The 72,089-nt window shown below is 37.0% G+C and overlaps 3 protein-coding genes across 3 annotated transcripts; all 3 read right to left on the reverse strand.

Moving 5' to 3' along the window:
• Positions 1-669: 669 nt before the first annotated feature.
• Positions 670-26,737, reverse strand: LOC149030237 (calcium-dependent lipid-binding protein-like). Its single transcript, XM_089152588.1, has 11 exons — positions 26,577-26,737; positions 25,790-25,891; positions 25,034-25,084; positions 23,808-23,928; positions 22,582-22,703; positions 22,078-22,176; positions 19,459-19,539; positions 19,246-19,331; positions 8,912-9,137; positions 7,337-7,501; positions 670-1,029 (listed from the first exon to the last, which is right to left on the reverse strand). Exons 1-11 carry the CDS (start codon positions 26,679-26,681, stop codon positions 778-780), a joined length of 1,410 nt encoding a protein of 469 aa, XP_089008714.1. The 5' UTR covers positions 26,682-26,737; the 3' UTR covers positions 670-777.
• A 7,601-nt stretch (positions 26,738-34,338) lies between these two features.
• On the reverse strand, positions 34,339-34,887 carry LOC149030238 (uncharacterized). Its single transcript, XM_089144781.1, has one exon. The coding sequence runs from the start codon at positions 34,885-34,887 to the stop codon at positions 34,339-34,341; it is 549 nt and encodes a 182-aa protein (XP_089000907.1).
• Positions 34,888-35,818: 931 nt separating this feature from the next.
• Positions 35,819-36,919, reverse strand: LOC149030239 (early nodulin-like protein 18). Its single transcript, XM_089152600.1, has 2 exons — positions 36,520-36,919; positions 35,819-36,432 (listed from the first exon to the last, which is right to left on the reverse strand). Exons 1-2 carry the CDS (start codon positions 36,713-36,715, stop codon positions 35,990-35,992), a joined length of 639 nt encoding a protein of 212 aa, XP_089008726.1. The 5' UTR covers positions 36,716-36,919; the 3' UTR covers positions 35,819-35,989.
• Between the last annotated feature and the right edge of the window lie 35,170 nt (positions 36,920-72,089).

A 72,089-nucleotide genomic window follows, 5' to 3' on the forward strand; every position in this document is an offset into this window, starting at 1 on the left:
CTTATTATCGGATTCAAGCACCAAACTCATCAAGCCTCTGTTGCAATCCTCACTCTCTTACTGCCTCACCAAGATTGTTCTCCTTCGGTGATTGAGATTGAGATTTTGAGTTCAATTTTTTTCGACCGCAGGCCAGGCAGGCTTTGGCTTTGCTAATGGGTGCCAGTGCCAGGATACGTAGGACTAGGTTTTGGACAAAACGAACACCTTTTTCCTAGAGATGATCACACAATTACACCTAACAATGGTTACAAAAATTCACACTTTTTTAAAGCTTTTCTTGATTTACTTCTAACAAGCAAAGGGGGAGCTAATAGTAAGTACTGCACCAAACAATTTCGAGCTCTGGCTAAGAATTAAACTGATTTAAAGAATTGCTGGCACACTAACTGATTTCCAATGTAAACAACTGCAATCCCAGGAGATATTTGATATGCATTCTGCTCGATTTCTTGTTATCAGGGATGATAACAATGGTTGTTTTCATCGTCTGAGAACAGTGCGAAATGGACACAGAATGCATTCCCAGAAAAGCATACCAAAGACAACCTAAGAGAGCAAAAAGAGGGTAAACGTTTTTTCTCTTTAGTTCCTTTGGAACTAAATCGATCTAAGAGCTTAAAATAGTAAAAATTATAGTTAATATTCTAAGTCTGAAAATAGTACAAATTATCACACATGAAAATCTAAGACCATGGGAAAGTTCACTGCCACATTTACAACACCACTTACTTGGGCCTATGCACGCTAGCTACCACTCCTCGAGGACCTGCTTGATTACCCTGTAACAGTCTTGCCCATGAGCTTTCCAGCCTTGCTAAGGCCAGCACCAACAGCACCAAGACCACTCCCAACCAGCCCAATTCCTGCACCAACACCACTCCCCACCATCCCAGCCCCCGTCTCGACTGCTTCCATTGTGCTCCCTATTACACCTGCTTCTTTCAGTTTCCTTCTCTCTTCTTTCATCATTTTCTCTTCTTCAAGGGCTGCCAACTGCTCTTCCTTGTTGAACTCATGGTACAAGACCTGTACACCCCATCCACATCAGAAACTCATTGGTTTTCATCAAACAGGAAGCAAGCAAAGAAAACACATGAAAATCATGTCCTGAAAAGATCATATCATGCAATAAAATGGATTATTTTTTCTTCTTCTTTTAATATACTGATCCATAATTTTTATCCCTTCTAAGCCACCCACATTGCCCTATGGCTAATATATACTGTTGCCAAAATAACCATATTTCAGTTGCTAACCTGAGTCATGTAAAAATGGATAAAGGTTTTGTTGTGGCTCAATGCTTCAAATTATGAAGTACAGGGGTGGGGGCAAAACGAATCTTCTCTGGAAGCACCATTAGAAAGAATGGTGTAAATTGTGACCGGCAACTGAATCAGAAAAATAAACAGTCATAGCATATGCTTGGCACATCGAGATCCCTACTGTGGAACCCAACCAGCTAAGATATTTTACTTAATCTTTTACTCTAACTTGTCTAAAAACCCAATACAAGCATAAGTGTGCAGGAAGGTTCACCCTGGTGATTCCTTGATTGTAAATTTTGAGTGATTGAAGAGTATACTAGTAATTCCCATTGTAATATCAAGAAAGTACACAAATGGACTCAAAAACAGATACTGAAAGTTGGTTGTTCAAGTTAATAGGTCCACTATGTAGCCATACCATGGGATCAATTTGACTGAAATGAAATGGCATTATTTAAGGAGAAAGAACAAAGCATCTTAATAAGGACCAAAGACAAATTCTCCCAACTAGCCTTCTCTTAAAGAAGTAGGGGGAAGAATTAAACACATAGTTCTTGTCCTCATCCTTGACTACAAGAACCCGGCTGCATTGATACATTGTGATCTGCACTTTTTTCTCTCCAAGCGCCAACCATAAACCCCTTACATTGGAGAGTCCAAACTCTCCTAATTGTAGATCTCAAAAGGTATAAATGACCAACACTTTAATCTTCCTATTCATGTTTGTCCCTTTTTTCTTATTTTTCAAAAGTTTGTTAGAAAACAGTCTCTAAGGATCAAATCGGACCCAAGGTTGAAGAAGAAAGCACAAAAGAAGAAGGAAGAGTCAAACCAGCAAAGGAGAGTAACACCCTGCATTCTGGGTTAGAAATTCTAGAATTGCAGGCCTGTCTATTTATCATAATTAGTTCTCCAGTTACAATCTTAGAGGACAAGTAATCTGTCCTCTAAAATGGAAACAAAATTACAAGCAAATGATAGAAGCTGGTTTGTTCTTTCGTTTTTAGGAAATAAACCGGTCCAATTTTTGTGTTTGAGAAGGCTTTTTGCAAAACAACTTTGACTTATTTCGTCATTCTCAAAAATAAAAAGCACACATCTCAAAATTACATCAAAGAGGGACACTTGACCCAAATTTCATTTACACGCAACGTCTAACTCCTTCTTGCTATTATAAGAATTTTCTTTTGTTTTTTAGAAAAAAGTCTCCATCGCCTAAAGCGTTCTAGGCACAAATTTTAGCAAACAGTCAAAATTGTACTCAGACCTCCGTTCTTTCATAAAAATGCTAGAAAACTATTCCCTCAAAGAACATTGTTTTAAAAAAAAACCCGTTACCAAACGTGCATTAAGTAATGCATAATTCTCAACAAAGTTCATTTTTTGGAATTAAAGCCAGCACTATTTATGAAATCCCCTAGGGTCCTAATCCAAAACCTGTATTGTAGATCCGAGATTCCGGAATGCGAGTAGAAGACAATTGTGGACCATCCAAGTAAAGGTCGTTGGATCAGAATCTAAACCAATGGAATTGGATGGTGGAGATGAAGAATTTGGAGTTTTATTGAGTTTTGGAAGAAGATCTGACACTAACAGTGATGGACTAGGAAGATGGTCTAGGAGTTCACAGATGGTGCATTTAGGAATTCCCTAAGTTTAGGTAAGACCCTTATGTAGTGTGTGTTAAGTGGTATAGCAATGCCACATAGCAAACACTCAAGAAAACACCACTCCTAAAGCAATTCTAGGGGAGGGTTGATTAGGTGGGTAGCCCCAGCCGACCCACCCTAGGTGAAAAAGGGTATTTTTGAGATGTTGCATTGTGGACCCCTATTTAAAGCCGTTTTTGCCATAAAACGGGTTATGTTATTCCCAACAGTCAGAGGAAGTTAGTACGTGTCAGAGAAGCCGTTTCATAGAAGGAGGAAGTTGTGGAACTGATTCAAGAAGTGATTTGAGTTTCCAACCACGAAATTGAAGGATGGTTAATTCCTCCCATACTAATTCATCTCTTGAGATTTTATTGAAAGAGGAAACCATGAGGGAAGATTAATTTGATTTAGGGAACCTAAACCTTGATTAGATCTAACAATATGAGTGATTCTCCAATCACTTAAGAATGCTGAATTTTCCTTCATGGAAAGGTTTCAGAAAGACCTAAATCATGGTTTAATTTTTTATTGTTTAAAACTTGAGATCTAGATCTGTTATTGTGATTAGGCCATGTTTGGGGATGTTTTCGGGAAGCCCTAATCTTTGTGGAAGTCATTAGAAACCAGAAAATGAAGCCAACAAGAACCTTGTCTGGTTGTTGTTCGCGCACTTGATAGGGGTCGGCCTAGGCGATCCACCCTGCTCTGGTTGGGGTGATCCTATCCCCTAGGTCGATTGGAGGGGTCTCCCGAGGCAACCACCCCAAGCTACCCACCCCCCCGTTGTTGGGAATTTGATTCTATCATTCAATACATAACTTTCTAGGGTCACTCTAACATGAACCAATAACTATTTAGGATTATTTGGAACATGTTAGGCCATCATTTGGTTCACTATTGGAAGGTTATAATTTACTTGTCAGGTGAGGAAATTCAACCATGTATGCATAAGATTGAAGCTTGATTTATTATTAAACATTCATAATGTGTTATAAGCTATTGTTATATGATTCTTTTGTTCATATATGGATCTGAAATTACTTAGAATCATACTCTATCTATGCTTTACTGAATTATGATGTGTTACGGTTGTGGGTAATAAAATTATGCATGAACTTGACTTTGGGTTGTGGCATAACCATTGCCCTCGAACCTTAGTACGGACATGTAGTTTAGGTTACACATCTACGATGTCTACTTGCACATGATTAGGTACTACCCATCATGCTGTTACCTTATTGGTGAGGGTATTGATGCTGAGTGACCCGTGGGCAGTGTTAGGTTGGTGGGCGCCCAAAACCGGTAACCAACCCATGAGGGAAGACAACCGCACCGTGGGGGCCATTCACTGGTAAGGTTGCATATGGTAGGATTGGGCTCATGGGCGCTCAAGACTAGTAACCAACCCATTAGAGGAATGAGAGCTTTACCCCCTCCCACATTATATGTGGATGACAAATAAGGTTAAGGGGAGGTGTAGTTCAAGTTGGTAGTGCCATAGGATGTGTTGACCCAAGATAGGATTGAACCAAGTTGGTCAGTGCTATTGGGGAGGCATATGAACCTAGAACGGTATGATTAAGTAGATGACTTTACATTGAACTAGGTATTACCTTGACATATGCTGATTCTCATGCCAATGGTCGTGGTGAGAGAGTGTGACCCTAATCCCTAGCCATAGTCAATGAGAGGAGTGGTATCACTATACCTTGGTCGTGACGCCCAATTCGATCAGAGCCGTTAGGGTCTGTGTAAGACTACCTAGGGGAGGCTGGTGAAGTACCTTAATGCGTCTCTACCTAGTTAGAGACTTGCATTGGTTAGAGTATAGGAGCATCACTGCATTGTATTACACCTACATATCATATTATCACACATTCATTTTCCAATGCCTTGGTTATGTGGAGTATGTTGTTGAATTACTCGCTGAGTTCTTTAAAACTCATCCCTCATGGAAATTTCATTTTAGATGGTTGTGCAGGTATCAAAGAAACCCCAACCTCAGAGGTATTGGCCCCTGAGGATACATTTGAGGTGCTTACGAGAGTTGACTATGATCTGTGGAACGATCCGTGTACCGGTCTAGAGTGCTCTTAAGACACCAATCAACAGTGACAGGACTCGTTTAGTTTGCCGCTAAGATTTTGAGTTATCAAAGACTCATGATGAAGTATTATAGACATTTAGAAAAGAAATGCAACCTTAGGAGCTTTGATAACTTTCCTTTTTAGTTCAATAATCTTATTAATCCCAATTTTGATACTCTCCAAGAATATTCTTTGACACTTAGCATTAATTAATTATTGGATTTATTGTTTATGTGCTCATGATTATGTTATTATGTGGATTGGGTGGTGATTGTGTGTGAACTTGATCTTGTGACTGTGGATCAATCCCTCGGGTATTCGGGTGGGTTCGATATCGGCTGGGCAGATGTGACACTACCACATCTTTAAGTCATGCCTTTGGTTATGCAATTAAAACATTATCCCAGCCTTATCTTGACTACATGGATCCTCACCCTCTATGCAGCCGTATATGAGATGATACCTGATACAAACCCTAAACTATGCATGTCTCTCCTTGCCTTTCCTAGGGTCATTTCATCTCAGCCCCTACCCCTTTTAGTTTTTTTTCAACCTAAACAAATCTCTCCTTTGTGCTGGAGCATCCAAAGGCTTCCAGTGAACACTTGAATATGACTACACCACCTCATATGAATTTCTCGTATAGCGTACTTCCTAGGCTCGTCAAACATACACCTTAACTTTCCCATTTAAGTCTTCATACATCAATGACACAACATTCAAAATGCGTATCTCACTTCATCTGTCCTATTTTTAATTCTTTATAATACAACATCCTTATACCACCTTTTTTACTATGATGATTGAGCTCAAAAACCCCGAATAATCACTTTGTGAAATAGCTACCATAGTGTAACAAGGCCACACACTATATACTCCATTTTCATTCTACTTATCTTAAAATCTTTTGATTCCAAGATTAATTCAATAAAACTCCAATTTGGCAATAATCCATCTGCTTCTTTCTCATCTGCCAAAACGATAGCACAATACGAAACATACATCAAGGAATCCTTATCATGGATGTTTCTAATTAAATCATCCATGGTAAGCACAAAGAAGTAAGGGCCTAAGGCTGATCCTTGGTCACCCAATTGTAATTGGGCATTTACTACTTTATCTTTTCTTCTTTGATATTTTCCGAATTAACTCCCTAGGAATCTTGTCATAAGTTTTTTTCTAACTAAATACCATATGTGGATCCTCCTTCCAATCTCTAAATCTTTCCATGGTTCTCCTATGTTCATAGCTTTTCTATGCTTGAAATTACAAAACAGCACTACCTCAGCCATAAATTATGCCCTTTGATTATCAACAACTGAAATCGGATCCTTCCTTCAATCTTGCACACCCTTTCCTTCTTGTATTATACAGTGTATACCTTCCTTTCAATTTGTAGAGCACTAGAATTTGCAAGCAATTTCTTTTGAGCAGGGGCAGAAGAGAAGTACTTTGAAAAAGAGTCTGGAATATCATGCAGAAGGCTTTGTCCCACTTGTTGAGACCATTAACTAGCTGAAAAATGAAATTTACGTATCCTCTTTAAAGAACCTAGCAGAATATTCTATCTAATATATACTACCATCTGCCTGAATGACCAAACCTTTCCATTCCCCTTGTTCATCTAGAACTTAAAATTTTGCTTGTACGTAGTCCTCCAAAACACTGTATATATATACTCCAAAACACTGTATATATATATATACACACTTTGTCATTGCTGGAAATGTCAAACAAGCAGAAACTTTCTTCCTTCATTGGACACACTACTTGACTAAGTGTTGGATAGTTTTCTTACCGTCATATTTACATCTACTTTTGTTTCTCGTGAGGTGGAGATTTCTTTTTTATTTTGGGCCAGGGAGGGGGGTTGGTTCTCGAGTTATATGCTTAAAATAACTTACAAGAATAGTTTGAACCTCATCAGGATGCAATGAACCCCTACAGCAATTTAACTGTGTCACTACTAAAGATTTTCTCAGAAATATACTTCTCCTCCTTATATATTGTCACAGTTTTTCTGAAAAGAGTATATGGCCCTGCTGTTTATGTTCTCTTCTCTTTCTACATGCATATCCCTATTTAAGTGACTGGAAAACAAAATATACTAGTGCAACCAAAAATTTCTTTTTGCTCTTCCCTGGAATCTTCAGCATTAAATAAGAATAAGAAAACATAGACACATGCACAAATGGAAAGAGAAAGCTCAATGTTTTCAGAAATAGCTGCCAAGTTTGAGACATAATGCAAGGAAATGGGATGATTCACAAAGAATGACTATTGATTAAAAGCAAAGCACATTTACAATTGCAAGAGTGGATATTCTTACCTTAACGGAAATATTTCCTCTATCTTTCTTATCTTTAATTTTTTGCATATCAAGTGAGGGCAGAAGTCTCAGGTCAACCTCTTTTGAAGTATCTGGTTCCAACTCATTCAAAGGTAATTTTGTAATGCCCAGTCTTTTGTCTTGTCCAACATCCGCATCATAGACCTATTGGCAACAGTTACAAAACTAATTTTTAGTATTTTGTCCATCAATCAACTAGTTTACCATACTAACTGGTGAACAGAATAATTAATCACTCCAGACCATTTAAACAAGGGAGAGGCCTAAGATGTCATCTCCCATAAATAGGCAATTCTCTCAGTTACTTTGTAACTTTCCTAATATAATCTGTTGAAAATATACAGAGATCTATGTTTCATTGGCATGAGAGAATTGGAAAGACAGTAGAGTTTCATTGACTAAGTCTAAGTCATCCTATTCCAGGTCCAAAGCCAATAATGTAGACTAAAAACCCATCAGCCTAAGAATAATGGATTGACACCAAATAAGGCAAACCCCCCCCCCCCTTTTTTTTTTTTGGGGGGGGGGGGGGGGGGAATTATTTTCAATATCACCTAGGCAATACAGAATGTAATCCAACAATAAAGTAGAAGTGCTATCCTTGTCAACAAGTTAGGCATTATAATGAAACACTTTACTATTAGAGTAATTTGTGCTTGAATGCATGGGTTTAAGAAAAGTTAAAAAGAGCCATCAACAGGTTTAAGGACAGACAATTCTGTATCCTGAGTGGTTTGCCTCTGCTGTCTATCTACACATTCCATAGAGTCAGAGATGACAGCACATCAGTGAGTTTGAATAGGTCAGACGGGAAATGGTGAGAAAAAAATTCCAGTTTTACTAGACTCATGTAGTAAAGATTGCAGGATTGTTTATTTCTCTGTTTTTTTGGCTACAAAAATTTACTTAGTATAAGGTCTGATGGGCACAATATAAGTGTTTTAGAGTAATTTCCTGGAAGAAAGTATGTCAGATGAAGCCTCACACTTCATAAAAGCCTTTTGATCCTTATAACAAATCTATTTTTGTGGTTAATAGAACAAATATGTATAATGAATACACACAAATATACCCACAACAAATTTTCTTTTCTTCTTTTTTCTTCTTCTATTTTAGTTTTTGGTTTTTGGTTGTTGAGGGAGTTGGGGTGTGGGGGTGTGAGGAGGAAAAAGATTTGGAAGATGAAATTCGTGTCTTTTCAACAAAAGGTACCGATCCTTGTCGCTTGTCAGGACAATGTTTGTGTGTACTCCTAACATAAGAAATAATAATGATGGCTGTATAAAATTATTTGCCAGAAGCCATGGCAAAAGCTGAATATTGAAATATACGCCCAGTGACCTCCAGGATGATCAGCAGTATTCATATGATACAGTCCCACAAGAAGATTGTGTTTTCCTGACTAGTTGCACTGTATCAATCTAACACATCAAAACAAATGGAAAGGCTGTACAGAAAATAAGTGATTTCACAATATCCATCCTAAGTTGAAAAAGAAAGAAAGAAAAAAAGAAGATATTCAAGAAAAGGAATGCAATGGAGTTCGATTAAGACCTCAAGGACAAGTGGTTGTGTTTCCTTGTCTTCAACAATCAGCTCGAATGTTTGATCCCATACAGGATTGAGGTTGTTGTTGATGACTTTTGTCCTAACCTTGAATACAGGTCGAACATATAAAACCACATATGGATCTGATTTCCCAATCATTTCCATATTCTTCAATTTGTTTGCTTTATATACAGTCACTACAAGCTTTCCTTGTGGTTTAAGCTCTAATTCACTGCATAATGAACAAAAGAAACATCATAAGTCATGCTTATAGAATAGATGTGAAGTTGAGGACACATCAATACAACAAAGAGTGGACAATGCCATATTAATGGAAAATGACATTATCTTACACTGAACAATCACACGTGTTACATCAATGGGAACACCAGAGTCTAAGCTGGATGCCCTAATCCATATGAAGTTAAAGAATGTTACCTCACTATCATTAGATACTTGTAATGTGTGGACATTGTATATATAGCCTCACCCATGCAAAAAAAAAAAAAAAAAAAAAAAAGCCTTCCACACCTGGTCTGCAACTTTCCAAGTGGTCTTACTGGCCATCTTGATGGGACTTCTACAAAACCTTCAACACCTGGTCTGCAACTTTTCAAGTGGTATACAGATGAATGCTTGGTCATGGGTTTTCTCATCAACTCCATTGAATCTAGCATGGCAGAGAGTTATCTCCTCCTTCCTGATGCGACAACTATTTGGAAAGTTACTAAAAATCCATACTCCAAAGTTGGCAATGATGCACAGTGCTTTCAAATTAGACAGAAAATCAATCAGTTACAACAAGACCTTCTTCTTTCTCAGTACTATAACACTCTTTGGGGATGTTACCAGACTTTAGATTTCTATGGGAAGTTTACACCGAAGAATGCTGAAGATGCTATTGCCTATCAACAATGGGAAGATAAACAGAGAGTTTATGATTTTTTGGCAGGATTGAATATATAATTTGACCAAATTCGCGCACAGATCCTTTCTAAAGAGCCTTTCCCTTCTTTAGCTCAAGTTTATGCCATGGTAGATACCGAGGATAGTCGAAGGACAGCTATGGTACACACTCAAACATCTGATAGATCTGCATTGATGGCTGGTTATGGCAATAATAAATATAGTTCGATAATTTTTACCCTCCCAGTAAAGTGCGAGTATTGTGGAAAAGAGCGTCATACAAAGGACAAGTATTGGAAGCTGCATGGACGTCTAACAAATTCCTATGGAGGAGGTAGAAATGGAATCAAGGGCAACAATCAAACATCTGCAAATCAAGCAAGTTTTGATACCTTGAGTACTCCAACACCTCTTTCCTCAGATGAGCTCCAGCACCTTCGCCAGTTGATGTCCAGACTTGACTCATCTTCTCCAGTACCGACTTCCAGTGCTAGTATAGCCTCTGTCATTGTTCCCTCTGTTGATCCACAATTCCCAACAAGTATTTTTAGTTGTCACAATGTCAATTTGACTTATCCCTCCTGGGTAATCAACTCTGGGGCAACCGACCATATGACTGGCTCATCTACTTTGTTTTGTACTTATTCATTTGTCCCTATTGCTTACGATGTTCGAACGGATGATAGGTCTCTCTCCCCTATCTTTGGGAAATGATCTATTATTTGTTCACCTTCTCTTACCTTATCTAATGTCATGCATGTTTCTAAGTTTTCGGCTAATCTTTTATCTATTAGTAGCCTTACTCGTGATATGAACTGCAAAATAACTTTCTTTCCTTCTCATTGTGTGTTTCAGGACCTGGAAACGGGGCTTACAATTGGCAGTGGTAGACATAAAAGAGGACTACTTAATGGATGGGTCCCCATCAGCTCTTGCTACGGTCTCTAGTTCCACCTCTCCTGTACTTTTTACCTTATTACAGTGGCATAGTTGTCTTGGCTACGTTCATTTACCTATTTTGTCCAAATTATTTCCTGATTTGATTAAAAGGTGTAATTTGAATGATTTTTATTATGAGGCATGTGTTTTGGCCAAACAGACCAGGCATGTTTACCCTATTTCAGATAATTGTAGTAAAATTCCTTTTTCAGTTATTCACTCGATGTGTGGGGTTTCTTCTCGGACCGTGTTTGTATTTGGTCATAGATGGTTTGTTTCCTTTATTGACTGTTGTACTAGGACCACATGGGTTTACTTACTTCACCAAAAAAGTGACGTTCTCTCCTGCTTTCAAAATTTTCATAATATGATTAGGACTCAGTTTGGGGCGACAACAAAATCCTTCGTATGGATAACGGAATCGAGTACTTGGGTGGCGTATCTCCTTCCTACTTAGCAAACCATGGCATCATACACCAAACTAGTTGCGTTGACACTCCACCTCAAAATGGGGTTGCCGAACGCAAGAATAGACATCTACTTGAGGTAGCACATTCCCTCATGTTTTCTATGTATATGCCTCTTCGGTTTTGGGGTGAAGCCGTTCTTGTTGTGGCATATCTAATTAACCGAATGTCTTCCCGAGTCTTAGAACAACGCTGTTCCCTTGAGGATTTTTTAGGGACAACAATCTTTACAGTCTCACCTAAGGTTTTTGGATGTGTTGCCTTTGTCCGGAACCACCATGTTCATGGAAAGTTAGATCCTTGTGGGTTAAAGTGCATTTTCTTGGGTTATCCTCCTACACGGAAGGGGTATAAGTGTTATCATCCTAGTTCTCGTCGTTTTTTCGTCTTTATGGATGTTGTGTTCCAGGAACAAATTCCTTATTTTTCCCCTACACCTCTTCAAGGGGAGAGTTTTAGTGAAGAGGTTCTAGTGTTGATTCCTCCTTTCGATATTTCTTTTGAGATTCCTGCAGATGATCCTCCTTTGGAAGATGGAATGATTGGATAGGAACAACTGGTGGATGATATACAGGGGGAGACTAGACCTCTGAAGACCTATAAAAAGAAGCAACAAGTGACCCCTTTTGAACCAAGCTAGTCAAAAGCTTTGGTTCCTAGCCCTGAACAATCCGTTCCTTCAGGTGAGTCTGTCTTTGACCCTTCTTCTAATCCTACTTTGGACTTACTAATTGCATTAAGAAAGCAGCCTCGAACTTGCACCAAACATCATATTTCCAATTATGTTTCATATCAGTCTCTATCTCCAGAATTTCAAAGTTTTATTTCCTCTTTGTCCTCTACTTCTATTCCTAACACTTGGGAGGAGGCATTATCTCACTCAATATGGAAAGAAGCTATGGATGAGGAAATGCAAGCTCTGGAAAAAAAACAAAACGTGGGACTTGGTGACTTTGCCCATAGGAAAGCAGACAGTTGGGTGCAAATGGGTGTTTGTGATCAAGTACAAGGTAGATGAGATTGCTAAAAGGTACAAGGCAACATTGGTGGCCAAAGGTTTCACTCAGACTTATGGCGTTGACTACCAGGAGACATTTGCCCCTGTTGCCAAGATGAACATAGTTTGTACTATTATTTCATGTGCAATTAATAAAAGGTGGAGTTTACGACAATTAGATGTGAAGAATGCCTTTTTGCATGGGGAACTCCAAGAAGAGGTATATATGGATATACCACCTGGGTATTCTACTACAGAGACTTATAGGAAAGTGTGCAAGTTAAAGAGGGCTTTAAATGGGTTGAAGCAATCTCCAAGAGCGTGGTTTGGAAGATTCAATAAGGCAATGATATATAAAGACTATAAGCAGAGCAATGCAGACCACACTTTGTTTATTAAAAGAGATGGTTGTCACACTACTATACTTTTAGTATATGTGGATGATATTGTGATCACAGGCAGTAGTGAGGATGAGATTTCAGTATTAAAGACTTTTTTGGGAACTGAATTTGAGATCAAAGATATGGGAAAACTAAGTTATTTCTTAGGTTTAGAGTTGGCGTATTCTACTACCGGTGTATCTTTATCCCAGAGGAAGTATACATTGGATCTTCTTGAGGAAACTGGAATGCTAGGATGTAAGCCTGCTGAGACTCCTATTGAGCCTAACCTACACTTGAAGGCAAAGGAAGGAGAACTAGTTGACAAGATAAGGTATAAAAAAATTAGTGGGAAAGTTGATCTATCTCACACTAGACTTGACATCACGTTTGCAGTTAGTCTTGTTAGCCAGTATATGCACGATCCCTATTCCTCACATTTGGATGCAGTATATTGGATCTTGAGATACTTGAAAACTACTCCAGGAAAAGGAATTTTAATTTCAGCTTATGGACATTTGAAGATTGAGGCATATACAGATGCAGACTGGGGAGGATGTCAAGATGATAGGAGGTCTACCTCTGGGTATTGTGTATAAGTGGGAGGTAACCTTGTGACTTGGAGAAGCAAGAAACAAGTTGTGGTTGCGCGGTCCAGTGCCGAGGCTGAGTTTAGGGCGATTGCTCAAGGCATTTGTGAGGTACTAAGGCTTAAAGGGCTGCTTCAAGAGGTTGGGACAGATTTGGAGGTTCCTATACAGTTATACTCAAATAGTAAGTCAACAATCAACATAGCTCATAACCCAATACAGCATGATAGGACTAAGCATGTGGAGATTGATAGACATTTCATCAAAGAGAAGGTTGAGGCTGGGTTGATCTATATCACCTTTGTTACTTCAAACGAGCAACGGGTTGATGTGCTCACAAAGAGCTTGAGCACGAAGATATTCAATTACATTATGAGCAAGTTAGGCATAATAAATATCTATGCTCAAACTTGAGGGGGAGTGTTGAAAACATGGACTAAGGTTTTCTAATTAGAATAGGATTATGTTTCCTAATAAGTCTAGAGTTTTATTTCTATTTGTTTTATATTTCATTTTCCTACTTAGTATAGGACTTAACTAGGTTGTAACTATAAATACCCTATTAGGGTCTTGTGAATAATATACTTTAGAAGAGCAATTCATTACATTACAATAGTTATCTCACCCTCTGTCTCCCTCAGCAGTCTTCCCACACACTCCCTGTCTCTCTACCTCCCGAATTTTTCTTTCCAATATGATAAAATCCAACTGGCTTGCGGGAGTTCCTTTTGGCTAGATCGATTGCAGCCTCAGAAAAGGTGGTGTGTAGTCCATACAAAACCATGGAATTGGCTGGTGACATCTGCCAGGCTTGTAATCAAGTGTGTGCAAACTATATTTGCATTAGCAAATTATCCCTCGTGAACTCCACTTCCCTCTCATTTCTATCTCTAGGGCCTGTGGGCCCCTTGCTGGACCCCTCAGCCCATGTTTCCCCTAGGACCTTTTCCCTGCCCACGATGGGTCAATCCTATCCTCCTCCTAGTTCCTGCACCTGTGCCCACCCCTTACCCATAGCCCATCTCACCCCTCTCCGGACAATTGTTTGGCCCTTCCTCCCCTCTCTTCTAACCCGTTTTTCCCCCCTTGGGCAATGATGCCTGCAACTTTGAGCTTGAGGATTCTTCCTCTTCTGAAATCCCCTCCCCTCCTCTTCCGGATCATGGATGAAGCAGCCAATCTACCAGAGGTCTCCATCACCTTGACAAGGATTTCGTTGTGGAGCTCCATTCTTCAAAAAAGAAGAAGAAAAATAAAAAACACTAACTTCATTTCTTATGTTTGTCCCAAACTTTGGCCTTGTGTTTTTTCTTTAGTATTTTCTTAGTTTCTTGTCTTGTTTTTCTTAGTGCAGTTTGGCTTTGTTGGGCTTAGCCCTTGGCTCCTGTATCTCTTCCACCCTCCACCAATGGCGGAGCCATGTAGGGACCAAAGGGGGCCATGCCCCCCCCCCCCCGGATTTTTTAAAATTTAAAAATGCCTATATATTTTCCTAGTTTTTCTCACCTTACGTGTGAAATACCACTATTTGGCCCCCCTCCAAAAATTAAAAATAAAAATTTAAGATATAGATGATGGGTACAAATGTCATTCTTAATCATAATCAAATGGTTATCATTAAACCCTTAGTTTTCACACTTCAACCATCATCAGAAGACGGCGGAATAAGATTGAAGAACTAAAATCTGATGAGGTGAATGGATTCGCGATCCAGCTGAGCTACAAGCACATGTCACTGGATTTTATAAAAATCTATTTTCTGAGGAGCAATCAAATAGCCAGGTACTTCACTCCCTTCATTGCTTTCCTACATTAAATCATGATTGGTTATTGTCACTTGGGAAAATGGTTGATGAAGATGAGGTCTACAAGACGGTTAGACAGAGTTAGTCCATAGAAGGCACCTGGTCCTGATGGATTCCAAGCTGCCTTCTACCAAAAATCTTGGGAAGTGGTAGGGCAAGCAGTCACTAGGATGGTGAAAGATGCTTTTGACGGAAAAATAGATGCCAAATTGAATGAAACATATCTAGCCCTCATCCCTAAAGTGGACAAACCTGAGTTAATTTCTTAATTCAGGCCAATTTCTCTGTGTAATGTGAGCATGAAAATAATTACTAAGGTTATTACTGCTAGATTAAAAGAGTATATGCCAAGCCTCATATCTCCAAATCAAGTCAGCTTCGTTCCAGGGAGACATATACAGGAAAATATCATTACTGCACAAGAAATATTTCATATTATGCGCAAGAAATCCAACAAACAACTCACTATGGCCATCAAGATTGATCTTGAGAAAGCTTATGATCGGATTAGGTGGAGCTTCATACAAGAAACCCTTACACTGGCCAATCTTCTGAGTAGTTTGATTGATGTGATTATAAAGTGTATAACCACAGCACAGTTGGGTGTTCTTTGGAATGGGGAAGATACAACTTTTTTCCAACCCACTAGGGGCATTCGGCAAGGAGATCCTTTGTCACCCTATATTTTTGTGATGTGCATAGAAAGGTTATCACATTGTATACAGGATGTTGTAAGTCATGGGCGATGGAAACCTATCAAAATTGGGAGGACCGGGCCATGCATTTCTCATCTAATGTTTGCAGATGATGTACTTCTTTTTGCCGAAGCCACGATTGAACAGGTAGCAACAATCAATGATTGTCTCAACAATTTTTGTATGGCTTTCGGATAGCAAGGTCAAGATTCGAAAACCAGAATTTTCTTTTCTAGAAATGTCAGTCGCAATCAAGCTAGAGACATCACCCATGTCAGCAAGTTCATTGAAACAAAAGAAATTGGTAAATATCTAGGAACCCAAATTTGGAATGGACGGGTTAAGAAGGAAAATTACCACCATATTTTAGCTAAAGTGAAGAGTAGACTGTCGAATTGGAAGGTTAATTCACTTTCTTTGGCTGGCAGAATAACCCTTGCTAAATCAATTATTATGGCTATTCCAGTTTACTCTATGCAGTCAAGACCCTTACCAAAAGGAATACTTCAAGATGTTGAAAAATCAGCTAAAGGTTTTTTATGGGGTGATACTCAAAACAAAAGGCGATCTCATCTTATTGGGTGGGACACTATCTGCAAACCAAAAGAGATAGGTGGATTGGGCTTTAGAAATCTCGTTAAGGTGAATGAAGCTTTCCAGATGAAGCTTGCTTGGGGGTTCTTAAATTATAATACTATCTGGAAATCAGTTTTGTAAGCAAAATATGGAAGCAGTAGAAGAAAAGAGAAATTCAAAGCTAGTCCGAGTGACTCTCCCATCTGGAAAGCAATTTGTAATGTAGCTCCCAAAGTGCTGAGCAACAGCAAAGTTGATGTTGGCGATGGAACTTTAGCTTTTTTTTGGGAAGATAATTGGCTGGAGATGGGGCAGAACCTTAAGTCAAAAGCTATATATGATATACCCAGTGGAATGAGTAAGGCAAAAATATCATCATATGTGGATGGAAATGGAGGTTGGAGAAAGGAAAATTTTGAAAATATATTACCTTCTGACTGTTGCATTAAAATTGAAGCATGCCCACCGCCAAGTACAGGCGGAGGAAAGGATGTATGGCTATGGAATCCATCACAGAATGGATGTTTTACAATAAAATCTGCATATGAAGTGTTAAAAGATTCCAATAGTCTTGGTGTGGACATTTCTTTTGATAACAAGTATTGGGAGGCCATTTGGAAGTTAAAGGTGCCGCAAAGAATCTCTTGTTTCATGTGGGTTCTAAGTCTGAACAGGCTGCTAACTAATGATAGGAAGTGGAAAATGGGACTCATGAACCACTCATTCTGTAACTTCTGTCTTCATGAAGCCGAAACTAGTCTACATGTATTTAGAGATTGCCAATATGCGAGTGGAGTATGGAAACGATTAATCCCAATGAATCAACAAGGACAGTTCTTCAATTGTGATCGTCGTGATTGGCTTTACCTAAACATTTGTGGAAATCTATCACAACAACAAAAAGGATGGTCAGCCAATTTCGCCATCACACTATATCTACTGTGGGGTTTGGAGAAATCGTGATACTCGTGAAGAAGACTTCACTCGACCAGGGGGAGGGGTGGAAATGATAAAAGAATACTACTCACATGTGGAGGCAGCTTGGACCGAGGAAAATAATCCACAATCATTATCACGAAGTGTTAGAAGAAAGGCAAAGTGGAAAAGACCAACGGAAGGGTGGCTAAAATGCAATGTAGATGCTGCAGTTGGTAAAGAAGATTTCAATAAAATTGGAGGGGTTTTTCGCAGCTCAGAAGGGGTGTACTTGGGAGGTTTTGTGCATAGAATCCCCAAGACAAGTGTTCATGAAACTAAGCTCCATGCTATTTGTGTAGGCATATGCTATGCAGTAGAAAGAAATATGCTACCTGTTTACGTGGAGTCTGACTCTTCACAAGCAATCGATTGTTTGAAACTGAGTGCTCAAAATCAAGGAAGGATGACAAGGATTATTGTGGCGATTCGAGAGTTGGTAGATTTGCATGGAAATATCATCATTACTCATACTAATAGAGAAGCAAATATGGTTGCCAATTGGATGGTGAAGAAAACAACAACATTGAAGTCTCCTACGCATTTCTTTCAGGAACCCCCTCAAGGTATAGAGGAGTTCCTTCAAGTGGATCGTTTGACCAGCTCTCTTTAAATTGATTTGGGTTTTTTAACCCCGTTTATGTATCAAAAAAAAAAAAAGGGTTAAATTCTAATTAAAAACTAACTCACGATCTATGAATTTCTCCCTATATTCTCTCTCATATTTTCATTCCTATTTATTCTCTCATAAATCTCCTCTTTTATTCCTATTTCTTCTCTCTTTTTTCTCACACATCTCTAGACATTGGAATTTTCCGAAATCTTCTCAGTTATCAGTATTCACTCTCTCTTTCTCAAATTATTCTTCTCACACTCACGATTTTTCTAGTATTCATTTCATAAAGTATAATTTTATTTTTTTATTTAGTTGTTCTTTCTTTCTCCTAAAATTTGATTCTACTAATAGCAATTTGAATCTCGTTAGAATTCAGCCATTGATTTTATTAGATCTAATCGTAATCATTGATTTTTTTTTTTAACCTTAAACTTTTTCTTAAAATTTCATTCCTATTAATGGAAATTCAAAATCAATTTGAATTTCAGGTTAATTTACCTATAGTTTTAATGTAGGCCCCACACGTCAAAATATAATAAAATTTTATGAGATGGGACCCACGGTGGGTCCCGCATTGGCCCAAGTATATTCGCCCCCCCCCATGTTCAATCCTAGCTCCGCCCCTGCCCTCCACCCCTCTCCCCACCTCTTTCCCTTTGGTCAATGAATTTTTCATTCATCCAAAAAAAAGGGGAAATAGTGTATACCCTATTTGGAAGCCATCCCAATTGGAAAATATGAATATTTTGATTATACAATAAGCTTGATCAGTTGCACCGTAATTCAAGTTTTGGTGGATGAAAATGGAACAAGACAAAATAGAGAACACAAATATATAAATACAACAACAACAATAAGCCTTGTCCCAACTAAATGGGGTCGGCTACATGGATTCTTGCCCTCCAATCAGTTTTGTTTGAGGCCATGCTAGATACAAGGCCTAAGCTATACATATCCTTTCTCACCACTTCTCCTAAGGTTATCTTAGGTCTACACCTAGCTCTTCTAGTTCTTTCAATATGGATTATATCACTTTTCCATACAGGGGCATTTATAGGTCTCCGTTGAACGTGACCGTGCCACCTCAAATGACTTTCTCGAAGCTTATCACTTATGGGAGCAACTCCCAGACCAACTCTAATATGATCATTTCTTATCTTATCCATCCTAGTTTTGCCACTCATCCATCTTAGCATCCTCATTTCTGCTACACTGAGTTTATTTATATGATTCTTTTTAACAGCCCAACACTCTGCACCGTACATCATAGCTAGTCGAACAACGGTCCTATAAAATTCTCCTTTAAGCTTTAATGGAATACGCCGATCACATAAGACCCCGGACCTCGGATCACATAACACAAATATATAAATAAATGATAGAATTTATATTACCTCAAATCCACGGGAATACCACCAATTGGAACAACCACCCGATGGGGCCACTGGAGTGTGTCCGTGACAATTGCATTAACAGTTTCCTACCAAGAAATAAAAGAGAAGTGTTATTATTCTTTTGGCGTATGAGAAGATGAAAGTTCTACCAGGACCATTACCAATCTAGAAGCATGTATATGGGCAAAAATCAAACTAGAATTCTTTACTTACATCAATCATGTCTGAAAGCCCTGGAATTGCAGTTAAGCTTCCCCCAACAGCCTTCAATGTGTAATCTAGTCTAGGCTTTGGCTGATTTAACATATAAATTTATTTAGTTATCTTAAAATTAATGTAGTTAGCATAAGGTAACATTTCAAGAATATCTACTTGATGCCTGTTCATAAAGCAAATGAATATAATCTCTTAGCCAATGTACATTTTCCAACTTAAATTACTATTACTAAAATTTAACAAGGCCAAGAATATCCAAACACCCAAATATTTATGAATGCCTTTAAAGAAGTTAAGAATAAAAACCTTAAACACTTAGTCAATAAAGGGCGTAACAATCAAGGTTCCCATCACTGGGTGTCCTGCCAAGGGTCATATTGTATGCAACAACACCCCTCCTATTTCCTAGTGGTAGCAAGTTCAAGTTGGGAAACAGATTCTCTGTGAAAAGTAGGGACAGGGTAGCCAACACTACTTCTCAAGTAAAAATAGCCAGACTTCTCAAAATCAAAATGAACCCACCAAATGCATATGTTTTCTTACTACTTCTTCAATAGTCATTTTAGGCCTGTATCTACCTCATTTACTTCTGTCAAGCTAAATTTAGTTGTTCTTCCTTACTGGTGCATCCACAGGTCTCCATTGATGACAATAATAACAATAATGATGATGATGATAATGAGAATAGGACAATTCTAAAAGCCAATAAGAAGAAGGAAAATATATGGTGAGAGATCAGAAGAATAATAGCACATTGAAGAAGAGGGTAAGACAACAGTTAGAAAATTTTCTAGAATAATTTGGCCAATGAAAAGATGCGCTATGTAAAAAACTAAGAAGGTCCTTCAAGATGCACTATGTAAAAAACTAAGAAGCTCCTTTCTTAGTCACCTTTTAGTAACCCTGATGTCCCTTCACAGGGAGTCTGAAATGTATACTTTTCTTGATAGTGAGTCCCTTTTTAGATCTCAAGAAGTCTGGTGCTGATCTTACTTTTGCCATATGTGGGTTCCTTCCAAGAGAATAAACTGGAGGTTCTTCAGAGATGCTAGTGCTCTCACTGATGGACTTCATCTCCCTAGAACTGTAAAGCACTTCAAGGAGAGAATTTGAAATAGACAGTTTCTCATTGTGGGTTTACTTAAAAGCTTCCAAACAACTTTTCTTTTTCCGGAGATATGCATTGCTGATCCAAAACCCAATAAAGTGATAAGGCTTGGCATGTTGACTTGAAAACCAAAATTCAGGAAAACTGGACAATCCGTTAATCCAGAAGAAACTCACTGTTTGCACTTTGATATTATGGCAGTCACTCTGCCTTGGAGCAGATGAACCTTCCCTTTCTTATTGGTCTGCTTCGTCTCCTGATCTTAAGCTCATTTCTCTTGGCCTTAGGTTTTGCTTCTTCTTGGAGTCCTTGACTTTTCAAGGCTTTAGGCCCTTGCCCTTGGCCTGGTCTTGATCACCCCTGGCTAAGTACTTTCAACGATGCAAGCTAGCTGCCTGTGCACCCCCCCCCCTCAAAAAAAAAAATCTAGCAAGTAATGGGACATTCTAGCACTGGTTGGAGCCCCTTCATGAAATCAAAGAGCCAGTCCTCTTCCATCAGATCCAAAATGTCCAAGGAGAACTACGAAAGACAACCCGGTTTCATTTAGCTACATTGGCCTATGATCGTAGATCCACTTTCACTAATGCAATTCAAGGAGAAGCTGCTAAAATCCTGAGGTTGATAGATACAAGAATGCCTGGCCAGCTCACAAGCTCCATGCCTCCTTGCTCCGTAACGGTGGTTAGAAAGCTTTGGAACGGCTGTGTAGCTCACATGACACCTGAAACTAACTATTGTTGGTAGAACAGTAGGGCATAGAACCAAACAAAACAACTAGTCTTGTAAGGTCAATGACTTGAGCTAATCTTGGGGTCATTAGAAGAAATTGTTAGATTGACTCACAGAGGGCTATTGAGTAGGCCAGCAACAGGGTTGTTGGTCCATTGAGGAATAGGCCTAAGCGATGCATGGTTTGCTTGTTAGAAAGGGAGTTTACTTAGCTTGCCAGTCCCAAAAGGCAGTTTAGTAACTGAAGCTCTCTCCTCTCGCTTTGCTTGAGCAAGATCTACAGACCGTCTCCTTCAGAGTCAAGCTGCTTCGCTCCTGTTTTCAGCCCTCCCAAAATGATTTTCTGACGCACATCTGTTTTCTTTCCTGGCTCCATAATATGGTTCAGGAGGGACCGCCTACTACTTTCTTTCCAAAGGAAGGGTGACTCCATACCCAAGAAGATTGAACCTAGCACCATTTACTAATAAGGGGAAAGCCTCAACTCTATTTTGTTGGGCGCTAAAAACCTTTAGTTTTCTTTGCTGCTTTACCCTGCCTTCTCTTTGTGATATACAACCACCCTCCCATATCTATTATATTTTGATGAACAAAACTTTATTCTTTATCTAACAAAGACAAATGTGGAACAAATTTCCACAGCCCTTGAGTCCATTCATCCAGATGTTCCATTACAATAGTTTTGAATAAGTTTTAAATGATTGAAAATACTGACACACAAAGTAAAACTATTCCTATAATCAGTAAGAAAAGGAAATCTTTTCCAATGGAAATACCTCAGCAAGGAAAGCAACTACCATTGCAGAAATACAAGGGAGCTCTTCAGCTAGTTGGAAGATTACACGGACAACAGCATAAATTTCAAGATTCTTCAACTGCAATCAGTAGCACAACTATAAAATTCATGAAAACAAGACAAGAGCTTATAAGTAACAAAATATGAGAAATTTGCTTAGTCTAGCACTTACACAACTAAGTGGCCACTAGCCATTATTCAACAAAAGGGTCTTTCCATGCATATAGGGTAGGTTGTAAACACTATTCAGGGGCCTCAGCAGTACAATGGACTGGATTAATTTGCACCCCTGTTGAGGACACCCTCATGCATCCATCAAGGTCAGATTTGGTCAAAAGATCGTATGATAAGCAAACCAAAGAAACTAATGATTACATCTAAAATGTTTCAAGTGGTTCCTGACTCCAGTCCTCTCTCTATGCTGATCTAACCTCTTCTCATCCCTCCAAGTACCTAAGCTTTCAAATATGTTTAATTTACCAACCTTAATGGGCAAAGAAGCAACAACTGCTGCCTCGACATCAAGAATGATGCTACCACTACTGGCCCAGCGGAGGTCAATATCCATTGTAATCTGATCTTCTTTTTGGGTCTGAACATGCACACCTGCGTAAATTCATTATTTAGTATAACATCTGTGCTCAAAATAAATCATATAAAATGCAACTGAGCAAACACAGGGTAGCAGAAGCACACTGTTAGGGAGAAAAATAAGCATGATATAGAAATGGTTGATATGGTTTCTGAGCAATACTAGAATGATTAAAGAAAAGAAAGAGAAACTTCACTTCAATTCCTAAAACTGTATCAGAAAGCATGGTTTCAAGTATCAGCATCAGATCAGCCATATCAGCTAATCCATATCGTAATTGCCAACATGGATCCACCAATGTCGCACCAATACCACACTATATCACTCAAAATTCTGACTAAACTTAGCAGCATCAGCCATCTGCTTTGGATTGGTGGAGATCAATTGGAAAAGAATCCTCGAGTCTTAGATGCATGACAGAAGGTTGGGGGAGGCGGGTGGGAATGAAGGGAAAAGAACTTCCCTTCAAATCAAAACTTACCCAAATTCTGGCAAGAAAACTGAAGGGTACATTGTGAATGAACACTTCACTGACAGCCCCATTTTTTAGACCTGATTGTCCTACATCAGCTCAATGCTAGGACTACCCTTAAGAGCACCTCCCTTGTCCACAATTGTTAATTTCTTCATTCACTAAAATTCAGTTCTGCAGTGCTAAGATATTGCATGTATTGGGCAATAACATGTCCAATATTATATTTTACTTTAAGCATAATTCAAGTCCTCATCAAAAGACCCACTCAGTGAAATTTATGTGGTATAAACATGTCTTCAAGCGATCTCTTGATTATTGTGATTAAAAAAATATTACTTCTCCCAGTTGATCTTCCACTAAGATCAAATCAATGCTTAAAATTTCTGAGCTTGACAACCTTTTCCATCCAATATACAAAACATTTGCATTATTTTCCATTCTTCATCAATGAAAAGAATTAAAAAGAAGACGTGAAGCAATTGTGAAATTGAAGCTAAGTAACCAGACTAACAGATTGTCCTCCCTCCTCACCTACCAAAAAAAAATATCCTAAATTAGACATCACAGCTAACAAGAACCAAAACATGAATTTGGATGTGTTCAGTTAACATCATAAATGCTAAAAAAAAATGTGAATCTAGACCTTCAATCTTGGGTGCTACATTTCCAAGATTAAATTTGCTGAACTTCAGTGATGTAATTCCCGGAGGTCTATATTCTTCCAGTAAAGGTTCAGCAGATTCTCTTATGACCACTGATGTTGGCTGGGAATAAGGACATTGAAAGAATTAATATAAAAAAACAGAAATTGGAAATTGTTGCCCTGCTAGCAGAAAAATAATAGGTTATCAGAAAAACAATATACATGCACTCAAGCAACAATTCTTCCACAATATATTCAAAACTTGGACACCAGAGTAACATGGTTTCAACTGCCATTCTAATACAACCAATGTTCAATTACAAAAGAGAAAATATGAAAGAAAAAAACATGAAGTTCTTAATAATACAATTGCCTTCCCCACCCCCTCCCCTGCCTGAAAGCCTATCATTCAATGTAAAAAAAGGGGATGTACCCAATGCAAAAAGCTCTTGCCACTGCAGGGTCTGTGGGGGATCATAATTTTACTCCTGGCTTTCAGAGAGGCTGCTTCTGTACTCAATCCCATGACCACTTGTTCAAAGGTTGATATAAAAAAGGTAAAAAATTATGTAAAATATAAATGTTTCCACTACTTCTAATAATGCAATCAAAATATAAAAATGCTATTTGAAGCAGCAATAATACTAGATACCATTGTCAGCACAAGAACAAAAAGAAAATAGATAGATAGACAGACACAGAGAGAGAGCTGCAACCCTTGAGGGAAAAAAGGCTCATGGTTTGGTAAGGAAATCCAACCTTTGAAGCCTATGATGCTATATTTATTATGATCAAGCTACAATAACAAGTATACCTTTAATAACTAGGTATGACTGCTAATCAATACATAAATAGCAACCATTACAAGTATTTAATATCTAGCACTACTGCAAAATAGTGCATAAACAAATATAGAACTCAAAACTATATCCCAAATCTACCCCCTACGATAGCACTAACACAATAACCATAATAAGAATACTCTTTAATGCCATCGATGGAAGTAATGTTGTTTTTAACACTGACATAAATATTTACTTAAACAAATCAACAGCTTTGAAAACAATCATAAAACATATATCCAACAATGGAAAATACTACACCAGACTAAATAAAGGAAAGCACAAGCAATGTATGTATTCATATGAAAATATTGCATCCAATAAACAGAAAATGACAACAAAATCAAGCTGATGAACATTCAGCGAAAAAGAAAGGAAGCTTACTTCTGCAATGAAAGGCCATAGTTTATCAAGTTCCTTATTTAGCCATTTCACCTGAAATGAATCAAACAATTACAGGAGAAACATGAAGAAAGAAACTTGGTAGGTCCAAAATAATTGAAAGGCAATTGTACTAGAAAGCAACACGTTTATTAACCAGTTCATAAGTCCAACTAAAGCTTACCCAAAAACTTATATATAGATTACTTATACTGACAATAGGAGAAAATCTACAAGCAAATGTTTGGAGAACCTTCAACACCTTACATATGTATACCAGAGAAAATACACTTTCCTCAAAAAAAAAAACCTCTTTCATCAAGAAATATATATTGGAGGAAAGTTGAAACTTCAATTGGGGACGAGGATATATATTCAAACAAAGTATAAAGAGAATATCAACCTAGAAACACTGGTATGCTTGAAAAATTAAAGAAAGAATGAAAGCATATGAAAGAAAAGAAAAGGTTTTTTTTTTTTTTTTTTTGGGGGGGGGGGGGGGGAAGGGTTAGAACAATTATAAGAAAGTTTAAGTGAATGAGAAAGGTATCATATATATTGTACAAAAAGTACCCAAGAATTTCACTAATTCTTTTCAATTATTCAGGTATGCAACATATCCATAGAATCTAAAAAATGATAGTGATAATCAAACACTAAGCAGAGATGATTCATTGGGAACAGGAAACTAAGGTAAGTTTGCAATTTATAAAAACCAGTAAACAACTAAGCACAAAGACAAAATAAGGGAAAACTGACCTGCGCATACTTAGGAAACGATATCCATTCAGGATAATTGTCGCCACAAATCTTTTTCAGATCATCTCTGCTTAGGGATGTAAGACGTTTTATATCGACAGCCTGGTGATGACAGGAAAATATGACCATTGGCATCAAGAATGTTTTGCTAATCATGCAAATTAATAACATATAATAACTGCATTGTTGAAGAGAAACGTCAGGAAAATCGAAAATTTTCACACCCCAAAACAAACGCCAATAATATAATTGCATCAATGAAGGGATTTCTAAGGCTTTAAATTATCTCCCACCACCACACAATTTTCAATGAAACTTGGGATAAAGTTGCCAAAGATAAAGAATGAAGAAAATACACAAACATGAGAATAAGCAGAAAGCATGGATTAAACTAGAATAGCCGGACTCATCATTTTTTTCATAACAAGCATTTCATGTTGCATCTACAAGCCAATAGCGCTATAAGCAATAAATAGTCAAATGGAGGAATTTGGGAAACAAATTTGAGAACCTCAAAGAAACCTAGTGTAAATTCTACCAGAGAGTGGCTTATTTAATTTCGAAAATACTTAATATGTAATACTAAAAGACAACAGAGGATGCATTTAAACAGAGTAGTATAATCAATTAATCATCCTTTGCAGGTCCTTTGTGCTGGTTTTATAAGAACCCAATAGAACCGTATTCAAACCAAGCTCAAACAAGACAACACTGAGAACCTCAAGCACCTCAATCTCATACTTGCTTTCAACTTTAGAGGTATTTGGAAAAAGTAAAGAAACTGAACCTTGGAGAGGCGTTGGGAGCTGCGGTAACGCATCATGCGGCACCAGACAAACATCAAAACTATGCCGACAAGCATCCCCATTAAAATCCCAGAAATAAAACCCATCTTCTCTGTTGTTTAGGATTAGGAACCCTCCCTCTGTCTCTCTCTCTCTCTCTCTCTCTCTCTCTCTCTCTCTCCCAGATTAAGGTTCTTATTGCAGTCACTGAGAATGGTAACGAAGTGAACTCGAATGCTAAATTTATGTATCCTGCTTGTCAACTCGGACACTTCAGTCCATTAATTAAGTACCACTTAATTAAGTACTTCGGTTAGTTTTGTTTGTTTCTTCTTCGTCAACTACTACTACTACCCTGTCTGTTTCTCTACTCCTTTTCGTTTTTCTTATGTTATCTCATAAGTTGACAGTTCTGATTCTTTAATCTATTCCCAATCACGTTATTTAAGTTTTCTATCACCAGGTGGGGCCGTTGATGCCTTGACATTGCATATCGCTTTTCTACGCTTTTCCAAATGATCCCAAACAACAACACGTGTGCCTCCACCTCACCCAACATTTTTTTTTTTTTTTTTTTTTTGGTAAATGCCGACCCCCTTCTTGACTTGACCATTCTTTTTGCAGATAAAAATTTGCTGGAAACTGTTCATCAAAATTGTTCAAGGGGAAGAAATGCTAAGAGTAGCGAACAAGTACTGTCGAAGTTTTTCCCGAATATCTGGAATCTGTTACTTTCGGAGAATAGACATTGGACCCGTTTGATAAACCATCCAATGTTTTTGGATAAAGAAATATTAGAAACAATTGATATTGCTTCCGTGAATATATATTTTATTATAATAATCAAAGACAAAGAAGATAAAAGAATAAGAATTTTCTTTGCCAATTTAAGGGTGAAAGTTTCACTAGAGATAGATATGAGTAAGAACAAGTGTCGAAGTTTTTCGCGTTCATTTGGAATCTGTTACTTTCGGTGAATAGACACTGGACCCATTAGATCATCTATCCAGTGTGTATGCTTAAAGAAATGCTAGGAGCAATTGTGATTGCTTCCATCTTCTAGAAACATTTGTATAGACGTCAATAAAACTTGATTTTGAAAAAAGAAATAATATTAATATATATTTTATCAGAATAATTAAATATAGAGAAGATGAAGAATAAGGATTTCTTTCACCAATTTAAGGTTGAAGGTTTCACTAGTGATAGATATGAGTAAGAAAAGTGTCGAAGTTTTTCACATTCATTTGGAATCTGTTGCTTTCAGTGAAGAGACAATGAACCCGTTTGATAATCTATCCAATGTTTTTGCTTAAAGAAATACTAGGAGCAATAGTGATTGCTTCTATCTTCTAGAAACATTTGTATAGACATCATTAAAACTTGATATGGGTGGGGAAGGTGGTCGCTGGCAAGGGAAGGGATGGTGATCGTCGGCGGTGGTGGGATTTTCAACGAGGTGTAGGAAGAAGATGAGTGAAGCCGCCTAGGGGTTGGGTACACAGTGAATAAGAGGGGCATTTTAGTTTTTCACATGGGTGAGGGGTATTTATGTCTTCACACATAAAAACTTAACAACAAAGTTAAAAAACTAACGTTGGGTTTTATGTAATATTTCAAGTTCACTAGATTGGGCAAACTGAAATGTTGTGCACTTTTTTTTTTTTTTTTGGTAAATCAACTTTCATTCATCATAGGTCAAACACCCAGCCTTAGACACACATCCTGAAGCTAGGGAGTGGAAAGCGGCCAAGACGTCCTACCTAAAACAGATGAGGCCTTCTGAGCTGCTGGCCAGCTACGTTGTTACCACATTTCACAATAAAAGAAAAATCACAATTGGGGAAATAGGAATGTAAGGAGAGAATATCTCCAATAAGTCCACTAGCACAGGAGCCTTGGTCTTCGGATTCAGGATGTTGGATAATTCCAGATTGTCTGTTTCCACTAAGATGTGTTGAAGGTCCTCAGAGATGGCTTGAAGAAGCACCTCCCTAATTGGCACAGCTTCACCCGACATGATTGAATCAAAAGGAATGGGGTCAAAGACTGCAATTAATGGAAGTCCATTATGATCCCTAAATACAAAACCCACCCCCGAAGAACCCCCTTTTAAGCTAGCGTCTGTATTAATCTTGATGAAACGATCTTTTGGGGGTCTCCATTGTGTGGGAAGGTTAATTTTAGATTTCAAAATGGGAATTTCTGAAATCCTGCCTTTCTTTCTTCCTTGCATGTGCAGATCCCAGTTCCTTTGCGCTTGATAAGCCACATTCAGTGGTGAGCTTGTGCAACCTTCAAACAATATCTTGTTTCTTGCTCCCCAAATTTCCCAGCATGTATATGCAGTAGGGGTGTCAACGGTGCGGTTTGAAGCGGTTTCGGGCCGGACCTAACGATTTCAGGCTGAAAAATCCCCAGCCCAAACCAGCCCATTTAAAAGATAACGGTCGGGCGGCGGTTTGGTGCGGTTGGGTTCGGGTTGACTAACGGTTTGGCCTAATGGTTTGGATTCGATTGGCTAACGGTTTGGACTAAATTAAAAATCAATATTAAAATTTATTTTTATTTTCCTCAACTCCAAATCCTAGTTTCTCATACACAAAACACAAAAGATAGAGGATGAAGAATCCAAGTAGATTCAACGATAAGTGATGGCATTAGCTGATCCAAACCACCCTCCACCCCAAAAATAAAGAATTTAGATTTTTCTATCATTTGTAAACGGTGAAACAGCGTTAACGATTAAGATTAAGACTTAAGAGTTAAGAGTTATCAATTAAGACTTTTAAATTTTAAAATAATAAAACTAAATGGAATTTGAAAATTAAAAAGTTAACGATTAAGATTAAGACTTAAGAGTTATCAATTAAGACTTTTAAATTCTAAAATAATAAAACTAAAATGAAATTTCAAATTTAAAAATTAAACAAACACAACGTGTTAACACTCAACTACTCAAACTCAAGTTTCAACGTCTCAAACACCGAAATTCATGGATCATTAATTACATTTGAACAATGCCAAAAAAAATTAATTACATTTAATATTTTAATTTTATTTATGTAAAAGGCTAACGGGCTGACGGCCGCACACGGGTTGGGCCGGGCCAGCCCGAAACCGTTCGGGCTGAGGACCCTTAACCCAATTACGGCCCATTAAGGATCGGTTCGGGCCGGTTTGGGCTATAACAGGCCGGTTCGGTCCGGTTTTAACGGTTTGGGTTGAAAATTGACACCCCTAATATGCAGCAAGACCTTCCATCATTTTTCCTTCATCACCTTATAGACCAATTTTTTCTTCCAATGTTCAATAAATTTATGGACTTTGGGGTCTTGAGGATGACGATATCCAAGGGGAGAAGTGGCTCATACCACTCTAACAAATGGGTAGTCTAGGATAGTATGATCAATAGTCTCTAGGCTTTCCCCACATCTTAAGCATGTTGGATCCACTTTCATTTGTCTCTTAATCAGCCCCTATCCTATAGCAAGGCCTCTAGCATAGGCTCTCCATAATAAGCTAAGAGTCTTTGGCTCCGAGTTGCATTTCCAAATGTTTTTCCATGTATCTTTTTTCACCATTTGCATAGGATGGCAATTAGCATCAAGCTGATTACAAATGTAGTAGTATGCTAATTTTGATGTGAAGATATCATTGTGGTTATGACCCCAAACCAGAATATCCTCTTTAGGAAATAAGTTGAGCTGTATTGAGAATTACCTTTGCATCTTTTGGGTGGAAAGATGCTTGGATCAATCGGACTTCCATTTCCTTGTACTTGGATCAATTAAATCAGCCACACATTTCAACTGGTTATTCTGGAATTCCATATACTTTAGTCTTTGATTTGGGATAGATAATAACCACTTGTCTCTCCATAGATCTATTTTATTCCTTTGCCCAACTTCCAACTAAGCCCTTCTACAAGAAACTTTTTTCCTTCCAAAATTCCTTTCCTCGCCCATGAACTATTAGCTTTTGGTCCAACTTCAAGAAAGTCAAATGTAGGGAAGTAGAGCCTTTTGTAGAACTGGGCCCAATAAGAATTTGGCTAAGCCCATAGCCTCCAAGCTAATTTAGTTAACAAGGCTTTATTTTGAATTTCCAGATCATGGAAGCCCAACCCACCTTGATTCTTAAATCTGCAGTCTCTCCCAAGAGGTCCAACACACCTTATCATGCTCCTCATTACCACCCCAAAAGAAGTGGGTGACAACCTGCTTTATCTTTTTATGATGAGAGCTAGGAAGCTTAAAATGAGAGGCCAGAAATGAGTTATATGCAAGAGCAACTGATTTGATGAGGATTTCCTTACCTGCATGTGAAATGAGCTTCTTCTTCTAGCCTTGTAAATTGGTGGCTGTCTTATCTTGAATATCTTTGAACAGATCCTTCTTTGTTGCTCCAAACTCAACCAGAAGTCCTAAGAACTTCTTTGGCCCCTCACCATATCTAATTTTCAAAATGCGAGAGAACCATCTCTTTATTTTGGAGGGGGTATTTGTGCTAAAGGTAAGACATGACTTCTCATAATTTATGCTCTGTCCACTTGCTTTACAACAGAATTCTAGACAAGCCTTTAAATTGTGAACTACCTCCAACTTCACTTCAGAGAAAATAATGTAGTAATATACAAATAATAAATGTGATAATGTATTTGATCTATTTCTCACATTGATACCTTTAAATCAGCCTTTCTCTACTTGCTTCATGTAACATAGCTGAAAGGGCTTGTGTACATAACACAAAAATAGCAGGAGAGAGAGAGAGAGGTCTCCTTGTCTAATACCTCTGAATGGCTTGATTACCTCTTGTGGAATTCCGTTGACTAGGACTTGACATGAAAATGTAGGTATAAGTTGCATTATCATGTGAATCCACTAGTCACTAAACCCAAGGGCAGCCATAATGTTCTCCACAAAGCGCCACTCATTCTGTCATATGCTTTCCTCATATCTAACGTCACAACCATTAGTTTTTTCTTCCTTTTAGACTTATGTTTGATATAATGAAAGGCCTCATATGCAATGAAGCACATTATCTAGAATCAATCTATTGGGAATGAATGTAGAGTGGGGAGGGGAGATAATTTCATTGAGATACCCTTTAAGCCTGTTGGCCAACACTTCACTAATGATCTTTGTAGTGACATTACAAAGTGAGACAAGGCCTAAAGTGATCCACCTTCTTTGGTTGGTCAACTTTTGGGATCAAGCATACATAGATAATATTGGCAGAAACATGCAAATTACCATAAAGAAAGAACTCCTGAACAAAATAGCAAATATCATTCTTCACAAGGGGCCAAAGTTTTTGATAAAAACTTGGAGGGAGGCCATCTAGTCCAGGACACTTTAGAGGTGACATTCCCCATAGAGCAACTTTGATTTCAGCTTCATTTGGCATTTGACATAGCTTTTCATTCATCTGATTGTTCACCTTCAATGGGACTGCTGAAAGTGCAAGCATCATAGCATCTTCATCAATTCCCTCTGAGCTAAAAATATCTTTGTATCTTTTTTGAATTTCTTTCTTCACTTCTTTTTCAAATTTTGTCCATCTTCCCTCCTCATTTTTTAGCTTCAAGATCCGATTTCGCTTTCTTCTTTTAATGGTAGAAGAGTGAAAAAAGTGGGTGTTGTGTTCTCCTTCCTTTGCCCAATGAATTTGGATTTTTGAAGCCACATGATCTCCTCATTTTCCAAATGTTGCTTAAGAAGGTCTTGCAATTCCTCCTCTCTGTTTTGATTTTCTTCTAAAGGATTGAAGTCTTGAAGGATCTTAAGTTCCTTAATCTAGTGTTGAATCTTTTGATTCACATTCCCAAAGCATTTCTTATTCCACTGTTTAAATTTATCTTTGCAACTTTGGATTTTTTTTGTTCCATCTTGTGGCTCAATGTACCAAAACAAGGAATACTACATGCCTCTTGAGCTACTTTATGACAGTCTTCATGTGTGAACCATATCATCTCAAATATAAAAGGCTTATCACCTTGGGGAACATGACCAATGGTATCCAATAAAATGGGAAGATGATCTGAACCCCACACTGCATGCACTGTGACTTCAAAATTTTTGAACTTCCTATTCCACTCATCATTGGAAAGTACTTAGTCCAACCTGCATTTGATATTCGCCCTTCCCTTTCTTCTATTACTCCAAATGAACTTAGGACCATGTGAATTACAATCCATCAGCCCACATTTATCCAACATATTTTTGAACTTGGATGAATCCCTATAGTCATGACTCAACCCACCTTGCTTCTCCCTCCACTCAAGCATAGAATTAAAGTCCCCTAAACAAGCCCAAGCTTCAAATCTACATTCCCCAAATTCAAAAATAGTCTCCCATACCTTTGGTCTAAGCTCTCTTAAAGGGTCCCCCAAAAATAAAAGATAGGTAAAATTCATTCCCAGCTGATTCAATAACTTTTGTGTCAATCACCCGTTGAAATGCTCCCAAAATTTGAACTTCATAGACTGCTTCCAAAGGATGGCCACCCCCCCCCCCCCCCCACTTTTTCCAATTGCAGGCACCACAAAAAGATTGTCAAACTTCAGACTTCTTTTTACCGCACATGGTTTCCATAAAAAACACTACTCTAGGTTTCAAAGATAGGGAGAGAAATCTTAAGGATTGAACTATTAGAGGGCTCCCTATCCCTCAACAGTTCCAACTCAAAGCCTTCATTGATCCCCTTGGGGCTGTTCTCCCCAGCCACCAAGGGGTTTAGCTTTAAAAAATACACCTGGTCATTAACAAGGTCATGTTCCATGTCATCTATTCCTCCTTCCTCTTCCAATCTCACCCTCTTAACTCTGGGAGTGCCTGTGTTGTTGTTTGGTATCTGACTGGGCATGTTGGAAAGAATATTATACATGGATTGAGCTGTATTGATCGCCTCATGATCAGTTAGCTTCAGGGGCTGATTGTGCAAAATTCTGGGCACACGGGGTTCTAGTAGGTGTGAGTTATGGTTTGGGTTTATGGTTTTCTAAGGTTCATTGAGTGGGTACTGGTTTGACGTAGTCGTTTCAGTTGTGGGCCCAATCTGAAATGATTTTGACATTGTGGCTAGTTTAGGTATCTGTTGCATAGGTTCAGGTTTGATGGGGTTTGGGTTATTTGAGTTACTAAGGTGAGATGGGCTCATTAAATGGGGCAGGTGTGTCAACAGACGTTAAGGTGGGGCCTCGTTTTGTTGGTTTAAACTGGATATGGAAATTGTTGAGAGCATAGGTAAAAGGGACATAACGTAGTTAGTTGCTTCTGGGTTGTTCAAAAGATGGTTTTGCAGAGCTACCAATGGCATTGAAGGAAGGACTTGGGGGTCAACTGTTGAATATCCAGTGGGTTGAGGAATACATGGTTGATGAACATTCAGACTTTGGAGGTTTTGGACGTTTGGGATTGATTGGCAACGGTCCCTATGCAATGACAGGTTCTTGTCGACTGTGGCAGACTGTAGTTCAGACACCTGTTCCTGAGTTGCAGTTTGCATCATCCCTTCGCCCTTGGTTCCTGCACTTGATCTTCTCCTTCCCATAGATTATGCTCCGTAGGGTTCCGTTGATTTAGCATGTCATCAGCGGTGAGGTGGGGAGCAGCATCGATCAACCTAGGTGGAGGAATGTTAGCTCGCAATGATGTCTTCAGTCCCACCTTAGGTGCTTCAGGGCACCTTATTGTGTTGCAGCCTCCGTGAGCATTAGAATGAGCAATTTGATCTTCAAACAATATATCACATTTTCTTTCTTCATTGACCCATGAGACCACAATATTCACAGTGTAAAGGCAATCTTTCATACTTCACAACCAAGGTGATTTGCTGCCTAGTCCTTCTTTGTACTACCACTTCATGTTGCAGTGGCTCTCTAACATCAACCCTCACTTTGCATCTGATGTAGCATTCCTTCTTTCCATTATTCTCTCCGTTAATCAGCATTGCCATGCTTGGAACTCCTACTCTCTCTACTAGTTGAAACCCGATTTGTAGTTTAAATAACTCTCTTGGAGCTTCATGAAACTGAAGCCAAAGTTCTGTGGAGCTCAGGTTCCACTCTCCTGTTGGGGACCATTTGTCAAGTACCAACAAGTTACCAGCTACTGTCCAAGGGTCCCCAGTAAGGACGTTCTTAACATCGAGATGATAATCGAACTGAAAAGTATAATGTGTCGCCCCCCGCCCGCCCACACTTTCTAAGCTGGCCCTATGGCCGACGGTCAGAACTCTTCCCACCAGAATTAGGTCGTTTTCCTTATCAAGCTGGTAATCCATTTCCTCATCCAAGACAAACGGGTCCATATTACGCATTCTTGGAGGGAGGGGGGCGGGGGCGGGGGGCCCCCCCCCATTTTGGAGAAAGGGGTGAGGAGAAGAATGATGGGAAGGAAAACAAAAGGGAAAGAAACACACTCTGAGAGTGGACAAATCTCACGCCTCCATCCAGCGGGAAAAAAAAATCAGAACAGCTTGTCCTATTAGGTTCGGCTATTCGAGTGATATGTTTGCTACTAAAGTGGGCAAACAAGAGTTTACTCTTAGGCCCAACTTAAGTGAACAAAATAAAATGAAAAGACTAATCTTTTTTAACATTTTGGGTCAGTAAACAAAAAATTCTTCTTAACAAAAATAAATAAAAAATTAACCACTTCAAAATCTTGCATGTTGTTTTCCTTTTTCTTTCTTTCTTGTAGTTTCTATTATTCTTGTGGTTGTTTGTTGTTATTTGTTTTGTGACCGTCTCCATTTTATTTGCACAAGATTCATAGATTATTTTGTTCATTTGAATAATTTGTTATATTACCCAATTCCTTGAATTAAGTCTTGACTTTTACAAAATATGTGGTGGAAGACAGACATAACATATTGAGAGAGTGGCATCAAATTGTAAGAATTTTTTTTTTTTTGTAAAAGCATAGTTTTTTAGAGAAGAAAAAAAGCCCCTAAGGACATTAAAACCTATGAAATCTAAAAGCAGAAAACCAAGAAAGATTTGAAGGAAAAAGATTTAAAGGTGAAGCATAATGTACAAAAGTATCCCATTTTAAACTCTCTTCCCTTGTTGAAAGGCAATTTGGCAACATAGCAACAATTCTACTTCTGCTAGCCTTTTTTCAGTTATGCATTGTTATTATTAAGAACCAAATAGTCTTCTACCAAAAAGTCATCTCATTCCTGTCCCAAAAGTAAAAATAAAAAAAAGTTCATTCATAATACATTCCAAAACGCAGACTAATTTTGAGCTCTGATCAAACCGAGCAATTATAAATCCACTAAATGGTCCGAAATCAACAGTTTACAACTGTAATTGTAACTCTGAATGATAATAAGTGTGAACAAATTCTCCCCTTTCACAAGGGGAAGAACAGAGAAGAGAAGATCTCACCACTCGCCGGAAAATCAATCAAACCAGAGCAAAAGCAGATAAAATGGCCAGAATGAGGAGAACCGGAGAGAAAGAGAAGCTGAAGCCACTATTGTTGGAGTCTTGCTGGTTAGATGGAGTCGAAGTTGAAGAAGGCGGAGACTCAGAATCGGAGAGCGGCGGAGGCGCCGCGTAAGGCGGTGGTGGCGGCTGGTTAAGACTAGGAGGTAACCCTAGCCCGTGCATCACCTGGATCTCGAATGCCATTCCATTCTGGCAGTGGGAACCATCGTATGTATCGGAGAAGTAGAAATTCGATCCCTGTTCAGTCAACGGCACCGCCACCGAGAACGAATTCGCCGTCATATTTCCACCGCCGTACTGAAACGCATCTCCATTTGCTGCATCATCGAAGTTACAGGTTTGGTAGACCGTCTGATTATAGGTCTGAATCACTGTTTCATTTCCATTCGTGTTGAAAACTGGAGAATCGAAACCGAAAAGAAAATTAGAAAGTTAAGAGAGAGAGAGAGAAAAAGATGAAGGCATTGACATTGACATTGACTTACTGAGATAATCGCCTAGGTTAAAGGTCTGTGAAGCGGCCCAATTCGTGTAGTTTGTGGAAGAGGAGTTAGTGTTGGAATTGAAGAACCATCCAGTGGTGCCTCCGACTGTATGGTTAGTATACTTAGTAGTTGCAGAAGCAGCTGAGCTAATCAGAAGAGAAAAGATAGCCAGATTTGCAATGGCCGCAACCTCCATTACTGTTCTCAGCAACACTACTGGGGGATCTGAAGGTGAAGACCTTGAAGTTTTGGGTCTGCACTTGCACTTGGAAGGTTGGATCTACAGTCAATTAAAAGCACAATGGCAAGGCCGGTTGCATCAGATCCTCACATCCACCTACAGCCCAGTAGACATTGATATGTCAGGTCAGGTCAGCTGGCTCCCCAGAAATTCTTGTTTTTCTTTTCTTAATATTATAATGAGACAAATTCTTTTGGGAAAAAAAATGTTATTATTGGACAAATGACATTGAGAATACGCGTTTTCTATCCAAGGGAAATTCTGGTCATGCGTGATGATGCGATCAGTTTTCAAGTACTTTGTTTTTTTTTTGGGTAGAAATTGGTCTATATATTCACGCGCGAACCCACGTATATTACATAAATCAAGAAACTTAGGATTCAAAATAGCACAAAGAGTTCGGCACGCTACGAACACAGCCTTACCCACTAGGAAGTCAGCCACAACATTACACTCCCTTTTCACAAGACAGAAAGAAACCTTTTGAAGCTGAGATGCTAGAATTACCACATCCCACACTAAGTTTTGAATGTCCACAGGAATCAGTTCCAGCTTGGTCCCAAAGATCACTTCGACAAAATCTGATTCCATCAGGACATTGCTAAAACCTTCCTCCACAAACTTTCACGAAGCGCCAACAACTCCCCCAATAAGAATCGACTCAAACTGGGCTAGGATTGCTAACCAAGCTCAGCCCACACCCTCCCCTGTTTAGAGTTTAAGGGGAAAAAATTCTTGACCACCCGCTATTACCTCTTACATTATATGATACATATACTCAAAATTATCCATAACTACATTTTCAATTAAATGAACGTGTAAAATGATCAAAATACCCTTACTTATATGTAAAACATTTAAAATATTCATCCAACCCTAGGTGGATGAAGGGAGAATCTAGAATCCCTTCACCCATCTTCTTCCCATTATTCGCATGAAAAAAATACTCACCATCATCGAAAATCACCCGCAAATAACAACCAAATCCCCTCCTCACCATCACCATCACCATCGACCACAGCCCGCCCTCTCTCTCTTTCTCCTCTAAAGGATAAGTCTCTGAATTTGAATTCAAATTCAAATCCACATCCACTGTAATTAGCTCTATCTTCAATTAATCTTATCTCCAACCCATCAAGAAGAATTTGAGTTATAGTTAAAATATCAACAAGTTGTAGAGTTTGATTGTAAATAAGTTATAGTTCAAATTCAAATATTTGAATTATAATTCATATAATATTAATATACATCTCTCATTCACTAATTTGAGTGTGGAAGATTTCTCTCTCAAACAAAATTCTAACTTCTCCCTTTTAGATTCATCGTGCTCTAGGATTTTAGCAAATCCAACCAAGCAATGACAAAACTGTGTAATTGAATTTGGGTGGAAAGAGAGAGTTCAGCTCTATTCAGAAAGCATCGCCTATATGTAGGAATCAAAATCCTGATAAACCAGAATTTGAATCTAGGTTGGACTCTATTGAAACAAGTTAAACCACTGCTGTTGTCAGTTGAGATACTCGATACAGTTTAGGGAAAAAACAGATAGAGAGAAATTAGTGGGACACTCCCACGATCCCATCAACCATTAGATTATTCACCTTAATCTGACCCGTTTAGATTTTTCTCAATACAGGGCTATTTGTAGTTATTTAATTAATCTTTCAGACGAAGTTACAAATGGAATTTTTATACTCTATAGCAATAGAAAAGCAATTCAAAAACCATCTGCGGTGGAAACATTACATTGAAACAAATAAGTTGCTTGGCATAAATTAAGCCGGAGTAAAAAAAATACAACTGCAATTTTACCTACAAAGAAGGTTGAACCCAAAGGGCTGCACAAGTATGACAAAATCCGGGACCACAATTAAAGAAATTTTGGATTTCCTGAGTATCCAACCGAAACACTCCCATGTCTCTTTTTCTTGTAGTTCTAGAACTGGGTCTGTGAATGTCATTAGTGAAGTAGACACAATTGGGTTGCCATTCGAATTCGTTGGAAGGGAAGATACTAAAGGAGGAGGCATAAGCACCCACGAACATCGCACAATTGTCAAGACTCATTACCTGGGTCCACATCCTATTATCAAAATTGAACTTTAAAACACCAAACCCCTTTGTTTGTATTAGCACTGTACTACTTAAGTACCTTTCAAGCAAAAAGAGTTCTCCTTCTGATTCCACAAGATAAAAACGCCACAACGCACAAGGATACAAATGTGAACGGTCTATTCCTTCAGCAATTTCAACAGTCTTTGGTTGAGGACCGGAAATATCAACCATCAACAATTCTGCTGAACTAGTAATAGCATAAAATTGACCATGGAAGTAGATAACGTCAGTGATAAACTTGTCAATTTCTATCATAGTCCAAGCTTTATCACCCTTTCTCAAGAAGGCTAGTATCTTTCGTATATCAGTTATCACCATAACCTCACATTTTTCTTCATCATCTTCAAGAGAGGATGTTTTAGGGCTTGAGGATATTATTAATTTCTCTACATAGAGCTTCATCATTGGTAGCTGCGGAAGCCAAATTTTCTTATGAGAAAAGGGGTTTATTAAGAGAATCTCCTCTTTACCAAACCCATCAGTTATCAACCAACCACCGGCGGTCAAGAACCTCCTCCAACGGATCTCCTGGCAACTTTAAGCGGTATACCTTTTGAGTTAAGGGACCATAGAAGCTATAATAGTCGTGTCCCTCCTCTGAAAGCATCATCAGCATAGGAGAGAATTGTTGCTTCGTTATTAGAACTGATCGCCATGGCCGGCAAACTGCTCTAAAACGAACAAAATCTTCAATTGTCGATAGCTGATTTGCAATCAGTTCTAGCAATTCAACACAAAGTTCAGACCAGTTGTTCATACCTTTCCTTACCTTCTGCGAATAGGATAGAGAAAACATAGACCTTTGAATTAATGGATACAACTACAAGAACAAATGACAGATCGTGAACTTAAATTTCATAACAAATCTCAGTCTTTACTTGCAAATAAGAAAACTAATTGTCTTCCTATTCCATGATCAGTCAAAGACTTCCCTGGTTTCAGAAAATGAAAGGAACCATATTTGGTTCTGAAAAAAAGAAAAACTCACCGGTAGGTATGTAGGTTTGAACTTGAATCAAATGCTCTATAATTCGATGCCGGTCGTTCCAACCAAACTAGCGAAGAACACTGCAATTGAATCTGAGCGGAAGGAGATAACTCAGATCTAGTCATAAAGCATTGCTCTCACGATGATCACGCAAAAGATATGTAGAACTCAAGAAAGTGATATTTTAGAAATTGAATCTAGGTAACACGAAAAAGGAAAATAGATAAGTTAGTGGGACACTCCAATTCAAACACTGTAATTCGAATCTCTTGAGATACTTAAAATTTATAGGGGGAAAATATGGGGAAAAAAAAAGACCGAAGTTAGCGGAACACTCTCATTCACCGTTATATTACTCACCTTTAATCTGAACCATTTAGATTTTAACTTTTTCTTATTTGCAACTTTATGACTTTGTGGTAAATTTTATTTATTATTATTATTATTATTATTTTAAACTTTACAATTTTTTATGTATTGAGGATGGTGGTAATACCCATAACCTCTTCACTAAAAGGTGTTTGTGTTATCACTGTCAGTGGCTCCGCCACGTTGGGGTTGAGGGGCCATGGTCCGCTGGATTTTTTTAAATTTGTTACACTCCTGTATTTTTTTCTTTATTTTTCTCACTTCACATGTGAAATATCACTATTTGGCCCTTTTCAAATTAAAATAAAAGTTTAAGAGAAAGATGATGGGTATAGATGTCATTCTTAATCATTATCTAATGGTTATCATTAAACCCCTAATTTAAGGAATAAAAATATTAAATTATAATTAAAAACTAACTCACGATCCATGAAGTTCTCCCTATTTAGGCTCTTTTTGGTATCAATTATCATTGTCAATAGCAAGGCACTATCCGAAATTTAAAATAAGAAAACCCAAACCAAAGGACAAAAGCAAGGATTATGATAAACATACCATGGAAGTTACAAGTCTAAGAAGTGAGGTAAAAAGCAATCACACTTTTCAACCATATTTTCCTCTCTCACTTGTTTACTAAATTTTTAAAATTTTTATCTTGACCCAAACTTATTTCCATCATAATTTATTTTCATAAATTCCCAAACCATTTTCATTCTTGACCAATAATGAATTCTTGTACTTATTTATTTTAAATAGGCATAATAGATAATGAGAATTGATACCAAAAAGAGCCTTAATCTCTCATATTTTCATTCCTATTTATTCTCACATGAATCTACTCTTTTATTCCCTATTTTTTCTCTTTTTTCTCTCACACATCTCAGAAAATATCAGGTATTCATTTTATCTTTCTTAAATTATTCCTCTCTCTCTTACCCACGATTTTGCTAGTAAGCATAACTGATTTTTTTTTTTAATTCGTTGTTATTTATTTCTCCTAAAATTTTGATTATATTAATAGCGATTTAAATCCCGTTAGAATTTATCCATTGATTTATCGGATTATAGTCTTTGATCCTATTCATAGAAATTTAAATCTTGTTTAAAATTTAAGCCATCAATTTTATTAGATCTAATCGTAATCATTTTATTTTATTCTTAAATTCCTAAACTTTCTACTAAAGTTTCGATTCTTATTAATAGCAATTTAAATTTTAAGTTTTATTAGTTGGATGTTTAGAATTTCAGCTATTAATATTATTAAATTTAATTATAATCATTGAATTTTTTTTACTTAATTTTTCCCAAATTTAGTTAATAGACTCAAATCTATCTTTTTTCCTATAATTTTCTCCCAAAATTTATTTTCCACCTTTTTCTTTCTTGATTTCTTAAAGTTTTTTCCCACAATTTTAGCCCCTACTTTATTTTAATATATTTTTTTATAATTTACTTATAATTGTGTTATCTATATTTTAGTCCTCCTATTAATTTACCTAAATTTTTACGGTGGACCCCACATCAAAATATAATAGAAGATTCTGAGATGGGACCCACACTCCACAATGGGTCCCGCATTGGCCCATGTATATTTTGCCCCCAGTGTTCAATCCTAGCTCCGCCCCTGCAACCACTTGTGGATGAGTGGTCCTTAGTCTCTATTGTCCAACCAGCATTTGTGAAACATTCCATAACAGTACGATAACTATTATAACTTATTCCATAGTTTACTATCCCCTTAAGGTATCTCAAACCCTAAAAACAACTTTCCAATGTAAATTACTAGAGTTACGTATATACCTACTAAGTTTTCTTATAGTAAATGATATGTCCGGTCTTGTACATGTCATGGCATACATAAGACAACCTGTAACACTAGTATACTTTATTTGTGACACTGCTCTTCCATCATTTTGTATTAAATTGATGTTAGGGTCAAAAGGTGTACTCACAGATGGAAAATCCCAATGGTTAAATTTCTTTAACACATTCTCAATAATGAGATTGTGTTAACATTAAAGTATCTCCATTTCTAGCTATTTTAATGCCTGAAATGACACAACTTCACCCATATCTTTCATGTAAAAAATAGTAGACAAATACTTCTTAGTAATTTCTACTTGTTCTAAATTAGTATCAAATATAAAAATGTCATCAACATATAAACATATTATCACACCATTTCCTTTAGGAAATTTACTATACACACACTTATCTGATTGATGGATTTTAAATTTATTTGACAAAAATACTTTATCAAACTTCTCATGCCAATGTTTTGGTGCCTGTTTGAGTCCATACAAAGACTTCACTAACTTGCAAACTTTATGCTCTTGTCCCTTCATAATAAATCCTTTAAGTTGTTGCATATAAAGCTTTTCATCTAACCACTTAGAAATGTTGTTTTAAAATCCATTTGATGATCAACGAATTTGTATATTCAACTCAATGCAATTAACACCCTGATAGTAATAATCCTAACTACTGGAGAATAAGTATCAAAAGAATCTATTCCTTTATTTTTGTAAAACCTTTTTCTGCTAACCTTGCCTTGAACTATCAATGGTTCCACCAACTTTCAATTTTCTTTTGAAGATCTATTTACACCCTATGGTTTTAGAACTAGGGGATAAATTAATCAATTTTTAGATATTGTTTTCCATGATGGAATCTATTTCGTCATTGATGACCTCTATCAAGAAAGCAGCATCCTGAGACTTCATAGCTTCCTCATTTGTTTTAGGATCTGTCTCTATATTCAAAGCAAATAAAATTTGACTACTTTGGTTTTCTCCAATACCTTCAATTAAGTACATAAGGGCCTGTTTGGTTACATGAATCCAGAGATTTCAAATCTCTAGATTCACAAATGGGAGATTTACATCCGTTTGGTTGTGTGAATCCTTGGATTCATGAAATCTAGAGGTTCACCTTTTTACACTAAAAACGTGAATCTGTAGATTTATGGGTATGAGGTGAAATCCAGAGATTTCACCCCTGTTCTAAAAGCATTATACATTTGAACCATGATTCAATAAATGTTTTTTCAGGATAAATCTACAAATTTCATTCCAAAGTTTTAGGCTAACCAAATAGTTAATTGGGTAATTTTCATCTGGACCCCCTAAGGTTTGGTCCATATCACTTTTAGTCCAGTTTAAGTTTCCTTTTGCATATGGCTCCCCTGTGGTTTTAAGAAATGATTAAATAAGGACAAGCTTAACAGAAACCGTTAGTTTCATAAATTTTGTGACGAAAATACCCTTGTGTCCTTTTGAATTTTATTTATTTTTTTTTATTTTAATCTACTAAATAGATACTAATACTAAAATGAAAAGCCTTCCAGAGTATTTCAGTCCCAAAAATATCAGAGTCTGAACAAAATGGAATACGAACAGTTGCTTCTACAACGAAGGAAGAAGACCAACAGTCTGCTTCAAATCCATCACTGGGTGTCATGCTCAACCCCTAATATAGGTTTTTATCTTCCTTCTAAAACCTTTGTTCAATTCTTGTTTTTATTTTTATTTTTTATTCTTATTTTGTGAACTGTTGTTTTGCAAGTTCACAACCGAAGGAAGAAGACGGACAATCTGCTTCTTCAAATCCATCACTGGGTGTCGACGCTCAACCCTCAAATAGGTTTTTATCTTCCTTCTAAATCCTTTGTTCAGTTCTGTTTTTTTCTTTTTATTCTTATTTTGTGAATTGTTGTTCTGCAAGTTCACAACCGAAGGAAGAAGACGAACAGTCTGCTTCTTCAAATCCATCACTTGGGTTATTCCTCTCTGTTCGTATCTCAACCCTCAATATAGGTTTTGATTTTTTTTATTCTTATTTTATTATGCTGATTGGTTATTACTCTCTATTCATATCTCCTTCTCCAATTTCTGCTTGAAATTGAATAGATTGTGGATAGAAGTTGGGTTAGTGAAGCAGGATGAAACAAGGTTCGAAGGGAGAGAAAGGGAATCAAGTCTGGATTGGAAGGCATCCAAACAAACTGTGGAGGTGTTGACATCTGGGAGCTGGAAGAGGGAAGTGTCTTTGAGACGCTGAAAAAAGCAATTCCATAGAGGTTGAGAAGGGTTTGCCAGCAATCGCTTGTTGTTCCATTTTGGCTCATCTTTTGCTGGTATTACTCCTGCAAGAAGAATCATCCCAAGAGATCGTCTACACATAGCTAAGATCAAGCGGGCATGTAGAGGTATTGGAATCGACGCGGACGGTGAGAGAAACAAAACAGAACTCTAAGAGCAAGAACCAGTTGAAGCTTCATCTCTCTATGTGACTGCAAACCTCTCTCGTGTTGGGGATTTACGGGGGTTATCTATTTTCTTCTTCATCGGCTCGGGTGGATCCGTGGAAGAGAATCATAGTTTATTAACGTCAAGAGGAAGCTTGGGTGATACTTCCTTTAGTCGCTGAAATCGAGTGATGGTGAACCTAAAGCCCTAACGGAACCAAGAAGCGGTGAGAGAAACGGGGGATAAATTCATAGTAAGACCAAAAAGGGCAAAAACCGAAAGGAGAAGGAAAACGAGAGGAAAAGCCAAGTGATGGATGAAAAAGAAGCCGAAAGAGAGAAATCCCAACTGCAAGTATTATTTATTTTTATATTTATTTAGCATGTATTTTAGTATATAAAACTAATAAAAAAATTCAAAGGACAAAGGGTATTTTGCACAAAATTATGAATAACGGTTATGTTAGCTGTCTATTAATCATTTAAACCATAGGGGAGCCATATGCAAAAGAAACCTAAATGGACTAAAGTGACTGGACCAACCGGGGTCCGATGAAATTACCCTAGTTAATTTTATAAATCACGACTCTAGAGATTTGAAGTCTATAGATTTGAAATCTCTAGATTTTTGAAATCTCCAAACTCAAGTAACCAAACAGGCCCTAAAGAAATCTAGGCCAGAGGTCTTCTCAGCCTTTTTCCTTTTACTCTATCTAGGTTCTGCACTAGATGTTTGAGTCTGTTCATTCATGTCCCTTATGGTTATGAAATCTGTGGTTGTAGGAATGGAAGTAAACCTTGTTTCATCAAAGTTGGCATCTCTTGACTAGATAATAGTGTTTAACTCTACTAAATCATTGGTTTCACGACCATGAACCTATATGCTTTACTATGAAGAGCATATCCCAAAAAGATGCTCTTAACAGCTCTTTCACTTAGTTTATTTCTTTTAGGTTCTAGAACTCTCACAATGGCTCTACAACCCCAAACCCTAAGGAATGCTAGATTTGGTTTTTGTTTCTTCCAAAGTTCATATGGGGTCTTAGAGCTATGTTTAAAAGGAACTCTATTTAAAATGTGATATGATGTTAGCAATGCTTCACCCCAAAAGCTGGTACTTAAGTTTGACATCATGGTGTTTACCATTTCCATTAAGGTCCTATTTATCCTTTTTACCACACCATTTTGCTATGGAGAATAAGGTGCAATAACCTCATGAACTATGCCAAAAGTCTTGAAATACTCAGGGCTCATTGTAACAACCCCCGTATTTCTAACTCGGAATCCATGTTGCAAGTTCGGCAACCCAAAGGTCAAGCCAAAATAATATGTGGAGTATTTGGATTGAAGTTCATGATCCGTACCGTGAATCCATGAATCTGGATTCTCTTGGTGAAGAACCTGTCTTACTGGGAAAATGGATTTCTAGTCAAAGTCAAGAGGTGTTTGAAGATGTCCGAATCAAGATAAGATCTCCCCCACATGTTGGATAGGGTTAGGTTTGACTTGAGGATCAACCCCTTGAGTAAAGCACCCAAGTACTAAAAAGTACTAGGGGATGTTGCTTATCAACCGCCCCAAGCGACCGCCAGGTATGCTTGCAGGATTTTTACCCTAATTTGCCCCAGTCCCATATATATAGCAAACCCCAACCTTTTTACTCATTATTCTATTCGTGATTGTTGTTGTGGACGGTTAGGAGGCATAGAACACTTGCTGGAAGGTGAGAGAAACATGGTTTGTGAAGAAGATCCAATCCATCATCTGTTTTGCGAATCAAGTGAAGGTAAGTGATCCCCCACACTCTCTATTTTTCTTTCCTCATCTTTTGGAGTGGTGTGGATCCATCCCCTTTGGATTGGTGGTGAATGAAATGTATTGGTTCTATTCCCCATCAGTGAATTTGATTAGATCCTGTCCGAAACGAATCCTTGCATTCGAATAAAGGATAGATCTAATTGAAGGAGATGATTTGAATATTGAATCTTTAAAATTTTAGGTTGTTGTTTCGTGTTTGTGTTGTAGGCTCCTTAAGGATGAAATTTGAATTTAAATCTTCCCAAAACCGAATTAAAATTGGAAAGATCAAAAGTCTAGAATTCCGAACTTAGAAATAGTCTGTAACAAGGCGGTCACTTGACCCAACCAACCGCCCCAAGCGATCGGCTGGGTCACAGTAGCTCTATGAAGTTGGTCATTGCTTTGATTTGACTCATGTTTTCTATATATTTTTGCAACTTTATATTTAGGTGTTCTTTTAGATTCTCTGAAATTGTTGTGAGTGAAGTCTACTTGCTTTTTAGTAAGCTTTTTACATATTTACAGGTAATGACACATTCTTATATTATATTTGATGATATGCTATATGATGAATTGATAAATTCTTATATTATTTATTGCTCTTGTAACTTGCTATAGTTGTATAATTCAATGATTGGTAGTTGAATGTATGATGTAAATGATGTTTATATTTACTTTATTACTTTGTGATATAGAATGAATGGTTATGTTATAATGGTTGATGATGTGATGTAATTGTGATGGAAGTGTATCCATTTGGGTATCCATAGTTTGGGATATCAAAGGGTTGTGGTATGGGACACATGCTTACTAATGCCCCTAGTACTATTATTGATTGTTGGATGACATACCTAGGGAGTCTAGATTGCATGGTTAGGTACCTTTACATGCTACTACCTTTTCTATAGGGGAATTGAAGCCAAATGATCTTTGATAATAGTGACATGACTCTGTTTCATCCTACAGCGGTAACCAGTCTGTGCAAAGATTCAGTGGTCCACTGTTAATCATGCAATGGTAGGGTTGCATATGTTAGGATTTGGGCTCATGGACATCCAAGGAGCGGCCGGGAGTTTTGAGGGGTCATGAGAGCATCCGCTCCAATAATATGTGGATGACCATAGGGTTAGGGAATGGAGTCCAACAGCGGTAGCCAGTACGTGAGGGTTCTCATTCCTAGGTAGAGAGGGATATTGAACCGAGTTGGTTGGTGCCATAGGAGAAGTATCTGGACTACATGTAATTTGTTACAGTATGATTTTGCATTGGATTAAAAACCCAGACATGTGCAAGTACTCTTGCCAATGGTCATGGTAAGAGAGTGTTGACCTAAAACCAAGCCATGGTTGATTGACAAGGACTGAACCCCTTTGCCTGGGATCCCAACAGAGGTAACTAGTTCCTGAGGGATTAGAGTGACTAGACCTACCCAAAGGAGGGTTGGTGTTATAACTTAAAGGATGTCAACCATCTAAGAGACTTGCATAGTTATATCTTAGTAGCATTCATATATTTGCATATCATTCATTACATATATGCTTACTTGGATATATTGACAATATGTATGTGAGATGTATTATCCTTACTGAGTTCGTTGACGAACTCATTCCTTTAATTGTATGTTAAATTATATTGTATAGATGGTGTTCTCAAATCAGGAGAAGTTCCATATGACTGGAGCAACTCCTGTGAAAAGAATGTGGTACCGTTAGTGGGAGATGGAGATGATTTCCACGAAGCCTCCTTCGGATGCTTGGAGTGCACTTATAGCATCCATTGATGGAAGAAGGAGACAGCTTGCTAGGCATTTTTAGAAGTCTTTGGAGAAAAATTGGAGAACTCCCTTTATTGCTAAAGCTGAAGCGAAGGCTATAGCCCCGGCTAGTTTGGTCTTTGGAGTAACATCTATACTAGTTTTGCAGAATCATGGAAGCAAATTTAGTAAAATGGATAATTAATTGGAATCTTGTTGGTGATAACGATCTTGTATATATCAAAGACTCTTAATATATCTAAAAATTCAAGGATAAAAGTGTCAAATTATAGCTGTAATGAAAAAGTTGAAATTATAAAGAATTCTACTTTGTATCCTGTATTAAAAAATAACCAGTATTTCGCAACAGTAACTTGATAGGATGACTGGTTCCATATTGTGGATTGAAGCTGAACCACGTAACCCTATTATCTCTCTGCTTCTTCTCACTCTTCTCATACACTACCTTCAATATATAAGAAATGAAATTTTAGGAGAAGAATTTAGGATTAAAAAAAAATCAATGATTATGATTAGATATGATAAAATCAATGTCTGAATTCCAACTAGATTTAAATTGCTATTAATAGAATAAAAAATTTAGGAGAAAGAAATAACAACGGAAAAAAAAAATTATACTTTATGAAAAGTATACTAGAAAAATTGTGAGTGTGCGAGAGATAGAGGAATAATTCGAGAAAGAGAAAGTGAATGAATACCTAATAACTGTGGAGAAGATTTAGGAAAATTCCAATGTTTGCTAAATATTCCACCATTTTGTGATACATGTGGAAAAAAGAAAAAAAATTGGAATAAAAGAGGAGATTCGTGAGAGAATAAATAAGAATGAAAATATATGAGAATATATAGGAAGAAATTCATGAATCATGAGTTAGTTTTTAATTAGAATTTAACATTTTATTCCTTAAAATTAGGAATTTAATGAAAACTATTAGATAATGATTAAAAATGACATTTGTACCCATTATCTTTATCTTAAATTTTTAATTTTAATTTTTAGAGGGTGGATTAATCCATTTGCTTGCATTACAAACTTAGGTTTTCTTGAATGAGTCTCTGTCCAATACTTATCATTAAAAAAATATTTCATCTCTGTACCAAATAAATAAATAAATAAATCATATATTGAGTAGTTTCTTTAGCATATGGCACATTGCTGTGCTTATGAATAGCTTCATGATTAATTACAAGAGAATTTATTTTGTAAACAATTAACATCAATTAAATGTAACAATCTTTACTGTATCTCGGGATCCAAATACCGATATTGTATACTCTATAGCAGTAGAAAAGCAATTCAAAAACCATCTGTGGTAGAAACATTACATTGAGACAAATAAGTTGTTTGGCATAAGTAAAAAAATACAACTGCAATTTTACCTACAAAGAAGGTTGAACCCAATGGGCTGCACAGGTATGACAAAATCTGCGACCACAAGTAAAGAAATCTTGGATTTCCTGAGTATCCAATCGATACACTCCCATGTCTTTTTTTTCTTGTAGATCTGGAATTGGGTTGGTGAATGTCATTAGTGAAGTAGATACAATTGGGTTGCCATTCGAATTCCTTGGAAGGGAAGTTACTAAAGGAGGAGGTATAAGTACCCACGAACAACGCACAATTGTCGAGACTCCTCACCTGGATCCACATTTTATTATCAAAATTAAACTTGAAAACACCAAAGCCGATTGTTTGAATACATAAATACCTTTTAAGCAAAAAGAGTTCTCCTGCTGATTCCACAAGGTAATAACGCCATAACGTAAAGAAAAAAAAATCTGGATGATTTATTGCTTCAGCAATCAATTTCAACAGTCTTTGGTTGAGGACCGGAAATATCAACCATCAACAATTGTGCTGAACCAATAACAGCATAAAATTGACCATAGAAATAGATAACGTCATTGATAAACTTGTGAATAATTATCACAGTCCAAACTTTGTCACCCATTCTCAAGATGGCTAGTTTATTGTGTCTAGTAGATATCATCATAACCACACATTTTTCTTCATCATCTTCAAGAGGAGTTGTTTTAGGGCTTAAAGAAAATATTAATTTCTTTACATAGAGCTCCATTGGTAGCTGAGGAAGCCAAATTTTCTCATGAGAAAAGGGGTTTACTAAGAGAACCTCCTTCCTATCAAACCCAAGAATTCAAAAAAAATAAAAAAAATAAAAAAAAAAAAAAAACACAACAAAACAAAAAATCACCAACACTAAAATACCCAGGAAGTCTATGTTTGAAATCTCGAATTGAACCTCCCAGTAACCAACAGGCCCTAAGGAACCCCCTCCTATCAAACCAAAAATTATCCACCAGCGATCGAACACTTCCTCCCACGGACCTCCAGCAAGTTTAAGCGGCAGAGCTTTTGAGTTAAGGGACCATAGAAGCTATAATAGTCGTGTCCCTCCTCTGAAAGCATCAGCCTAGGAGAGAATTGTTGCTTCTTTATTGGAACTGATCGCCATGGATGACAAATTGCTCTAAAATGAACAACATCTTCAATTGCCGATAAATGATTTACGATCAGTTCCAGCAATTCAACACAAAGTTCAGATCAACTACTCATACATTTCCTTACCTTCTGTGAATAGGATGGATGAATATAACTACAAAAACAATGACAAATCAAGAACTTAAATTTCATGACAAATCTCAATATTTACTTGTAAATAAGAAAACCAATTGTCTTCCAATTCCATTGATCAATCAAAGAATCCCACAGTTTCAAAAAAACGAAAGGAACCATATTTAGTTCTAAAAAAAGGAAAAATTCACCCGTAGGTATGAACTTTAATTAAATGCTCTATAATTTGATGCCGGTCATTCCAGCCAAACTAGTGAAGAACACTGTAATTGAATCTGGGTGGAAGGAGAGAACTCAGATCTAATCACAAAGCATTGCTCTCACGATGATTATGCAAAAGATATGTTTGGACTCGAGAAAGTGATATTTTAAAAATTGAATCCAGGTTGCATTCCATTGAAACACGAAAAAGGGAAATAGATAAGTTCGTGGGACACTCCCATTCAAACACTGTAATTCGATTTTTTTTTTTTTTTTTGGTGAACTAATTCGAATCTCTTGAGATACTTAAAATTTAAAGGGGAAAAATATGTGGAAAAAAAGAAGAAGCGAAGTTAGCGGAACACTCTCATTTACCATTAGATTACTCACCTTTAATCTGAACCATTTAGATTTTAACTTTTTCTTATTTGCAACTTTATGACTTTGGTTTTTATTTTATTTATTATAATTATTATTATTTTGAAATGTATAATTTTTTATATATTGGGGATGGTGGTAATACATATGCTGTTAAAGATCAAACCCATAACCCCACTAAATATTTTGGTTAGCCAAACCTATAGACCTCTTCACTGGAAGAAGGTGTTGGGATTTGGTTTATCAGCACCTAAACCCTATTAAGTTAAAGATGATTTGTTTATATATTTATATATATTTGGCATTAGTTTTTCACTTTTTACATTAATTTTCTTTATTTTTTTAGTTTTTTTTCTCTTCTCACATGTGAAATGTCACTATTTGGCCCCCTCAATATTGAGAACAATTTTTAAAGGTAAAATAATGAGTATAATTGTCATTCCTACTTAAAAACTAACTCCCCTTTCTTCTCTCACATCTTTTTTTCCTATTTATTCTCTTTTCTTTCTATAAACGTGGGTTAAAGGAAATTTTTGAAATTTTTTTTATTAGAAATTCAAAATGTCATTCATAATTAGAAACTAACTCCTCAATCCCTATTTATTCTCTCAGTCATATCTCTCATCTCTCTTCTCTCCTCTTTTCTTTCTATTTTCTCTTCTTCCCATCCTATAAGCGTGAGTTAAGGAAAATTTGGGGAAAATTTTTCCATCAATTAGGTACTTTTTTTTTTCTCAATTTATTTATTGTTTATATTTTTTTTCATTATTTTTCTTGTTATTCTTTATTTGATTTTATATTCTTTGTTTCTTTATTTCTTCTGCAATTTTTTATATTTGATTTTATATTGTAAATAAAATGTTTTTAGTTAGTAAGGTAACTACCTACCATTAGTTTGCATTTCTTACCTAAACAAATTTGGTTTGCATTTTACTTTTTAGGGTTGGAAGTCATGTGTATTTTTTTTGTATTCATGCTTTAATACCTATATCTTCTTGAAAAAAAAAAAAAAAAAAAATAAAATTTAAAAAAAGTGGGGGCCCCAAAAAAAAAAAAAAAATAAAAAAAAAAAAAAAAAAAAAAAGGGGGGGCCCAAGGGGTGGAAAAAGGGGCCAAAAAAAAAAAGGGAAAAAAAAAAAGAATTGGAGTTAACAAAGAACACCCCCCCCCCCCCCCCCCCCCCCTAGGGTGCGTGGGGGGGTTTGTTAAAAAAAAAAAAAAAAAAGAAAAAAGAAAAGAAGGGGGGGGGGGAGGGGAGGGGTGGGTGGTGGGGGGGGAGGTGGGGGAGGGGGGGGGGGCCGCGGGGCGGGTCGGGCAGGGGGGAAGAGGGAGGGGGGGGTGGGGGGGGGGGGTTTCGTCTCCGATGAACAAGTTAGTTCAGACGAACAAAGAAAGCTAGCTCAATCTCTCAATCAATTCCATAACTCAAGAGTGCCTACCTCATAATGATGAATATGTGGGTATTTATAAATCTTAGGAGAGATTACCTTAAGTGTGTAGTAATGGAGTTCGAATAAAACTCTGTCATTGTTGCTAGCTTCGTGAGGAGAGGAATCTTATCCGCCAAGACAGTATTACTTGGATTGTAGTTGTGGAGTCCGATCTGGACTCTAAGTGTAACCCGACTTGTTTGGAATCCTTATCCCTATCTTTAAGGAGGTTGGATATGATTCAAATTGTATACCTTGCTTAGTGCCTCCATTTTATTCGTGGTCCGGCCAAGGTTTGATCGGTCCGGTTCTTCTTTGATCGACCCAGACAGGTCTATTATAAAATATCCATAACATAAGCCCCCTAGTCACTTGGTCACGTTAATTCCATGTTCGAGGCCAAGGGACTAAGTTTCTTTCAACCATGAGAAGTCATATGCTAAATCGCAAGACGAAATCTTGCCTTCGGTCATCTTATACTTTGTTCTGTTGTAAAATTCCTTGATTAACCTTGACTAACCATGCCTTTTGTATCATCTCCATTTAAACCATTGTTTTGATCGGATGCATCTGAATTTTCATAGTGCTCAAACCATTGATCTAGTCGAACTGCTTGTGGTCGGGCGGATCATCAAACTGGTCAAGCTTTTGAGCTTTCATTTGAAGTTGTTTAGTTGACCATGTATTGGTCAAGCATTATGTTAATCCTTTCATAATTCCTTTAGTCTTCTTCATTGCCTCCATGTTCCGTGTTCACTTTGGGAACTGCCTTGCTTCATGAGTTCAAGCAAGGGAGTTCAATCTGGGAACTGGCCGAGCTTATGAGCAAGGGAGTTCATCTGGGAACTGGCCGAGCTTATGAGCAAGGGAGTTCAATTTTGGGAACTAGCCGAGCTGAAGAGCAAGGGAGTTCAATTTTGGGAACTAGCCGAGCTGAAGAGCAAGGGAGTTCAATTTTGGGAACTAGCCGAGCTGAAGAGCAAGGGAGTTCAATTTTGGGAACTAGCCGAGCTGAAGAGCAAGGGAGTTCAAATCTGGGAACTAGCCGAGCTGAAGAGCAAGGGAGTTCAAATCTGGGAACTAGCCGAGCTGAAGAGCAAGGGAGTTCAATTTTGGGAACTAGCCGAGCTGAAGAGCAAGGGAGTTCAAATCTGGGAACTAGCCGAGCTAAAGAGCAAGGGAGTTCAATTCTGGGAACTGCCCATGGTAATGAGCCAGGGAGTTCAATTTGGGAACTGCCCATGGTACTGAGCCAGGGAGTTCAATTCTGGGAACTACCCATGCTAATGAGCCAGGGAGTTCAATTGGGAACTGCCCATGGTAATGAGCCAGGGAGTTCAATCCTGGGAACTGGCCGAGCTGAAGAGCAAGGGAGTTCAATTTTGGGACTGCCTGTGCTCAATTTTCGAGCACTAGGAGAGTCCTTTTGGGAACTGAAGAAATCTTTCTGTATAGGTCGAGATGTGATACGTTTATCTCTCTTTACTCCCCCAAGCATGATAGGTCAAGTCTTTGTTGAGCTGTTATGCTTCGTCTAACTGAGAACTTTTACTTGTATATAGAACTCCTTTCTTCCGATCAGGTATAGTCGACTATATCTCGAGCTTCCATACTTGTAATTTTGATGATATTTTGCTATCCACGAGCTCAAAGGCGTAATTGCCACCAGAAAGAGCCCTTGATATGGATACAGTCTTTTGTGATGAACTAGTCTCTTCTGGTGCAATATATTGCAATTCTCGACTAGAATAAGCCAAGATGCTTTTTTGCACACAAGGATAAGTTGCTTTTGTTCTTGATTTCCAAGGATTTCTTGGATCGAAGCTGGTACCGTGTCATTAAAGTATCGGATAACACTTGGGTTGAACGTGAACTTCTTCTCGGAATGGTAATCGAGTCATGTTCGGTCTATTTGTAGCAGCGATGATTTCCTTTTGTTTCAAGTCATCTTTGGGCTTTTCAATTAATAAAACTGGTTTCTTGCGTTGTAGCAGCTTGCGACTGGCTTGAAGCCTTAAAAATCAACCTCTCCTACCAGCTTGGTTCCCTCGCTGCAACCTGGTGAGGTTTGGTAGATCTGCTCATGTAAAAACTCTGCTTCCTTCAAAGGAAAATAATTTTGGTTGCGAACACTAAACGACATATATTGGAACATGCTACAACATGCTACAGCAATATCATACTGAACTTATCAGATTGCAGCTGGTGGATAAAGCCTCATCGCCTCTGAAATCACAGCTTGCAGATACTGCAGCTGTTGTAGTTCGTTGAAGCTGTATGTATCGCTGATATTCTTCCCGTTAGTTGTCCGAATTTCTTTCAGCTCTTTCAGAATGTTCTACTTCACGTACTCGCGTGAACCAAGGATCCAGAACAACCATGAGAGTGGCGAAGGAACTCGGGCGAGTTAGACTCGTTTGAGGTGCTCCCAATGAATCGAGAAAGTACATCTACAGATTCTTGTTTGGCCTCCATCTTGATTGCATGATTTTATCATCGAAGCTATGAATGGTTGCGATTGATTCTTTCAGCCTCTTCTCAGAACCAGAAATTAAGGAAATTTCCAACTTCGTGAAGTGCCTTAGCCATCCAGGAAACCTGCTATCTGCAACTAACAGATTTGAAATGTAGTTTAAAATAGAAAGAAGAAGACTTTCACCTGCAAGCAAAGCTTGGCAGAAGCTATATTTGGAATTGAACACATGATTGTATATCTTCACTATCGATGCATAGGTTTCCAAAGACTGTTGTTGCAACTTCTTTGGCTTTTGTATGTCTCAAGAATTTGATCATGTGGAGATTGCCATTAACACCGTGTGTTCTGCATTTTGTTTGGAAAACAGTACACTAGCGGCTACCAACTGATCTCTTTCTGTTTGAGTTTGAGGAATTTTTGCTTTTCGTTCCTCTGCTCTGCAAAATTCATCAAGCTATAGAGGATCGCTCTCATGGTTGATTCCATGGCTGTCATGAACTCAGCAAAACCTTTAGTTTGGAACTCGGTGATCGCAAACTACTTCCAATGCGGAAAGCTGGATGAAGCTCGTCATGCTTTTGAAGGAACTCCTTCACCTGACGATTTGCTTACCGTGCAGGTTTCGTTTCAGGAGAGAAGTCTTCGAGCTCCACCTCCCTCATCCCGCTTTTCAGGGGAGATAAAAGTCTGGATGTGCATAATCGTATTTTGCAGTTTGCAAAGTTTGTAGATCACTTTATTGTGAAAGACAAAAATAAGGAATGCTTTATCATGACTCCCATTCAAATACGTTAATGTGAGTCAGTGATTCTCACAAACGAACTTGCTGATCCTTATTCAATGAGTTGATTCAGGATTCTTGATCTGATTTATACGATGACTTTTTGATCAAGATTCCCACAGACGGCGCCAATGTTGATGCAGAATTCGGTCCCTCCTTGTCGAACGCTCGAACCTGCAAAAACGTGCTCGACCCGTGTGGTCGAGTTTCGTCTCCGATGAACAAGTTAGTTCAGACGAACAAAGAAAGCTAGCTCAATCTCTCAATCAATTCCATAACTCAAGAGTGCCTACCTCATAATGATGAATATGTGGGTATTTATAAATCTTAGGAGAGATTACCTTAAGTGTGTAGTAATGGAGTTCGAATAAAACTCTGTCATTGTTGCTAGCTTCGTGAGGAGAGGAATCTTATCCGCCAAGACAGTATTACTTGGATTGTAGTTGTGGAGTCCGATCTGGACTCTAAGTGTAACCCGACTTGTTTGGAATCCTTATCCCTATCTTTAAGGAGGTTGGATATGATTCAAATTGTATACCTTGCTTAGTGCCTCCATTTTATTCGTGGTCCGGCCAAGGTTTGATCGGTCCGGTTCTTCTTTGATCGACCCAGACAGGTCTATTATAAAATATCCATAACAAAGGGAAAAGGGTGAAAAAAAAAATTTTTTTTTTTTTTTTCCCCCCCCTCCTGTGGTTGTGGGTTGTATAAAAAAAAAAAAAAACCCACACCACACCAAAAAAAAAATAAAAAAAAAAAAACAAAATAAACAAAAAATTTGGAGCCTTTACCTAGTTGTTTCATTGAAGCAAAATTATCCAAGCAATGAAAACTTAATTAAGCATTCAGAATCTGGAAGATGACAATTCATAAGAAACTATGAATTAATGAAGATTTAAAGACAAGAAGTAAACCGCTACAGTGAAATCTACAAGAACTTCCTTGCTAATGACTTGCTCCAGGCAAAGCTACTTCTCTAGCGACATTCATCTTTGGTGATCTATTAGAAAAACCCTCATCACCAAACAGTCTTTCACCTCATTATTCTCTAATCTAAGAATGTGGCAGAGATGAGAGGAAGGCTTACGAACACCCACTTGAATAAATCCATGATCATAAGCTTTTCACAATATTTCAAATAATTAATAAAATGCTCTAAATTTTCAACAAAATATTAGTCTACCAGAAAATTAAGTGAAGATGAAAGATCATGCTAAACTAATAAGAATAAAACCATTCAAATTATACAAACAGATCAAACAAAAAAAAAAAAAAAAATTTGGTAGACCTCAAGAAAATGAGTCCTAAAATGTGATATGATCAACTCCCAATGGTATAGAATGGCAAAGCAATGCCTTTACAATCAAAATATGTGACTAACGGTTTCAAATACCAATTAAGTAAATAAACAACCACAAATCTTACAAATTATCAAATGAACAAATAAAGCATAAACGACAACATTCGCTCATGATTCGACATTGATAAAGATATATTGTATTCACATCGATGTAAAGTTAAAAATTAAAACATTAAATAAATCAGAGAGGATACGATAATTTTCAGTGAAGAACTACAATGATTTAAAACTCTAAAAAGGAAATGTGATTACTCACTCATAAGTAGTCGATCCATTCTTTAAAACATTCAATAATTTAATTGGAAAACCCAAAATTAAATTGTTGGATGGAAAGAACGGTTTCGATACCAAAATTCTTAGGTGGAGAAGATGAAGACAGATGCAGGTTTTGATACCAAAATTCTACAATACAAAAATATTGTGTTGAAACAACAATACAAAAATCCTTGAAGGGGCACTTCAGGATAAGAGGGATGACATGTGCATAAGTTGTGTTGACACTATTCCTGTCTTCCTCATATGGTAGTTTGTCCCAACATACCCTTCTTGTATTCTCTAATGCTTTGGCAATGTGGGCCCTTCTTAGTAGGTGACTGGTCTCTAGTTGCATTGGAAAATATTGTTCACTTTGTTTTGATTGCACTTGGAACCAATACAGCCCATTTCTATTTGCCGAGATTTGCGATAATTCGGAGCATTGTAGCCGTGAAGGACAAGGCAAGTGAAGTAAAAAAATAAAAAAAGCAATGACGTGACATCATATCATGGGATGGGAAATGGGAGTGCGTGGGAGAATGAAAATCAAAATTTAATACAAAACCACGTTGGATATATTAAATCACAAAACCACATCGGGAATAAAACCAATAAATTTAATCACAATTCCTTTGGTGGTTTCGTGAACCTTCATTGCAAATGGAGGTGGAGCCGTGGAGGCGAAAATCGTTTCACTTTTTCAATATTTTATTTTATTTTATTTGTGATGAAGGAGTTTGATTGTGGTCTTTGTAATTTTAACATTTATTTGTTCAACTTTGTTTGTTATTTCTCTTGTCGCTTCCATGGCGGATCTACAAGCTTCTCTCCTCCTTGCTCCGACATCTATCTCTTTTTCTTGGAAAATATTAACTAAAACGATGCATTTCCCTCTTTGTTTGGATTTTATTAGGTTTTGTTTTCCTATTCTGTCTGTGAATGCATATAAAGTTAATAATGGAGGTAAAAGAGCATGGATCGATGGAGTTTTGGCATTTCCTAAGATATATTGTAAATTCAGATTTTGGTATGGATTTCGGTTCGCCATCCACCGAAATTCGGCAAAATTTTGCCGAATTTCGCCGAAAGGTTATACCGTGATTCCTAGTATAAATGTAATAAGGTTAAAGCAGTTTGGATAATGAAGAATGATTTTCAATTCCTAACTCTCTCTCTATCTCTCTTCTGTGTTCATCTTCTTCCCCAACCCCCTGCTTCTCTTAATCTATAGCTCGTTCCCTCTGAATTTCTTCTATTCTTCGGACACTTGATACAGGTTCATATCACAAATTTTTATCAGAAAAATATTATTATTGGACAAATGACACTGAAGAGTACGTGCTCTATTCAAGGGAAGTTCTTATCACCTAGCCCAGATGGTTCTGTCAATCGAGACTCACTATCATGACTCATTTAGTCTGGTTCCTCTCTTGGTGAATTTGTGTTCTTCCCCTCCCTCAGCTTTCCCATAAATAAACTCTTTCTTTAATCAAAAGAAAAATCAAGAAAAGGAAAAAAAAAGGAAGTGTTCTAGATGGTGTGGTCAATTTTCAAGGCCTTTCTTGCTCCCTGGATTGGGCAGCTAAAGCCATTGTGCCTAATATCTTAAATTTGAATTCTTTGGTTTAAGTCATTTCTCTTGTAGTTTCTTTCCCAAATCTGAAGATTTAGAAGTATTTTTTGACCTAAAAAAAAAAGGAAAAAAAATTTTACAAGAAGTATTTTAAGCCTGCTCATGTACTAGGAATCAGGGTGATTAATCCATTTGCATGCATTACAAACTAAACTTTTCTTGAATGAGTCTCTCTTTCCAATGCTTATCATTAAAAAAAAAAGTCTTTGATCTCCATGCCAAGCAAAAAAAAATCATATATTGAGCAGTTTCTTTAGCATATGGTACATTGGTGTGCATATGAACAGTCATTCATGATTAATTACCAGAAACTTTATTTTGTAGACAATAAACATCAATTAAATGTAACAATGATCCCTACTGTATTTTTGGATTCAAATACCAATATTGTATATTCTGTGGTGATAGAAAAACAATTCAAAAACCATCTGTGGTGGAAACATTACATTGAGAGAAATAAGTTGCTTGGCATAAATTAAGCCAAAGTGAATAAATACAACTGCAATATTACCTACAATGAAGGTTGCACCCAAAGGGCCGCACGTAGATGAAAAATTATGGGACAACAAGTAAAGAAATCTTGGATTTGTTGAGTATCCAATCGAAACACTCGTATGTAATTTTTTGTAGTAGTAGAAATAGGTTGGTAGCCATTAATGAAGTAGATACAATTGGATTGCCATTCGAATTTGTTGGAAGGGAAGATACTAAAGGAGGTATAACCACCCACAAACATCGCAGCAATTGTCAAGACTCCTCACCTGAGTCCACATCCTATTATCAAAGTTGAACTTGAAAACACGAAAGCCCCTTGTTTGTGTTATTGTTGTAATATCTGAAAACCTTGCAAGCAAAAAGAGTTCTCCTGCTGATTCCACGAGATAATAACACAACCGCAACGGACGCAAATCTAGAAACTCTATTCCTTCAGCAAATTCAATAGTCTTTGGTCGAGGACCAGAAATATCAACCATCAACAATTCTGCTGAACTAGTAACAACATAAAATTGACCATGGAAGTAGATAACGTCATGGACATACTTGTGAATACTTATCACAGTCCAAACTTTGTCGCCCATTCTCAAGAAAGCTAGTTTCTTTTCTCTATTAGATATCACCATAACCACACATTTTTCTTCATCATCTTCAAGAGGAGTTGTTTTAGGGCTTGAAGATAATATTAATTTATCTACAAAGAGCGGGTAGGCAAATCCTCGAGGAAATTTGGTAGGCACCGTTGGTAGAGGTGGAAGCCAAATTTTCTCATGAGAGAAGGGGTTTACTAAGAGAATCTCCATCCTATCAAACCACCAACCACCGGAGGTCCAACACATACTCCCAAGGGCCTTCGACAAGTTTAAGCGGCAAACCTGTTGAGTTAAGGGACCATATAAGCTACAATAGTTACACCCCTCCTCTACAAGCATCAGCCTAGGAGAGAATTGTTGCTTCTTTATTGAAACTGATCGCCATGGCTGACAAACTGCTCTAAAACGAACAACATCTTCAATGGCTAAAAATTGATTAACAATCAATTCTAGCAATTCAACACAAAGTTCTGACCAACTGCTCATTCCTTTTCTTTCCTTCTGCAAATAAAATGGAGAAAACAATAACAGAGAGGAACTCTAAATTCCATAATAAGTTTCAGCCTTTACTTGCAAATAAGAAAACCAAACCTATTGTCTTCTTATTCCATCTGGTATTAGTTAAAGAATCCCAGAAAACGAAAGGAACCAGATCAATAATCAGTTTTTGAAGAAAGGAAAAACAAAAAAACTCACTCACTTGTACCTATATGATCTCGCGTGAATCAAATGCTTAGATTTGTAATTCAATGCCGCTAGCTCCTTCTAACGAATCTGGGTGGAAAGAGAGAACGAACTCGGATCTATAGAGAAATCATCGCTCATACGAGGCAATGAGTATATGTAGGAGAACTCAAAATCATAATAAATCAGAATTTGAATCTGGTTTGGACTTTAAACAAGTTAGATAGTTAATCCAATGCTGTTGAAATATATAAAATCTCTTTTTGAAAATTTCTCCCTGTTTACCCAATAAAAGATAAAAATATCTAAATGATAGGCTGAAAAAACATAGTAAATACAAGATTATTCAGGATCTTTAAATTTTAAAATTGAGCTTTTAATCTCAGCCAATCATTTGGTACAAAAATGCATTGTTGTACACAACAGAGAGATGTGCACAGTAGAGGATTTTTTTTCCCACGATTTTACTAGTAATTTCTCTCTCTCTCTCTCTCTCTCTTTTTTAGTTCGTTGTTCTTTCTTTATCCTAAAATTTCAATTATACTAATAGCAATTTAAATATCGTTAGAATTCATCCATTAATTTATCGGATCATTTTCATTGATTTTTTTTTAATCCCTAAACTTTCTCCTAAATTTTCAATTCCTATTCATAGATATTTAAATCTAGTTTAAAATTTCAGCCATCAATTTTATCAAATCTAATCCTAATCATTTAAGTTTATTTTTAAATCCCTAAATTTTCTACTAAAGTTTCGATTCTTACTAATAACAATTTAAATTTTAAGTTTTATTAGTTGGATGTTTAGAATTTCAGCCATTAATATTATTAGATCTAATTATCATCATTGAATTTTTTTTTAATTTAATTTATAGAAATTGACTGTTTTTTCCCATATTTAGTTAATAGAATTCAAATCTATCTTTTTCCATACAATTTCTCCAAAATTTCTTTTCCACCTTTTCCTTTCATGATCTTAAAGATTTTCTCCAACAATTTTAGCCTCTATGTTTTATTTTAAAATATTTTTTAAAAATTTACTTATAATTGTGTTATCTATATTTTTGTCCTCTTATTAATTTACCTAAATTTTTAATGTGAATATTACATCGGAATGTAATTAAATAATTCAAAGGTGGGGCCCACATTGTCCCACATAATATGTATGATGAAAAAACATTAGTGATCAACGGAGAGGTGAATCCGACTCATTATTCGGCCCCCCAATGTTCAATCCTGGATCCGCCCCCCAATGTTCAATCAGTTCTAGCAATTCAACACAAATCTCTAACTAGCTAGAGGTACCTTTTAAAGAGAGGAAGTTGATCCCTAGTAACTCTTACAGTTTTAACACCAATATTAGTCTATTGGTTTTTTATCAAGGTGTGAGTGTTTTTTACAAGTTTGTGAGTATTACCTTCGGACATTCTTTGCAAATAGATTCCATTGGAGTGTACACCATTGAAACTAAGGAGTTGTTGTATCTTAGAGTTGAGGACGCCATGATCAAACCCAGTCTGCACTATAGGGGGCGTTCAAATACCATAGGGAAAAGTACTAATATGTACGCCTCAACTCACCCTGTTTGAGTTCTTGTTGTTGATTATTGTATTGTTCTTTTGTGACATACGGATGCATAGGGATGCGTTCGATTTCTTCTTCAACTTCTACAAAGATATGTGTTCCACTAAATCAGATAAGTTTTATTTCATTCATTATATAGTCTTATACCTTCTGCCGATATTCTGATTTCCAACAAAGGAGTGGACAAAACATGCTCGTTCGATGGGACGTCGTATCAAAATTCACAATTGAACTGGTCGGAAGGCTCTGTCAAGAGCTCGATTCAAAGAGGAAATGCAGGGTCAAATTGATGAAATCAATTTGTGATTTTGAGCCCATCCAGAAGTTGCTTATTTCTCCAAAATTTGCATTCTATTTTGATGCACTTCATGGAGTGGATGAAGTTAATTCCAAATGTATTTGTGTGAAGCTAGCAATGGAAATATGGACGTTTCACCGATTTAATACTGTGATTAAGAAGAAATATGGGCACGAAGCAACTAATGTTCAGGTCAACCCTTACTTTCCAAATCATCTTTTAATCAAATTGCTGGACAATGCATGCAAAGCTTCATGTCCATTTGTTTCAGGATGGAGTGTTTCAGAAATTCCTGAGGAATCTGAACAAGACGTCGATGAAGATCATAAATTACAAAGCCATTAGGTGGAGAAGATGAAGACATCAAGATTACAATTGAAGATGCAGGTTTTGATACCAAAATTCTACCTGATCACAATGCATTTGAATCAACAATACAGAAATCCTTGAAGGGGCAGTTTAGGATAAGAGGGATGACATGATCGTAAGTTGTGTTGATGGTATTCCTGTCTTCCTCATATGGGTAGTTTGTCCCAACATACCCTTCTTGTATTTTCTAATGCTTTGGCAATGTGGGCCTTTCTTAATGGGTGATTGATCTCTGGTTGCATTGGAAAATGTTGTTCAATATGTTTTGATTGCACCTGGAACCAATACAGCCCATTTCTATTCTATTTACTCACTATCAAGAGCTGCTATGTAAAAGGAGTTCAAGTCCATAGATTTCTTTGAGACAAGCTCAATGCTCTTTTCCTTTATTTTACTGGGCAGTAAGTGTTTGGATGTTGTAGTTATGGATTTGGCACTTGAGACAGCAACATTCCTAACGAGTATTGGGAAAATAGTAATCGGTGAGCAGAAAATCAACAGTCAATTGATAATGACAAATGATGTGATCAAGGTAATTCCTTCTAAAAAATTAGATGGATTTGTTTTATGGAGTCTAAGTCATGTCAATAAAGGCATGATAATAGGAGAAGCTAGGCCAGTTTCGATAATGAAGAATGATTTTCCCAATTCTTAACTCTCTCTCTTTATCTCTCTTATGTGTTCTTCTTCCCTAACCCCCTGCTTCTCTTAATCTATAGCTCTTTCCCTTGAATTTCTTCTATTCTCTAGACACTTGATATGGGTTCGTATCACAAATTCTTATCAGAAAAATTTGGATAAATGACACTGAGAGTGCGTGTTCTATTCAAGGGAAATTCTTTTCACCTAGCCCAGATGGTTCAGTAGGTCACGACTCTTTTAGTCTGGTTCCTCTCTTAGTGATTTTGTGTTCTTCCCCTCCCTCAGCTTTGTCATAAATAAGCTCTTTCTTTAATCAAATGAAAAACCAAGGAAATTAAAAGAAAGGAAAGGAAGAGGTGGATTGGGCAGTTAAAGCCATTGTGCCTAATATCTTAAATTTGAATTCTTGGTTTAGTCATTTCTCTTGTAATTTCTTTCCCAAGTCTGAAGATTTAGAAGTATTTTTTGACCAAAAAAAAAAAAAAAAGGAAAACAAATTTTAAAAGTATTTTAAGCGTGCTCATGTACTAGGAGTCAGGGTGATTAATCCATTTACCTTCATTACAAACTAAGCTTTTCTTGAATGAGTCTCTCTTTCCAATGCTTATCATTAAAAAAAAATCTTTCCTTTCACATATGGTACATTGGCGTGCATATGTACAGTCATTCATGATTAATTACCAGAAACTTTATTTTGTAGACAATAAACATCAATTAAATGTAACAATGATCCCTACTGTATTTTTGGATTCAAATACCGATATTGTATACTCTGTGGTGATAGAAAAAACAATTCAAAAATCATCTGTGGTGGAAACATTACATTGGGATAAGTTGCTTGGCATAAATTAAGCCAAAGTGAATAAATACAACTGCAATATTACCTACAATGAAGGTTGAACCAAAAGGGCTGTACAAGCATGACAAATTGTGCGATAAGAAGTAAAGAAATCTTGTGATTGTCGTGTATCCACTCGAAACACTCCTATTTCTTTTTTCCTAGTAGAACTATGGGGGTTGTCATTATTGAAGTAGATACAATTGGATTCCCATTCGAATTTGTTGGAAGGGAAGATACTAAAGGAGGTATAAGCACCCACAAACATGGCACAATTGTCAAGACTTGTCACTTGGGTCCACCTCCTACCATCAAAATTGAACTTGAAAACACGAAAGCCCATTGTTAGATACCTTGCAAGCAAAAAGAGTTTTCCTGCTGATTCCACAAGATAATAACACAAAGGAAAAGGACTCAAATCTAGAAGCTCAATTCCATCAGCAAATTCAATGGTCTTTGGTTGAGGACTGGAAATATCAACCATCAACAATTCTGCCGAACTAGTAACAGCATAAAATTGACCATGGAAGTAGAAAACGTCATTGATAAACTTGTGAGTGGTTATCATAGTCCAAACTTTATCACCCTTTCTCAAGAAGGCTAGTATGTGTCGTATAGTAGTTATCACCATAACCACACATTTTTTTTCATCATCTTCAACAGGAGTTGTTGTTTTAGGGCTTGAAGATAATATTAATTTCTCTACATGGAGCTGGTAGGTAAATTCTGGAGGCAATTGTTGAGGTATTAACCCTAACAGCAATCTACTAGGCACCCTTGGTATAGGTGGAAACCAAATTTTCTCATGAGAAAAAGGGTTTACTAAGAGAATCTCTGCCCTATCAAACCCATGGGTTATCAACCAACCACCGGAGGTCGAACACCTCAACCCACAGGCCTCTGGCAAATTTAAGCGGCAGACCTTTTGAGATAAGGGACCATATAAGCTATAATAGTTGCACTCGCCGTCCTCTACAAGCATCAGCCTAGGAGAGAATTGTTGCTTCTCTATTGGAACTAATCGCCATGGCTGACAAACTGCTCTAAAACGAACAACATCTTCAATGGCTGAAAACTGATTAACAATCAGTTCTAGCAATTCAACACAAAGTTCTGACCAGCTGCTCATACTTTTCCTTAATTACCTTCTGCAAATAAGATGGAAAAAACAATAACAGAAAGGAACTCTAAATTTCATAACAAGTTTCAACCTTTACTTGCAAATAAGGAAACCAAACCTATTGCTATGGTATTCTTATTCCATCTAGTATTAGTTAAAGAATTCCAGAAAACGAAAGGAACCAGATCAATAATCAGTTTTTGAAAGAAGAAAAAAAAAAAACTCACTCGTACCTCACTGAACTCGCGCAAATCAAATGCTTAGATTTGTAATTCAATGCCGCTAGCTCCTTCTAACGAATCTGGGTGGAAAGAGAGAACGAACTCGGATCTATACAGAAAGCATCGCTCATACGAGGCAAAGAGTATATGTAGGAGAACTCAAAATCAAAATAATCAGTTGGGGCCATGGCCCCCAATTTTTAAAAATTTGATACACTCCTTTTTTTTTTTTTTTTTTTTTTTTTTTTTTTCACTTCACATGTGAAATCGATCCATGATTTTCTCCCTATTTATTCTCGTATTTTCATTCCTATTTTTTCTCTTATGAATCTCTTCTTTTATTCCCTATTTATTCTCACACGTCTCACAAATGTTGGAGTAGTTAGTAGAGATTGGAGTTTTCCTAAATCTTCTCCTACAATTATCAGATATTCATTTTCTGTTTCTCAAATTATCCTCTCTCTCTCTCCCTCACCAACGATTTTGGAGAAAACGTCATCTGCTGCACACAAGTCTCCTGTGCACAACAGGGCATATATATATACCAAATGATTGACTGAGATAACAAAGTAAATATAAGACTATTCAAGATATTTAAATTTTAAAATTAAGTTTTTAATCTCAACCATTCATTTGGTAGAAAAATACACTGTTGTGCACAGCAAAGAGATGTGCAAAGTAGAAGATTTTTTTTTTTTTTTTAATTTGTTGTTCCTTTCTTTCTCCTAAAATTTCAATTATAATAATAGCAATTTAAATATCATTAGATTCATCCATTGATTTATCTGATCATAATCATTAATTTTGTTTTTAATCCCTAAACTTTCTCCTAAAATTTCAATTCATATTCATTGAAATTTAAATTTCATTTAAAATCTCACCAATCAAATTTTTTTAGATTTAATCTTAATCATTTAATTGTATTTTTAAATCCCTAAACTTTCTGCTAAAGTTTTGATTCTTACTAATAACAATTTAAATTTTAAGTTAGATATTGCCAATGGTGGAGGAATTCCAGGAAGGAAGGGCATTCTTGGTATTCCGGAGTTTTTTTTCAGATTAATGCATCTCTTTTGGATAGAAATTACAAAGTGTGCTTTTCTGGACCCCAAATGCATGAAGAATGCACCGACATTTGCTTTCTGAATAAAATTGTAAATTCCTGCGTGATCAAAATTTGCAGATCCTGGAACACCGTATGTAATTTACTTGTATGTTTTTGGTTGAATATTTACGTAATTTGTTTCTTACCAAAATGGAAAAAAAGCGCAGCATGTAATGCCATTCTGCCCTGCCATAGAGAAAATGATGGAAAAAGAAGGCAAAGATGGATCCGAAACAAAGATTCACCAATTGAAAGCTGACACCTTGGAATCAGGTGGAGTAAATTTTAAAAATTAAAAGTCAGGAATTAGAGAAATTCATAGATGTTTAAGAAGCTAGGCAATCTAGGCCTTTGATAAGATGTTCAGGTAATTGTATAAATTCTTTAAACACACAAAAATGAAATTGTAATACAATTGAGAGAAGAAGATCTTTAGCCAATCCGGAGCGCTTGAAGTTGCAATTGAACGAACCACCGATCAAAGAGGTTGAGTCACACCTTGAGTGCTGTCTTTAAGGTAATTGATGCACTCTACTACCAAGGGTTCTTCGCACCACCACCTCCAAGATAAAACAACATCCAATTAGAAGATGAGGTAGTTCTTCTAGTCCCTTCAAAGAGCCAAAAGCTAGAGCACAACAGTTAGACAACTCAAAGAAATAAATGAATTTTGTAAAACAAGTAATGTGAGTGTGAAGAGTGTCTTTATTTGTACACAACATGCAAGGAAATGTTGGGTTTATATAGGCCCAAACCACACATCCTCACAAAGGGGAAAATCAGTTTTCCACTAATGGAGAATCAATGGCTTGTCCCTCCTCCACTAATGTAAATAAACCCCCTTGACCTAACATCCCTACTACTTGGGGAAGTAACTTTCATATTCACTTCTTTGGAATGAATTGGATTTAATCCATTCAAAAACCTTAATCCAACTCATGGTAATGGTCATGAATGGTCATAAAGTTGAAATGAGAAATGAATGTCAAGAATTAGAATTTCAAGACCTTTAAGACCCATGACCAATGTCATGAAAAGTCTCATAACCAAGGTCATGAAGTGCCTCATTTACTTATGGTGCCTCATTACCACCCTTACCTCATGGGTCGCACACACAAACAAAACAATTAAATAAAAGAAATGCAAAAAATAATTTTGAAACTTAATATATAAATAATTAGATTTAAATTCGCTTTTAGGTAAATTCTAAGCGAGATTTGGATTTCCATTAATATGAATGAAATTTTAGAAAAAAGTTTAAGGATTAAAAAAAAATCAATGATTATGATTAGATCTGATAAAATCTATGGCTGAATTCTAACGAGATTCAAATTGCTATTAGTAGAATCAAATTTTAGGAGAAAGTAAGAACAACTAAATAAAAAAAAAAATTATACTTTATTAAATGAATATTAGAAAAATCGTGGTGAATCTGAGAAAGAGAGGAATAATTTGAGAAAGAGAGAGTGAATACTGATAACTGTGAAAAAGATTTCGAAAAATTCCAATGTCTGCTAACTGCTCTAATATTTTGTGAGACGTGTATATAGGGAGAAATTCATGGATCGTGAGTTAGTTTTTAATTAGAATTTAACCATTTATTCATTAAAACTAGGGGTTTAATGATAACCATTCGATTATGATTAAGAATGACATTTGTATCCATCATCTATATCTTAGATATTTATTTTTAATTTTTGGAGAGGGGGCCAAATAGTGGTATTTCACATGTAAAGTGAAAAAAATTAGGAAAATATGTAGGTATTTTTAAATTTTCAAAAATACACGGGGGCCATTGCCCCCTCCGGTCCCTACGTGGCTCCACCACTAGGGCTAACTAACATTTTGAGCTAAAGGTTTAGATTCGGGTTGACTAACGGTTTATGGTGTATAAGAAAATGAACAAGAAGAAACAATTGAGCATCCTACAACAAAAGCGAAAATTATATGGAAAGCAAAGTTGCTATTGGTAAATTTTCATTAAAAAAAAAAACCCACAAATTCTATAGAAATCAAGAACCTAGATATTAAGTAGTAAAATGACTATTTGATATTTGAATACATGCTTAATTTTTTTAATTGTTTATACCAACTACCTAATGGTAATATAATGATTTAAATCCTATTTAATGTAAAATTACAAAACAGGTTGTAAACGGGTTATAACTGGTTGCGGTTTGGTTTCGGGTTGGTGCGGGCTTCACAACCCTCAGTCCAATTACGGCACATTAAGGTTCGGTTCGGGCTATAACAGGCAGGTTCGGTTTGATTTGAACGGTTTGGACTATAAATGGACACCCCTAGGCACAAGTTATGGCTAAGTATTAGTGTTTAGGGTACTTTGTGAATCCCAAAGTAGGAGCACGATTTTATTAATAGACTTGAACTCATTAAGCTCTATTGCTGAAACCAGGAGACACAACAGGGAAACTGAAATCTTACCACAAAAACAGGGTGTATCATTCAATAATAGGAACAAGATAAGTGATATCAAACCAACTCAAAGTTAGAGATTGAACATTCACAGTAGCACGATAGATAGGGATAAGGAATATATAGAGTTTGAAGGGGGCGAAACGATAGAGTTTGAAGGGGGCGAAACGATATTCTATTTAGCGTTGGTTCAAAAAGTTCAAAAGAATAGTTTGAAGGGGGATATGGAATTGATATCTTGGGTTAGGGTTTGGGGACTTAACAACACTACTTTGGATGAAACTTGGATTGAACATAGAGTGTTGATTACCTGGAGATGCTCACCAAGTCTCATCAAATCTAGATGGTGGAAATTTAATTTATGGAAAATCTTAATTTTGGGATTTCAAGAAGGTTTCAAGCCACAACTAAGATTACTTGGGATTAGGAGGTTGGTTTTGGCTGAAAGTGGGATTGAAGGTGGAGGGTTTGATGGGGACTTATGGTTGAAGTGTGGCTGGATTTGATGGTTGATTTGGGAGATATGGGGTTTCTTGATTATGGAGGAAAAAGAAATAGAGGTTTAAGATAGAAAATTAAGAATCCGGATCTTCTCCCCGTCGGGGGTGCTCCCCCATGGCTTCCTGACCACAAAAATCAGTGGGTCCCACTCGTGAAAAGGTTTTTTTTTTAAAATTTTTCCAAAAAGTGTTTTTTACCGTGAGCCACACTGGTTTTTGTGGTTAGGAAGCATCTTTGTGCTCCCCATCGGGGTCGCTGATCCGGACTCGAAAATTAAAGGGAAAGGAGGAGTTGGAGTGTAGTTAGTAAGTTTGGGTATGCCAATTAATTGGCCCACACAATAATAATACGTTTTCAATAATCCATCTTAATGACTCGTGTATGGTTATTGTACTTACATGTTTAATACATGTTTTAATACGATTTATTTGAATAAATTTGGGAACAAAAATATGGGGGGATTGGGTTGGGGGTTTGTCTTAGTAAAAGCCAAGAGCAAACTGACTTTTTTGCAATTAAATTCAAACCTTTTATTCTCCCATGAATAAAAACTTAATTTGAAACTATTCTTCATTCTTCTGGATCTCTATATAAATCATAAACAAAATATATATACAAAAACCATGTATCACATAACTCATCAGATCCAAAAAAAACATTATTTATAACCATGGTCCGACATGTTGCTCCATGTCGCCGTGTAGGACCATGGTGACACGCCGACACGGGTGACATGGAGTGACATGTCTCCCGATTTATTGCAGGGGTTTGATGAAAAATCGACTCCCTGTTTCAAAGGGTATTTGGGGTCCAGGGAGATTGCCCCGGCGATGGTGTGGAGGCAGCGCCCCGGAGTCTGTAGAGGTCCTATGTCGCTTTGGCAAAAATCGAACGAAAAATCGGCAAAAAACGAATGAAATGCTATTATATTTGGCGAATGTAGCATTGACTTTTATGCGATATATTGCCGACATATAGTAAATATCGTGTCGCTGGGGCGAGTCATGCCGCCCCCCAGCGACACGGAGATATATCTCCCTGTGTCGGTGATATATCACCAACACAATGTACCATGTTTAAAATAATAAAACAGAAAATCATTTGTCACTAACCCTTTATATCCATAAGATATTGTTCTTGCTGTTAAAATTGAAATCAACTGTCTATGTTAGATGTTGCTTGTGTCTTGAAATCATATGAGAAATGAATACTTAAGATAATGGGTAGTTGAATCAGTGTACCACTATAGATTGGAATCTTAACATCATGAGAATGAAGTGATCCAGTCAAAAAAAAAAAAGATCAAGTCAAACGCAGTGTTTGTAAAGCATAGAGGTTGATATTCAAGAAGGTGTGCATGGCATAAAACGGAACCCTAGAAGTCATGTTGACATTCTATAGAAGAGGAAGGGTGAGGTTTGTTCATCTTGATAGAGAAGCAAACAAAGCTGCTGATTGGATGTCTAGGGTGCAACTTTGTCCCTTAGACCCATGGGGTTTCTTCCCAGATCCTCCAGCTGGGTTAGAAGAAATTCTCATGGTGGATAGAGAGTCTTGTTTAAATTAAGTTTTCTGTTTGTTCCTTTGGGTTGTTTAGCCCCGTCTTTGGACCGAAAAAAAGAAAAGAAGAAGAAGTAAGTCACTTAAAATGGATTGAATCATCCAACAACATTGGCGATTGACAACCAGTGAGTTGCGAGTCTTGTGACTTCGTGAGAGAAGAAGAAATGAGAATGGAAAAGAATGGGAAGGAGGATTTCATGAATATTTGTAGTGATTTCTCAAGGTCCTTTTGGCTTTTTGTTTGTTAAAATCTTATTTGATTAGTGGTGGTTTGCATTTCTTTTCCCTTTTTTTTTTTTTTTTGATGCTAAATAAGCAATATATTATATTAGTTAAAGCAACAACTACATATTTTGGTTGTATCTATTACAACTACTCTGTTGTGATAGTCTAGTGTAGAAGATTCATATGCTATATGGTTAAACCATTGTTGGAGCATTGGCTGGCTACACCCACTAAGGTGAGAGTCTTTAATATTACATAT

Source organism: Hakea prostrata, chromosome 1 (assembly GCF_041222555.1).
Source record: "Hakea prostrata isolate BN-2017 chromosome 1, UWA_Hpros_2, whole genome shotgun sequence".
Classification (NCBI taxonomy): Eukaryota; Viridiplantae; Streptophyta; class Magnoliopsida; order Proteales; family Proteaceae; genus Hakea; species Hakea prostrata.

Bases quoted from the DNA above. Each gene is read 5' to 3' on its own strand.
- LOC149030237 (XM_089152588.1), bottom strand. From the start codon at position 26,681: ATGGGTTTTATTTCTGGGATTTTAATGGGGATGCTTGTCGGCATAGTT. The intron at 22,704-23,807 runs GTCTAGATTCAC...GAATTTACGCAG, and splicing joins TGTAGCACCCAAGATTGAAG to GTGTGCATGTTCAGACCCAA. The intron at 19,540-22,077 runs GTATTTCCATTG...ATGTTAAATCAG, and splicing joins TAGTTGCTTTCCTTGCTGAG to CCAAAGCCTAGACTAGATTA.
- LOC149030238 (XM_089144781.1), bottom strand. From the start codon at position 34,887: ATGGACCCGTTTGTCTTGGATGAGGAAATGGATTACCAGCTTGATAAG.
- LOC149030239 (XM_089152600.1), bottom strand. From the start codon at position 36,715: ATGGAGGTTGCGGCCATTGCAAATCTGGCTATCTTTTCTCTTCTGATT. The intron at 36,433-36,519 runs GTAAGTCAATGT...TCGATTCTCCAG, and splicing joins TAACCTAGGCGATTATCTCA to TTTTCAACACGAATGGAAAT.